The 72,089-nt window shown below is 33.5% G+C and overlaps 1 protein-coding gene and 1 pseudogene across 1 annotated transcript; one reads left to right on the top strand and one right to left on the bottom strand.

The window, feature by feature from the left end:
• Positions 1-27,022: 27,022 nt before the first annotated feature.
• LOC120216972 (two-pore potassium channel 3-like) lies at positions 27,023-32,335 on the bottom strand. The gene is made up of 4 exons (XM_039214230.1): positions 32,332-32,335; positions 30,621-31,145; positions 27,737-28,360; positions 27,023-27,189 (listed from the first exon to the last, which is right to left on the bottom strand). The coding sequence occupies exons 1-4, from the start codon at positions 32,333-32,335 to the stop codon at positions 27,041-27,043; spliced, it is 1,302 nt and encodes a 433-aa protein (XP_039070161.1). The 3' UTR covers positions 27,023-27,040.
• A 5,330-nt stretch (positions 32,336-37,665) lies between these two features.
• Positions 37,666-38,651, top strand: LOC120216970 (annotated as a pseudogene).
• Positions 38,652-72,089: the final 33,438 nt, after the last annotated feature.

Genomic DNA, 72,089 nt, shown 5'->3' with positions numbered 1-72,089 from the left:
TGAGTGAGAGGCTTGATGTATCCTTCTTCTACGACATTCCATGCTCCCATGTCACTTGCTTGAATGAAGTACATCATCCTATTTTTCCAATAGGCATAGTTAGCCCCATTGAAGAAAGGAGGCTTGTTGACGGGCATCGAATCGAGACCGGAGTCGAAGTTTGAAGTAGAGGCCATTGATGACTTTGATTATTGATGTAACTCTTCCCGAATCGACTCAAGAGGCGATTAAACCTTCAAATGAGTTAGGCTCTGATGCCAATTGTTGAGTTAATCGATTGACAGAATCGGCCAAGAGGGGCTGAATTGGCAATTAAAATTTTGGTGGAAGCTTTTGCAGAAAATTGAAAGTAATTGCACAACGATTTAGAGTGGTTCGACTTTATCAACCAAAGTCTACGTCCATTACCTTAGCTATCCACACTAAGGATTTTCTAACAAATTCACTAATTTGTTCTTTCTTTTTAGGCCAAAGAGATAACCTTACAACTCCCTCAAGAATATACCCAAATTCTTGAGAACACTCTTTTCTCAAAGAGAAGATTACAAATTTGCAAACTTACAAGAAAAAACCTCACAAGGCAAATATGTTTGCACAGTTCTAGAAAAAGAAAGAATACTCAAGAATAAATACGATTGAGCACAATAAGTGTTCTTGAAAGCAAAATGAATATTGTATGAAAAATAGGCTTGAAATGCTCAAACTTGAGGTTTGATGCTTTCTCTTTGATTCTCTCTTGATTCTAGTTGCTTGATGTTTCTTGTTGTTGATCAATGGCTTCTAAGCTTGCTTAAATACACCTTGAATCACTTCTGAACGTTGGGGATCATTAATGAAGTTATTGTAGCCGTTTAAGTGTGAAAACAATTAATATTTCTGCTTGGAGCGTGGGGGGAATCGGTACCCCTCATAGGGAATCGGTTCCCTAAGTGTAAAATTCAAATATTTCGACCGTTGAACAGTGGGGGGAATCGGTACCCTTGGGGGGAATCGGTTCCCTCCGAGTATATTGGAATTCTCGGAGCCAAACCATTCAGGGGGAATCGATTCCCTCTGAGCAATCTGGAATTTTGGCTTTGAAATGGTTCAAAATATTTTGTAAAATCATTTTGAAATTATTTTAAGATTAAAACTTAATTTTACACTTGAGTAAGGATTTAAAATGAACTTTGAAATTCTTTGAGTAATATTTTGATATTCGATTAATATATCGAATGTGCTTAGAAAAATCTTTTTCAAAATTAAAATTCTTTTAATTTAATTTGTTATATCGAAACATCAAAATGTTTTCAACAAGTAAGTCATCCTATGATGGAATTTTTGACTTAGCTTAGTGGCATGTACTTATGAATGTCCTATTAACTCTATTTAAATATTTTGCAAACTGATTTGTAATAGATTAATTGGATCGTTTTATATTGATTTTAATATGGATAACATGAACTAGTATTGCTAATCGGAGTAGACATGTTTAATATATTATTAAATGGTTTTATTTTAAAAAGGAAAATTTTATTGATTTTCAAGTATAGAGAATGTTTCAAAAGTCATGTGACATTTGTGACTCGTGTATGGAAATGTATACGGGAAATGGGTGTTACACACCACTTTCTTTAAAATAATCCAAAATGAAAATTGTTACTCTATTTCAAGTGTTAGGAGTGATCATGGAACCGAATTTGAAAATATTGGGTTTGATGATTTTTGTAATTCAAATGGAATTAGCCATAATTTTTCAGCCCCTAGAACCCCTCAACAAAATGGAATTATTGAGAGGAAAAATAGAACTTTAGAAAAAATGGCTAGGACCATGTTTTGTGAAAATAATTTGCCAAAGTTCTTTTGGGTAGAAGCCACAAATACCGCTTGTTATGTGATTAATAGAGTAATTATTAGACCTATTTTAAATAAAACTCCATATAAACTTTTCAAAAATAAAAAGCCTGACATCAGTTATTTTAATCCTTTTGGATGCAAGTGTTTTGTTTTAAATAACGAAAGAGACAATCTTGGCAAATTTGATGTAAAAAATGATGAATGGATTTTTCTTGGTTACTCTTTAAACTATAAAGCTTATCGAATCTTTAATAAAAGAACTCTAGTGGTAGAAGAGTCAATAAATGTTGTTTTCGATGATAATCCCCTTCCGAGGAAGGATTCTTATATTGATGATGATGTATGTATCTTAAATCCAAATGAAGTTGTGAATCATCATCGAAAGAAGTGAAGAATGAGGAAACTCAAGATGTCTTCAAGAATCTAACTCTAGATGAAAGGGAAGTCACACCCAATGGAGTACAACTATGTCAAGGATGGTGAAATTTTGGGCGATCCATCCAAAGCGGTAACCACTAGATCTTCTCTTAAAAATATTTATAATTATGATACATTTATCTCATGCATAGAGCCTAAGAATATCAAAGAAACATTAAATGGTGAACATTGGATTATGGCTATACAAGATGAGTTAAATCAATTTAAGAGAAGTCAAGTGTGGACATTAGTTGAAAGGCCTAGTAATAAGTCTACTATAGGTACTAAATGGGTATTTAGGAATAAATTAGATGAAAGTGTAATATAGTAAGAAACAAGGCTAGACTTGTTGCTCAAGGGTACACTCAAGAAGAATGAATAGATTTTGATGAAACTTATGCTCTCGTAGCTAGGATGAAGGCTATCATAATGTTTTAGTATTTACATGTTATCATGGATTTACTTTATATCAAATGGATATTAAAAGTGCATTTTTAAATGGTTTTATAAAAGAAGAAGTGTATGTGGAATAACCTCCTGGTTTTGAGGATTCAACATTTCCAAATCATGTTTTCAAATTGAAAAAAGCTTTATATGGTTTAAAATAAGATCCTATAGCTTGGTATTAAATTTGTCAAATTTTCTTATTGAAAAAGGTTTTTCAAAAGGTAAGGTTGACATTACCTTGTTTATAAAAAGTAAAGGTAAAGATTTATTAGTTGTTCAAATTTATGTTGATGATATAATTTTTTTTATACTAATGACGTTCTTTGTCAATAATTTTCTAAGCTAATGAAAGGAGAATTTGAGATGAGCATGATGGGGGATCTTTCATTTTTCTTGGGGCTCCAAATCAAGCAAAGAAAAGATGTCATCTTCATCAATCAAGCAAAATACATCAAATATATGCTCAAGAAGTTTAGATTAGAAAACGTGAAACCCCAAGCCACTCCTATGAGCTCATCTACAATGCTTGACACTGATGAAGAAGGTAAGTGTGTAGATGTTAAACTTTATAGGTCTATGATTGAATCATTGCTTTATTTTACCGCAAGTAGATCGAACATTATGTTTAGTATTTGCTTATGTGCTAGATTTCAATCATGTCCTAAAGGGTCTAATTTACAAGCATGAGTCAAAAATGATTTTTAAGTATAGCAATACTGATACTACTAGAACAATATTGATATTGTTCAAGAAGTATCGATACAAGTATTGATGATGAAGCCCAAAAAGTATGAGGTAGTACCGATACTGCTAAGGCAGTACCGATACTTATGCAAGTTTGACAAAATAGAATATTAAAATGGTACCGATACTATATACAATATCGATACTACTTAGTATAGTAGTATCGATACTCTTAGTGATGGTACCAATACTACCTTTTTGGTTTTGAATCTGTCAAAATTCCAGTATAATAAAATGGTACTTGTACTATATACAATATCGATACTACTAAATATAGTAGTACTTATACCCTTGTAATACTATCGATACTAGAGTTTCCCAATTATCATATTTTGTATTTAATGCAGGGAGTATCGATATTGAGAGATCAATTACCGATACTACAAGGTTTTGGATAGCATTTAATGCGGGAAACTACCTCCCAACAACTTTATTCACTCCCACAACAACTCAAACAGTTGGAATTAATTGAGGGAGTATAAAAACAAGGTTCCAAGTCATTTGTGAATACAAGAGACAAAAAGAGAAAGCCAAAAACAACAAATTTAAGCCAAATCAAGTCAACATTCTTCAATATTCCTTTTGCTTTAAAAGATCACTCTTTGTACTCATTTGTATTAATTTCTCAAGTGTTCTTATTTGTTCTTGAATTGTACAAACACATTCCTAATGAGGATTTTATAAGTTTGCAATTTGCAATTTTCTCTTTGAGAGATTGCCTCAAGAATTTGGGGTATAATTTGAGGGAGTTGTAAGGTTACACCTTATCCTCAAAGGTAGATACAAATTAGTGAATTTGTGGAAATCCTTAGTGTGGATAGCTAAGGTAGTGGATGTAAACTTTGGTTGATAAAGTCGAACCACTCTAAATTCTTGTGTTCAATTTTTATATTTTTTTTCAAGCTTCAACCAAAATTTTTAATTGTCAATTCACCCCCTTTTGGATATTTCATCCATTCGATTGACTCAACAGGTTGTGATATTCTAAGAAGATAGAGTTCCCTTGAGTATAAAATAAGAGTGAATACAAGATTGTCTATTTCTTGGGGACCATAACCACTTTATATAGTGATTTAAGAATCATTTATTGTTTATACTTATAACACTGCCACTCACACTACAACAAATTTGATTATTTGTGGCATCTGAAATATTGTCACTGAAATATACATTTATGTCACTATTTGTATTTTACTACATAAAAATTGACGTCACGGCGAACGTCACCCTAGGTGTATCACTAAATGTCAAATGTGACGATGTATAAGATTTAGTCACGTATTATTAAACATATAATGATGTTAATGCATAATGTCACATTATAATTTGCATTCAATGACAATTAATTATGTCACCAAATAATGTACATTTTTGTCATTGATAAACCATATTGTCACTGATAACTCAATAATTTCATTGTATACGTGACGAAAGAAAAAGTTATCACAATATTAGTGACGCAATACATGGTCACCTATTAGCAGTATAAATGACGTTTATACATAACGTCACTTTATAATTGATACTCAATGACAACTAGTTACGTCATTAAATTATATAAAATTTTGTTATTAATAATTCACATCGTCACGAATAATACATTAAAATCAATCTATATGTGACGAAAGAGAGATTGTCACATTTTCAGTGACGTAATATAACGTTACCTAATAGCATTATGAATGACACTTATGCATAACGTCATTTTATAACTTATATTGCATGACAGTTAGTTACATCACTAAATTATGTAATATTTTTATTAATAATTTATATCGTCACGAATACTACAATAAAATCAACCTATATGTTACGAAAGATATATTGTCAAATTTTTAGTGACATAATATAATATTATGTAATAGTATTTTGAATGATGATTATGCATAACATCACCTTATACAATCTTCTCCAATATAGTGACAAAATAAAGATTGTCACCATAATATGTCAATATATATTAAAATGAAAATACTTAAATTAATTTAAAGAAAAAATAACATAGTTTACTTATTGTAAAATAATAAAATTTATACGAATATTTCACTAGAAAACATAATAATGTCATTTTTATAAATATAAAAACACTTAAACGTTCAAAGAAAATAAAAATAATATGACCATAATATGACTTGTGGAATAACTTTTTGCGAGAATCTCAATCCAAATCTTGTGTCACTGCGAGTCTGTTGATGATGAGTTTGTGATATCATTTGAAGCTACAAAAATAATTAGCACGTTAATTGTCATAATTAAAATTATATAATTATTTTATTTATTTAAAATATTGTTTACCTGAAAATTGAAGTGAGGTCACAAGAATTCCGACAGCTAACAAAGTAGATCTCATAATCTCAATTTGAGTTTGACGAAACCATCTCAACTATAAAAAATATTCAATTTTGTAAAAATGCAACTACTTTGGGTAAGAACAAAAAGACCCTAAAACTAAAACCATAGCAAATACAACTATGTAAAAATGCTAAAGTAAAGATTAAAATAAAAATGACGAAACCATCTAAACTATAAAAAAAATTCAATTATATTTAACAGTAAAATAAAATATTAAAAAAATATACCAATTACCTGGATATTGAAATTGATGAACTGCTTTTAGTACTATAATCTGGTGCAAAATAAAAAAAATGCAAAATATATACAATAAGTAATTTATAGTTATAGTAATAATAAGCCCTCCAAGGGAATAATTAAAACATTGAAAAAGAAGAAGAAGAAAAATCAAGCTCACTTGATAATGAATACTAAGCTGGAAGTTCCCAAGCTACTCTATTTGTTGGTCATATAATATCTTCCTCTTCAGGCATTGTATAGCAGTTGCACAAGAATAGCAGTAATGAATAAAAAGTTCGCTATAAATTTAACCAATATGGTTTTAAATGATACATAGCTAAATAACTTAATCCTTTCTCAACAAGGACAAGATCGATGAATGTAAAACTCTAAGAGATGACACATTACACATTACAAATTCAGAAACATATATGTTCATGATTTTGTTCATCAACCAAACTTAGGCGCACCTTGAAAGGGGGAATTCGAAGCTGATAAATAAAGATGCGCACCTTGAAAGCTACATAAATATTAGTTTTATTTGAAGCTAATAAATCAGACTATCTTTCTAAACTGAAAGTGAAGAAACTGACAAAAACGTTCATGAAAGAAAAATAGAATTGTACCTTCGATAACTTAATTTTATGCTCTGTGCAAAACCGTTGTAATCCCTGCCATAAAAGAAAACAAAGATCAATAACTAAAAACAAAGATCAACATACAAATATTGGACAGAAAGAACAAAAACAAGAAAAGTAAATAATACAACAATGTCATTAGTATGTAATCTACCTTCAATTCATTAGTATGTGACTATATCTACTGAAATAAAACGAAATACTAGGTAACCTACAATTTCCTTCTTTTCAATCACAATATGGTCATACATACATTAAACTCATCACCTATGCATTAAAAAATTACTTTCAACAGATGAAATCAATATTAAAAAAAAAGAAAAGACAAATTAAAATTTTAAACACAATTCTTTATGTATATATAATCAAGTTTCAGACTGGCAGCATAACAAAAGGTTGTAAAAGAAGACAATCTTATTGTACTAAATTAACAATAAAGGAATCCAATTCTCTACTTTCTACATATATAGCGACAACATCCAGTTAATTAAAGCTAGGTAGAAGAGGGAAGATGCAGGGAAACTAAAAATATATAATATATTTCAGAAAACTAAAGAAAAATGGACTTAAATTGCATCAAAGAGAAGTATAAAGCCATTATTTCAATATATAGCATTCAGAAAATGAATGAAACTCACTTATTCCATATCAAAATATGCATTAAATTCATGTTGCTTTATCTCTCCCTCCTTGTATTCGAAACTCATTTCACTAACTTTATTCAAAGAAAGAGGAAAATATCTCAAGATAAAATCATTGCTTTCAGTGACAAGAATATCTCCCACATCCAACACATCACAAAACACTCCAAAGCACAACAACCCATATTTTCATGTCTCACATAACTACCCAACATAACAGCTCAAATTGTGCACAATTTGTCAATAATCACAATTGTTTTTAATAATAAGAAAAATAAACTCCCAACACACAAAAAGAAAAGGTGAAAAAATAAATGAATTATCACTTTCTTCTGATGATCTTGTTGCATTTGTGAAAAAATAATCGAAATTGAATCCTAAGGAAGAACACGAAGATACAGATAAAGAAACACAAAAAAACAAAAACCAATGAACAAACAAATGAAGCGGTTGAATGAAACATAAGAAATCTAAGAAATCAACCACATTTGCCCCATCTCCCCCAACTCTGAATCACAAGTCCATAATCCCATCGATTCCTCCGACACAATAAAGTCCAAACTAAATCTGTCATACACTCTTGTTTTTCCTCCTCATTCATTCTCTCTCTTATTTTTTTTCTTTTTCACCACAACAAACTCGATTCAACTACCATCAAAACGTAGATCTCAAAACCTCTCCTTGATAATTCAGTCTCAACGTAATCCCAGTAAGATTTTGAAGCTTATTCTGCAAAGCCAAAACATCAATAACTGAAAAGGAAAAAAAAATAGGTCAAAAACTAAACAAAGAAACCAAAAACAATTTCGGAAGCCACCGAATTTGAGAGCATTAACGAGACCAACTAGAGCTTCCTCATTAAGAGCTGCAACAAAAATAGAAACAAAAAATAGTGAGGGAAACGATAACAGTGAAGCGGTGGAGATGAAAGATTAAGAACGGCAAGGGATCACTACCATCGCCGATGCCGAACATGTTGAAGTTAATCCCTTCATTTTGCTCATTGGGAAGGAATTGCTTCAAGGAGAAAGAAACAAGCTTGATTTTAGCAAGAAAAGGGGAATCTAAAACCCTAGATATGATAAAAGGTGGAGAAGAGGGGAATTTAAAATGTGAGTAATAAAAGAGGGATAAAAGGGGAATTTAACAAGCTTTGATTATCATTACAAATAAGCTTATAAGTAATACACAATTTTTTTCTTGTTTTATTTTTATTACAAGAGTGATATTTTATATTTTAAGATTGTTGATGTTATATTTTATATTTTAATATTTTATATTTTAAGATTGTTGATGTTAACAATCTCCCACTTGGCAACATATTTCCTGATAAATGTATAACCTTATAAGCTCAAAATTTGTTATCATACAGTAGGTATTCTATAAAAATATCGTCCATCAACTATATCCATATAGGATCAAAGCGGCTTTTGCCATATCAATCATGACTAGACCCATCAATGGTCACGTATACAAACACAGTCAAATAACATAGATCAATCATGGAGTATAGCATGGAAATTACATACATTGTGAACCAAACATGCCTATTTCCAACTGGTACTCTTTAAACATTAGTGAGATCAAATTTTACGAAAACAAGCGTGTAGATAAACCATGACAAACTTTATTTCTGCAGAAAATATCCTTAATGTGAATTTGTGTTTATAATAAACAAACATAAAATTAAAAACTCCCAGTAAAACTGAATATCTTTAAATGGTATTGCACCCACATGAGTAGTGTGCTCATGAAAGACCTTGGGTGACAGTTCTTTAATAAAGCGCAGTTATGAGTTTGTATCAACATGCTCTATAAACACATAATCACTCTGAATTTTCTTTAAGAACCAGAAACATAATATCTATGTTCTTAGACTTAACATTTTTCTATTATATATGGAAAAAATGACTGCAACTTAGTTGTCACAAAATAACTCAAGTTGTCTTTCTTAATCAATATATAACTAGCAGTTCATGTGACAAAATTTTTGCATTCATATTCCAATAAGCCGGAGTCCATAAACCTGATGATCTCTTACTTACTAGACCTCTAATATGTGAGCATGTAACATTTTTGTTCTTAAATATACTGTATGAATCAATTTGACTGCTATTCAATGATCAATACCCAAACTGTTTAAATATTTGCTTAATATCCTAAAATCATATGCTATGTCTGCATGCATATAAACTTGAGTATATTAAATTTTTTATTTATTTTGAATTATAAGGAACCTTTTACATTTCCTTAGTTTCAAAATTATCCTTAGGGTACTGATTAAACTATATTTGATTTCTTTAGCAATAAGGGCTATTATTTGGTTTACTCCCACTGAACTTATAAGATATACAGTTATCAACCAAATTCATCTTAAAACCAAGCGAGATAACCACTTGGTGAAGTTTGTTATACAATTAACAGGAGTAATACTTGAACTTATAAATGGATTTTCTTAATTTTCATATTATTAGTTTTGTATCATTAGATACAATTTTTTAATTGCACCGTTAAAATATTTCATCAATGTTACCATTGAGAAACACAATTTTGAAATCCAACTTATGTAACTCAAAATCAAATATGAGCAACAAGTATCAAAATTATCCTGAAAAAGTCTTTCAATGAAACCAAAGAGAAAGTCTCTACAAAATTAATGTCTCATTTCTGAGTATATCCTTTATATACAAGACATGTCTTATACTTATCAACATCACCATTTGCATTCATCTTGATTACAAATACTCATTTATAATCAATTAACTTTGCATATTCAGGTAATGGGGTAAGTCCTTAAACTTTATTATATTGTAGAAAACTTGTACTTTTCTTACTTGAACATTAATCCACTTTTGAGAGTCATAACTTTTATGACATGATGAAAGTTGATTAGATCATCTTTCATCATTCTATTGTCATCCTTATTTCTTGTAGAAACATAATAATCTAAGATAATATTTTTCTCATCTCGTGGATCTTCCTAATGACACTTGTTCTTTGAGATTGTTGAGTTTGATCTTTCGTAACAATTTCTTTTCTTAATTAAAGAATTGTTCAAAATAATCTTATTGAGATTTTAGAATCACTTTTTGATTAATGACATGTATGAACACATGGATATCATCAAAAGTGATAATAGGAATTGAGTTATAATCCAATTCTTCCTCAAAAGTAATTCCTTAAACCTTATTTCTCCCTCCAAACTCAACATCCTAAAATATCATGTTATAGATCTCACCTTAAAAATATTTTCAATTATGAGATCAAAAAATTTATAACCCATGGACCGCTCAAAATAACCAAAGTATTTTCTTAGTATTTTAGAATTTAATTTCTCCTTCTATATCCCAACTTAACTTAAAAGAGAAAAATCCTTTGTAACATATTGTTGTCTCTTTTAAGTTGGACCATTAACAACTACATTTTGATTTTTTGCCCTTATCTTTATATGTACTTTTCAAGTGAGTACTTTTAGACTTATTATTCTTGAACGTTTCTTGCTCTTGCATACAATGAAAAAATGAGCTCATTTAGACTTCATTTCTCCCTTTGAGTTGATTAAACTTTATAGGAAGCGATATTGAAATCACAAGAACAAGTAGTTCTTCATAAAAACTCGATCTTAAGTGTCTTCAGTCTTGAAGCACTATGAAACATATCTATAATGTACTCACTCACATTTCCTTGACTCTTATACTTTTTCAACATCAAAGAAGTCAAAAGTGATGTCATTTAAACCTTGTTGGTTTTGAAAACATATTTCTAAATTTTGTCAATGAAACCATTAGTCTTAGTAATCGTTTTAGATTATGTACCACTAAAGGCTTCTAAAATGTTGTGCTCCATGACCACTAGACTTATGCATTTAAAAAAAAATCAACTCTCAAAATCCTTTATACTAATTAAGAATGTTGTCTCCGTGGGTGGTGGAAATTATTCTTTCCTTAGCGTAAAGTCTATGTTCATACAACCAAAACCTTATAGAAGTGCATTTTTTCATTCCTTCATATTCACTTTCCTAAGATCATTTTTCCATAGAGCATATATTGTGGTATAAATAAATAATTTGAATATATAACAAAATATAAATAAAACTAATCTCACATCTTAGTTAAAAAATAAATTCAAAGTATGGTTGATTCTCGTCACAAGATAGCAAACACTACATCAATATCAAGTATTTGGACAATAATATTAACAATAAACGGTACTCTTGTTGTAGTAATCAAATATTGACAATAAGCTATGTCGAGCAAAAGACTAATCTTTGGATCAATTTAATGCTCACATAAAATAAATATCTTATAATTGTCATATGTTATTACCACATGTGTCGTTTGAAATCCGGACAAATATTAACTTTCCTTTGGGCCAATTAATAAACGCATGAATCACATAAACATAAAATCATCTTGATATTTCAAATAAACCAGTCTATACAAAAGAGGTATTTTTAACGACATTTTCTTTCAACTAATCTATCAAAATATCAGACATAACTATAATATGAATTTATTTGTTCCGATATATATATATATATATATATATATATATATATATTCAGTTATCCAACAATCAAAACTGAAATAAAACCGAATTGAACCATCGAAAATATTGTCAACCAATCAATCTGAATTTATCTTTTAATTAAATTAAAAGATAACCAAAATAATAATAAAATTTAATACACTTAAACCTTATCTCAAGATATCAAATACTCCATTAATATTTCATCTTTAGACAAAATATTCTCCTTAAGTGATATCTGATACGGTAACCAAACACTGATAATAAGAACACGTTATCACATGTTTATTACCAAAGTTGTACATGCAATTATGTCAACATTATGGGCCGATCAATAATAACATATCTTAAGTTACATGTACATAACATGCATAAAATATTTTTCATAACCGAAGCCACTTTAACGATTTATTGCTTTAATTAAGTCGTCCAAAATAAATATCGGTATTCAAATTTAATATTTCTATAACAATCAAAGGTCAAAACTGAAATTTCATATTGCACTACAATATCAGAAATAACCCATAATAAGGTTAAATAAAATGTTCAATCAGAAATTGAAAACTTAAGTCTTTGATTGTTTATGAAAAATTCCTTAAACATGCATTTAATTCATAACTTCATAAATTACTAAAGAAAAAATGAAAAAAATAAAATATTTAACCAAAAGTCAAAATCAAAATGCATATTAATGAATTAAATCTTTAATCAAACCGAATTGAATATATCAATGTGATATATATATTCTATAATCCATAATAGTAAAAAATAAATACTGAAATTTCTAATCTCATCATGGTTTCCAAAGTAAATAAGGTTTTCTAAATGATGTTATTAGAAATTAAAAAAAACCTTAATATTTGACTATTCCTCAAGAATTATCTCACTAAACCAAAACATGATTTACCTTAATTTTGAGGATCTATTTTTCCTTTTTCGACATCCAATTGTTGATTCTTTCCGTGTCCATAATTAAAGATTTTAAATCCCCAAATAAATGACGATGAAAACAAAAAGATGTAATATATTACCTATTATCAAAATATTATTACAAGAAATTGAATATACCCATTCGAATAAAGACCATAAATCAGATTCATAATAATATAAACATAATAACCTAATTTATGGTTTTGAAATTCACGAATATATATATATATATATATATATATTGATTGTGATAAAAAGAGATAATTGTTGTAGTACGAATAATTCAAACCCATAAACAAAAAATATTATTTTACCAAAATTTTGAATTTCCTTACTAACCAAAACTGTTGAAAACTTTATAGTTTTCTCTAAACATAATATTTTGATAATAATGAAAATAAATCATACGAAATTAAAAAAAAAAAACTGAAATTGAAATAGTTTCAAAAGAAAAACATACAAAGTATTCAAAACTAATTGAATTATGCATTAAAATTAATGCACATAAGCACCAAACAATTAAAAAAAAATTACTGCTCATCAATCAAACATAAACAAAAGTTTTAATATATTGATAATGACAATAAAAATATAAAACTTTATAAATATTGTATTTATCATAATTATACTAAATTTTCTTTTAATCGTAAAATTTTAAACCCTAGAAAAATGATATACCTTAAAATATTAAATCCTTCAAACTTTAGAAACAAATCAAATCGAAAAAGAATAATGGAAAAATTCGATTGTCAATGATTAAACTTGACAGACGATGATACTAATTGTTAGAACTAAATTATAATAAATATAAAATTAACCAAGATTTATTCACGCTAAATCATCAAAATAAAATAAATACTAAAGGCAGAAACTTATTTGAATTAATTGATAGATTGAAATCTTTGAATCTTTCTTTGGTTGTGATCTTCCAGAAGATAAAATACCTTTAAGTATAAACTCTCTGATGGGGATAAGAGTAAATACAACATTGTCTATTTCTTGGGGACCATTACCACTTTATATAACTGATTTAAGAATCAGTTATTGTCTATACTTATAACTCTGCCCCTCATCGAATTATAAATACAATTTTAATAGTATCTAGATTTTTATTTCCGTGACACTTCTAATACCTTAAGACTTCATAACACAATTGGTCATTTAATTTATGTCATATTTTATGATAACAATATAAATTATAAATATGTTCCCATAAATTATGGATTTTAATATAACAGTGAAGTTTTGAATGTAAAAGCATAAAGTTGGCTTTATGGAAGACGTAGCTACACATGGCTAAAACGCCACCCTTTTTTTTCATTTGTTCAACGTTAAAAAAAATCCACTGATTCACAATAAAAAGACTGCATTCATTATATTCACAATTGAAAGTTCCGTTGTACAGCTGGAATGGAGTTACATTGAGGAGACTAACCGAACTATGAGAGAATTTCGAAGCCTATAGTGAATATTATCCATCAGCTGGATTACGAGAAAATATTGATGTTGGTAACCACTGCACAAGAGTCGAAAATTAATGAGGTGGTGGACATTGTTGCTGGGAAGATCAAGTATGGGGTGCGAGTTGAGGAGAAAGGGCTGATTGATAGTTTGATGACCCATTTGATAAAGGGAGGCGAAAAGAGGGCGAATAGAGTGAATGTGGAAGACAAAGGAACTGACTCTAGTACTGACAAGGCTCCATCGATAAATATCTCTATTGGTCCAGCGATGGAGTCGTCCTCAGATTCAGACGACACCAAAAGGGAACCGTTAGATAAAGTGAGATCATTTAATGCTAGAAGTGTTGGGAAGGTCTTTGGCTCGGGTGGTAATGGTGATGTTGGCAATGATGATATCGATGAAATGGGCTGTTGATGGCAGCGGGGATACTATAATAAGTGTGAAGGTCTCGTTGCCAGCTGGAGAATGCTCTAATCAGACTAAGATGCAGGACGGGGTAGATCATGGGGCCATTGAGGAGATGCTAGGCCAAGAAGATGAGATAATGGTTAAAGGAGGGCTTAAAGACCCATTGGAATCAAAGGAAATATTAGAGAAAAATGTGTTTCTTGTTGATGGGACAAACCAAATGTCTGATAGGGTAATGAATGATTTATTGGCAATGAGATTTAAGGGTGTGAATAAAGGAAGCCTAGATAATAAAGTTTTAAGGAAAGAAATGGGGGAAACTAAACACGTAGGGTGTTCTTGGGGTTCTGGCGATATCAGTGTATAAGATTCTATTGAGAAGGTGAACAGTAAAAATAAGCAGAAAAGTCAAGTGAGGTTAAGCCTTTCTTCCCAGAACTAGAGAGTGTCGAAAGGAATAAACTTAATAAGAAATTTGGGCCCTTGCTGGATTTAAATGATAGAGTCCTATCTCGTACTGAAAGGCGAAAGAAAGATCATTCATTGAAGAAATACAAAGGCAAGAATGAAGGTTTGTCCCCCTCGGAACTTTGGGGAGATGGCTATCTGACTCAGATATGAAGAGACATTGGTTAGTTTCGAAAAAAGAAGTTGTGAAGACCTTATTGTTGGGCAAAAAACTTGGGATTAGGGTAGTGGGGGACGAGAGTGAGGTAGTTAAATAATTGGCTCTGTTCGAATTTTGATTTCCTGCTCAGAATGAGGATCCTCTCTTGAGACGTGAGAGGACTAGGTGCGGTCGTAAAAGTGCTTGCGCTGCGTTCGCAGTTGAAGAGACAAAGGGGGAGATGGTGCTTTTGTAAGAGACAAAGACGGTCTGTTTGGATACAATGGAGATTCGTAGTTTGTGCTGGTCTGGGTTCTATTCCTTCGAAGGTTAATGAATTTATTTCGTTGTGTATTTTGGTGAATCTGCCGTTGAGAGGGAAGAAGTTTACCTGGTTTGGATCGAGCATTAAGAGGAGTATATTTGATAGATTTTTAATTGACATTTAGTGGTTTGCAGTGAATAGGGATATCATTAAGGTATTTTTGAATAGATTTTCCTGGGAAACTGAGGAATCTTATAGGCTCACTTAAAAGATAGAATTTAGAATGTTGTGAAAATTTTGATTATAGAGTTAGAGTCTTAGAGGGCAAGACAGTTGCTTTAGAAGAAGATGAGAATGATGGGGGCTTAATTGAATGGCAACAAGTAGAGCTTTTGAATTACATGAAAGAATTGTAGAGTGCGTTTAGTCTACAGGGAGATGTCTAGAGACAATTCGCGGATTAAGTGTCTATTTTTGTGGATGCTAATTCGAAATTCTTCCTTAGGTCGGTTAGAATTCAAGCTATCAAAAACAAGAGTTTTGGATTAAAGGTTGGTGGTTGTTGGATTTGGGATCCAAGCCTTTGAAAGAGCTAATGTTTAATCATTTTAACAACCATTTTAAGGGTATATGTCGAAGCTGGAATAATGTATTTGGTTTGGGTTTCTTGAGGCTTTTGAATTTTGAGGCAACCTGCTTGGAATCACCTTTAATTGCTGGTGCAGGTTAAAGAGGTTTTTGTACTTCATCCAAGTATTTGGTTTGGTTTGTACTTCAGTCATGCTTTGTGGAAGCGGTTTTCGAGGGTGTGAACGGTTTGGTGGTATAATCTCTTTCTTAGGTTGCTCTTTTCTAGATTAGTAATCCTCTTTGTTGACCAGTGTTCGTGTGGCCTCTCCTTAGAAAAATAGATGAAAAATTAAGGGTTTGATAGTTGTCCGTTTTGTTTTAGTGACTTCCAATCACTCTTCTTTGGCGGTTTGGTTGGCAATTACCGGTATGTCAAGATCGAATCTGCTCAAAGCTCAGCGGTGAAGAGATGGTTTTTGTGTGTTAGATTATCAGATTTTCAGTTTTGGTTTTCTATGTTGTTTTGAAGGTTATTACTTTTGCTTCTGACCTGTCTTGTATGCGTGCTTTTAGTCTATTTTAGTTTAGCTTGCTTGTTGTTTTGGTGTTGTTTTATATGTGAGAAATTGTTTTTGTTCTGGTGGATCTGGGTTAGGTTTGTTTAGTTTTAGTCGAGAATTTAGTCATATTGGGTTGTACCTCCAATATAACAGCCTAATCCAGTTCGACCCAAAGATCCAAAGTTTAAAGTGTCACACGAGACTTTCGAAGTGATTAATCCAAAATTTTCATTTTAAATCAATTGTAAAACATCATAGAAAATCTTTATGAGATAAAATGAAATAAAACATAATACTCAGAGTTTACAAAATACGGGGAGCTTCCAAGTCATCCAAAATAAATACACCAAATTTAAATCAAAATAGAGTTTTATGATTGAATACAAAAAGGGTCTATAATAGTATATGCCCTCTAATACAAATCAAGACGTACTCTACAGCCTCAGTTGCTCTGGAATATTTGGTGATGATAAAGCTTCATGGGAAGTCTCCTAAGAACCTGCGCACGGAAACATATTCGAACGATGAGCTTACGAGCTCAGTGTCACACTAATAGCTATATTGTACTACATACATTCACTAAATGAGCATGTTAGTGGTACAAGTATGAAGATATAGAAATATTGACATGACATGCTGAGATAGACATCATGGTGTGTCTGAAGGTTCTGCATCTCGGGTCACATACCCCTTTAGCCTACCTAAAATACCTTTGGGTATCTAGGTAGACCTGGAACTACATCGAAAACATACATTTGGTCAACTTACTCCTTCGAGTCTTGGGGCATCTGTGCCTAGCTGACAACTAAAGTACCTTAGCACTAACTGAGTTCTCGAGCATCAAACAAGACTAATTTTATGTCATCCTAGTTGTTATCGTTTCTAGTTATTTTGAGCTCGTTATTGTTCTCACTTGTAGTTTTATTTCATGGTGTTCTAGTATTATTGGGGACCTCGAACCTACCCCTTTATACCTTTCCGTTTCTTACCCAAAACTGTACGTGGGTACCGATACTAAGTCATTCAGTATTGGTACTGACCTTTGAGTATTGACACTAACCTCTAGGTATCAATACCAACTTACTATTGAGATCTGAGATGAAAGGAGTAGTATCAATACTCTAGCTTGAGTACCGATACTTTTGGAATGTGTTATTGATACTATCCTGAATATTAATACAAATTTTACTTTGATGTTTTGAAAAAAAATACCTTAGTATCGATACCTCTACCTCCAGTTTCAATACTCCCATGATTACATATACTAATATTGCCTATTGGAATCTATTAAGTATTCTTAGTGTCGATACTACCCTTCGAGTATCGAAACCTGACCAATAGTATCAATACTCTATGGATGAGTATCAATACTTTTTTTCCCAAAGCTCTCTTCTTTTAAGCTAGCTGGTGAACAATTCGGTCATCTTACTTCCTCACTTCTTCTTCTTCTTCCCAACTTCATTTACGTTGAAAACCCCAGTTTAAAGTTCAACGCCATTACAACCCATCAAGTTAAAAATCCCAGTTGATGGGTTGTAGCTTTCACTGTTGAAACAACCCCTCCTCCACCTCAGAACAACATTAACACTAGAGACTTATGAGTAATGTTCCTCTGATGTTTCATAATGCATACGTTTCATCAGCTCATTCTTTTGTTGATTGCATTTTGGTGGTTCCAGGGATTGGATTATTCTGCCCCGGATGCCTTTGCATTTAAGCAAAGTAATGTTTTAGCCCTAGCCATAGTTCTAACAGATTCTAGTAAACTATGTTTCTTATTCTTTCTCATTTCGCCTTTTTCGTTGTTGCCTTGAATATCCAAGGTTGCAATTTTTTATTTTGTAGATACTGCATCGACGTTTAATTCTAGTGTTGGTCAACCGAAGGATTTTTATTCGACTGGATGGGAACTCGCCCTTGTCACCGCACCGAGCACTAACAATTTTACAGCTAGTGAAAGGCAATTGGTAGGAATATTTTTGTACTTTGAAGTCTTATTCCATTCTTGTTTTTGTTGTTCAGGTAAAAATAGAATACATGAAGGATTTTCGAAGTTGGTAGTGAAGTATACTATCTACGTAATTTGTTGCTTATTGTCAGCAATAATCCTTTCAAGAACACACGCCTATTGTAATGTTCAATTTCTAGGGTCGATATGTTGTTTTGGTCGATGGAAGATGAGCAAGTGTGTAGGTTCTAGGCATGGTAACAGGACTGGAGTGGGCCACTTGGGGTAACTTGATGGCTTGTAATGACGTACTTGAAACTGGGATTTTTAACTTGATGGGTTGTAATGGCTTTGAAGTTGAAATTGAGGTTTTTAATGTAAATGAAGTTGGGAAGAAGAAGAAGTGGTGGGGATTTTTTTTTAAATTGTCACGTAATATTTTTGTTAATGGATTAATGGAATTTAACAGTAAAAAGACTTAAACCAAATGGATCGATAACATTAGGTACAATTTTGTTAGATTAAAATCTATAATTATGGGAACATATTTATAGTGTATATTGTTATCATAAAATATGAAATAAATTAAGTGGCCAATTATGTTATAAAGTCATGAAGTATAAAAATTGTCATGAAAATAAAAGTGTATATACAATTAAAGTTGTATTATAATTCGATGAGTAGTAGAGTTATAAGTACATATAATAATTGATTCTTAAATCAGTTATATAAAAGAGATATGATTCCCAAGAAATAGATAATCTCATATTTAGTATTATACCCGTCAAATAGTTTATACTCAAGATAACTCTATCTTTTTGGAAGATCACAACCAAATAATGATTCAAGGATTTTAACACATCAATTAATTCAGGTACGCTTCCGCATTTAGTATTTTATTCTTAATGATTTGACATTTTTAAATTTTGGTTATTTTCATATTTATTTATTGTTTGGTTCTAACAAGTGGTATCACCACCTCATCATGTTGAATCATTGATAACTTATTGATTTATTTTTTGAGTTGATTCGTTCTTAATACCTTTTTATGGGTTTCATATATATATTTTATATGAATAAGGATGTCATTTAAAGATTTAGGGTTTAATTGTCACTAATTAGAAACCGTTTTAAAATTTCGTATAGGATTTACGAATGAAGTTATTAAAAAGATATTATGAATTTCTAATTTTTTAATAATAGTGCGCTACCATTAAGTGTTAAGTCTTCTTATAATTGATAATCGTGTGTCAACATGCTTATTCTATTATTATGATATTATTGTTTTCATATGTGCCAACGTATGAAATTTTAGATTTTCATGAACATTGCCTGTAAAGTTGAAGGTATATAGCCATTGAAGGAATATGCTCAATATTTATTGGTCAATTCTTTAATTTACACTATTTTTCATGGTATGGTGTTTCCGATTACAATTGTATATTAGGCTTCGTAGAGTATTTTCTCTAGATTTGTTTAAGAAATACTCGATTTTCTTAATGCATCGATTGCTTTTCTTGGATATATATATGGCTTTGGTTTAAGTTTCTTTTAGCGATAAGATATTAAGGAATGTCTAATATCGATTGTGTATAGTTTGTAGTTTATTACTAAAGTTTAATATGTTGATTAAATTATAATCGTCAAATATTTATAATAAGTAATTATGCATTTGATTTTAAATTCTTATATCATGTTTTAGTTTAATTAGACGAATTCTTGATTAAGAATTCTTGAGGAACAATTGAAAATTTAGGTTTTCATTTTCTAATAATATCGTTTAGACAACATTATTATAGGTTACTTTAAAAATCATGATGTTAAAAAAATTCAGTCTTGATTAAAAAATATATTTGTTTTAATCTTTGAAAAAAATTGCTCATTAGTATAAACTTTGACCTTGACTTTTGGTTAAATGTTGATTCTTTTGAATTTAGATTGTTTTTGGTAATTTTTAAAGTTATGAATTGATTGCATGTTTAATGAATTCTTCTGAAACAATCAAAGACTTGAGTTTTCGATTTCTGCTAGCATAATTTATGTAACCTTATTTTGGATACTGTAGTGCAATCAGAAATTTTAGTTTTGACTTTTGATTGTTATGAAAATATTAAATTTGAATACTAATATTTATTTTTGAGATAACTTAATTAAAGCAATAAGTCATTAAAGTGACATCAATTATGGAAAATATTTTATACATGTTATGTACATATAACTTAGGATATGTTAGTATTGATCGGTCCAAGGGAAGATTAATAATTGACATAATCGCATGTACAACTTTGGTAATAAGCATGTGATAATTATTCGGTTTGATGTGTAAGTAATAAATTGACCCAAAGGAAGATTTTTGCTTGACGTGTTCTTATTATCAGTGTTTGGTTACCGCATCATATATCACTTAAGGTTTATATATTGTTTAAAGATGAAATATTAATGGAGTATTTGATATCTTAGGATAAGGTTTAAGTGTATTTAAATTTATTATGTTTTGGTTATCTTTTAATTTTAATTAAAAGATAAATTAAGATAAATTGATTGGTTGACAATAATTCTATGGTTTTAATTATATTGTTAATGCAATATATGTATATATTCAATTCGTTTTTTCAATTTTGATTATTGGTCAATATAATATATATTTTGAAACAAATTAATTCATATTATCGCTATGTCTGATATTTTGATAAATTAGTTAAAACATAATGTCGCCAAAGTGACATCTTTTGTGTAGACTAATTTATTTAGAATTTAGATGATTATATGTTTCTTGTGATTCACAGTTTTAATGGACCCAAAGGAAAGTTAATATTTGGCCTGATTTCAAGCGACACCTACGGTAATAACATGTGACAATTATAAGGTATTTTTTATGTGACCATTACATTAGTCCAAAGATTAGTCTTTTGTTCGACATGGCTTATGTTAATGTTTTATTACAAAAACAAGAGTATCGTTTACTGTTAATATTATTGTCCAAAGATTTGATATTGATGTAGTGTTTGGTATCTTGAGATGAGAATTAGCCATAATTTTGAATTTATTTGTTTGCTTAAGATGTGAGTTTAAATTTTATTTATGTTTTGTTTTGTATTCATCCAATATTTTTTATTGCTATCACAATATCATCTATTATCAATTTTATTCTCATGCTTAATGAGACAAATTTCAAGTAATGGAAAAAAGTACTTACATAAGGTTTTGGTTGTATGCACAAAGACTATGCAATAAGGAAAGAGCAATTTCCACCTCTCATGGGATAACATCCTCAATTGGATTTTGAGAGGTGAATGTTTTTCAAATTGCATTAGTGGTCATGACTCACAATATTTTAGAAGCCTTTAGGGGCACATAATCTATAAAGATTACTTAGGCCAATGGTTTCCTTGTTGAATTTGAGAATTTTTTTTTAAAAAAACAATAAGGTTCAAATGAAATCACTTTTGATTTCTTTACTGTCTATAAAGTACAAGGTCAAGGAAATATGAGGGAGTATATTATGGATATGTTTCATATTTCTTCAAGACTTAAGACACTTAAGATCAAGTTTTTAAAAAAAGCAATTACTCGTTCTTATAACTTCAATATTGCTTATATAGAGTTTAATCAACTCAAAGAGAGAAATGAACTATAAATGAACTCATTTTTCATTGTGTGCGGGAGGAAGAAAGGTCGAAGCATAATAAGTTTTAAAGTACTCATTTGAAAAGTGCATATAAAGATAAGGGCAAAAATAAAATCAGAATGTAATTGTTAAGGGTCAAGCTCAAAAGAGACAACAATATATTATAAAAAGTTGTTCTCTCTTGAGATAAGTTAGGACATATGAAGAGAAATTGAATTCTACAACAAAGAACAACTACTTTGGTTATTTTGAGCAATCCAAGGGTTATAAATTTTATGGTCTCATAATTAAAAATATTTTTAATGTAAGATCTATAACACTATCTTTTAGGATGTATAGTTTGGAGGGATAAATAAGGTTTAAGGAATTGATTTTGAGGAATAATTGGATTATAACTCAATTCCTATTATCACTTTTGACGATATCCATGTGTTCATACATGTCGTTAATCAAGAAGTGATTCTAGAAATCTCAACATGGTTATTTTGGAACAACTTTCCATTTAAGATGAAAAATTGTTACGGAAGAAACAACTCAACCTTAAAGAACAAGTGTCATTAGGAAAGTCCACGAGATGAGAAATATTATTTTAGATTATTATATTTATACAAGAAATAAATATAATAGTAGAATGATGAAAGATCTAATCAACTTTCGTCATGTCATAAAAGTTATGACTCTCAAAAGTGGATTAATGTCATGTAAGAAGAGTACAAGTTAAATACAGGAAGATAAAGTTTGAGGACTTATCCCATTACTTGAAGGTGCAAAGTTGATTGGTTATAAATGGATATTTATAATCATAGATGGATGCAAATGTTGATGTCGACAAGTATAATGCATGTCATATATATAAATGATATACTAATAAATAAGGCATTAATTTTGTAGAGACTTCTCTTTGGTTTCATTGAAAGTCTCTTTTAGGATAATTATGATATTTATTGCTCATATTTGATTTTGAGTTTCATAAGTTGGATTTCAAAATTGTGTTTCTCAATGGTAAAATTGATGAAATATTTTATACGATGCAATTTGAAAATTGTGTCAAATGATACAAAACTAATGATATAAAAATTTAAGGAAATATGTTTATAAGTTCAAGTATTACTTTTGTTAATTGTATAACAAATTTCATCAGGTGATTATCTTGTTTGGTTTTAAGATGAATTTGATTTTACAACTGTATATACTATAAGTTTAGTGGGAGTAAGCCAAATAATACCCCTTATTGCTAAAGGAAACAAATTTAGTCTTGATCAGCGCCCTAAGGATGATTATGAAACTAAGGATATATTAAAGGTTCCTTATGCTTCAAAAATAAATAAAGAATTTTATGTATACTCATGTTTATATGTATTTAGACATATCATATGATTTTAGGATATTAAGTAGATATTTAAGCAATTTGGGAATAGATCGTTGGATTACAGACAAATTGATTCATACAATACATTTAAGAAAAAAATGTTACATGTTCACATATCGGAGGTCTAGTAAGTAAGAGATCATTAGTTTTATGAAGTTCAATTTATTGAAATATGGATGCAAAATTTTGTCATATGAACTGTTAATTATGGATTGATATGAAAGACCACTTGAGTTATTTTGTGACAACTAAGTAGAAGTTCTTTATTCTATATACAACATAAACACCTTAAAGTGTAAGCACATGGATATTATGTTTCAGGTTGTTAAAGAAAAAAAACACAGGGTGGTTATGTGTTTATAGAGCATATTGGTACAAACTCATTATTGCGTGCTTACTAAGGAACTATCACCCTAGGTCTTTCATGAGCACACCACTCATGTGAATGTAATGTAATATCATTTAAGGATATCCAATTTTAATGGGAGTTTGTCATTTAAATTTTAATTTGTTATAAACACGATTTTAGTTACTTCAATTTAAGAATATTTATTTTAAGGTTATTTTCTGTAGAAATAGAGTTTGTCATGGTTTATCCACACTCTGGTTTTGGTAAAATTTGATCTCACTAATATTTAAATAGGACCAATTAGAAATAGACATGTTTGATTCACATTGCATGTAATTTTCATGCTACACTCCATGATTGATCTATGTCATTTGACTGTGTTTGTATACGTGACCATTGATGGGGTCTAGTCACGATTGATATGGAAAAGGCCGCTTTGATCCTATATGGATATAGTTTATGGACAAGATTGTTATAGAATACCTATTGTATAATAACAAATTTGAGATTGTTGAATTAAAATCTATAATTATGGACACATATTTATAATGTATATTGTTATCATAAAATATGAAATAAATTAAGTGACAAATTATGTTATAAAGTCATAAGGTATTAGAAGTGTCATGAAAATAAAAGTGTATATACTATTAAAGTTATATTTATAATTCGATAAGGGGCTAAGTTATAAGTACATACAATAACGGATTCTTGAATCAACTATATAAAGGGGTCATAATTACCAAGAAATAGACAATCTCGTATTTACTCTTATCCCGTCATAGAGTTTATACTCAAGAGAACTCTATCTTCTTGGAAAATCACAACTAAAGAAAGATTCAAGGATTTCAACCCATCAATTAATTCATGTACACTTCCGCATCTAGTATTTTATTCTTGATGATTTTTTGGGTTATTTTCATATTTATTTATGGTTTGATTCTAACACAATTACCCTTAATTTTTAAATTGGTGTTCAAAGTCGGGCATACCGAAAACAAAGAGAACTATTTTCATAGTTTAAGAAAAAAGTACTTGACTTCAACGGAAAGTTTCTTAATCTTGATGGGGTGGTTCCCCGCCCCCCCCCCCTACAATTTGATGTTTGTAGGCTAAGTATTTTCAGAGTAAACAATATGCTTTGGTAGGTATTATCGTCTGGTATTTTTGAATAGAATAAATGGGTCAACAGTTTGAATCTTGTTGTGAACTGGAAATGTTTGTGATACTTTGTCTTTTAATGACTGTGTCAAAGGAGCAAGAAGTGCCTCAGAAACCCATAATTTAAAGGATGTGATTGCTGCCAATGAAGTCATTGATCTGCTGATGATAGGGTGGGATCTCAGATTCAATGATTCGATCGTTTAATTGTGATAGATAGATCGAAGTTTAGTGGATATTTTGTGACTTAATCTTAACCTAATACTAAGTTGATTAAGTTTTCTTTTATATGTTATCTTTTTGAACCCTACTTAAGTATTATTGGATTATGGACTTATATTCTGGTCGTCATCATCACACCTAGAGGATAATTTCAAGTATCTATTTAGAATCTTTTTTTGTCATTGATATCACTAGGGTGTAAATAAACCGAGCTTGAATAAACAAAGTTATATTAGTGTTGGTTTGTTTATTTTTAAAGGCGTTCATGTTCGGTTCGTGTTCGTTTAAATTTTTAGTATCTTATTTGTTTATTTATTTTTTAAGGCGTTTGTGATCGTTTATTTATTGCTCACGAACATGTTTGCTTAATGTTCGTGAACGTGTCTGTTTATATGTTCACGAACATGTTCTTTTATATGTTCATGAACGCATTCATTTAGCATTCACGAACATGTCCGTTTATCGTTCGTTTATATGTTCAACTTTTTAGTTTTACTCTTTCAAGCTAAAAAAAACAAAAAAGGGTAAAATTACGCCATTAGTGCTCAAATTCTTTAAAATTCATAGTTTATTTTTTAATTTTATCATATGTTCAATTTAGTCACTACCACCACCAATATTTAAAATGTAAAAAAAAACTGGGTAAACGAGCTTGTTCATGAACATAAATAAATGAGTCGGTAAATGAGCTTATTCATGAACATAAATAGACCGAACACACATCTGCTCGTGTTTGTTCGTTTATTAAATGAACATAAAAAATTTTGTTCATACTCATTTATTTAACTTAACAAACAAACATAAATGAATATTATACAAACGGTTCACAAACAGTTTACGGAACACTCTGTTCATGTACATCCCAAGATAAAACACACCCGTATATATAACTGCTTGAACCTAGAACCTTTAACGAGAATAATATTCCCTTTAATCATTGATGCTACTAATTTAAATTTATAATTGGATTAAATATATAATTATTAAAATAAGTTATTTTTTAATTTAAAATTAAGATTAGTTTGTAAAAGTTACAAACTAAAGTTAGGTCTTCGAATACGTTTTTTTTTCCTTAAAAATATTTGTGTGCCAATTATTCAAATTAAAACCAAAATGTTCAAGTACGTTCCCCCCCCCCTTTTTAAAGTAAACGAGTCGAAAATTTAAAATAAACAAAAAACTTAAGTGTTCCTTATTAATCATACGAAAGAAATCCTTTTTTATCCTAAGAGATTTCTTTTGATAATAGGCTAGATTAAATTATGTTGGAATCTTGATGAATCAATTCAATTTAATTTAGTTAATTTCAATTTAATTTATAATATATCAGTTCAATTTTTAAATTTAAAAAATACTTATTATACCCAATAGTATATAATATAAAAACTGAAAACTGGTATAGTAATTTTTAAATTATACTATATCAATCCAAGTTTAAACTCAAAATACTTATTATACCCAATAGTAAATAATATAAATAGGAATTTAAAAAATTTCTATACCAGTTTCCAGTTTTTTTTCACCAAACCGGCCCGGTCCATGGCTCAGCCTATATCAGTTTTTTTCATCTTATCTTGGTCGCCGTAAGATCGTACCATTAATTAATGACTTTGGCCATTCCAAACATCCGACCATCTAAAGGCTTATCCACAGGAGACAAGTTACTGATTTTCTGACATTGAATAGAACATTGCGAATGAGCAAAATCCGAAAAGGAATATTGTAGAAGGTAGGCATATTAATGATGCCTCTCAACGAGATCGGCAAGAGTTATCTTTCCGCAGTTGCCCACATCCAGCATGTCGAATGTCTCACATATCTGCATAATGTCCTTTTCCGGTACCTTTCCCATCTCCTTCAGCTTGTATACCACGAACTCTGATTTGCAGCATTTATTAATGAATAGAGTAAAGAAAACCACGTGAACTGAGATTGTTTATGTTACGTGGTAATGGCACGGATGGAGAAAAAAGAACTATAGGACAGTAAATGAAATAGGCTTTAGTAAAAAATATCACGTACGATAATCTTAATATACGATTAAAAAATATGTTATTGATTTATTATTTAAATAATAAAATCGGTAAAAAATTATCGGAAATATTATTATTTCTATTGATTTTATTATTATTGTACGTTTTATCGATTTTGTTATTTTTTCTACCGATTTTATTATTATTGAACACTTTATCAAAAAATATTAAAAAACATTGATGTTTTAAGTATAAATAATAATGTTTTAAATAATTTTTTATTGATTTTATTATTTAAATAATAATAAAATCGATAATGTATTTTTTAATTATATATTAGGGATAACTTCTCGGCTTCAGTTTGTCTTCAACATTTAGAAGATATGTTACTTCCGTGGCCTGTTATAGGCCTCTGAAATTAGTGGTGTCAATTTATTTATTTATTAAAAAAAAAACGTTCCTCACAAATCCATTGTTGTAAATATCAGCAGCAAGAAACTCGGACACAGTCATCTCATGGCCAAGCACCCATTTCGCCATCCTCCTATGCCTCTTATCCACTCTAGCATCCGCCAAATATAGAAACGCTCGAGCAACAACCCGGGTCGAAACCAGCAACCAAATAGCAGCAAAGAGCCGACTGGCCAACGTCTTAAACGCATGATCACCGTATCCAACCGTCGTGACCGACATGACAGAGAGGTAAAAACAATCCACCCACCCAAGACTCTCAACAAAATGCATAACGCCAACACCCATTCCGATACAAAGAACCACTACTAGTGCCAATCCCACCTTCATTCTTATCCTCATCCTCCCCTGTTTCACATCAATTATGTAAGATCTAGCCGAATCCTTCTTTCGACCCTCGTGTTGAATGGTCCTCAACAAGTAGTTCTCTTGCAAATCCAGCACATAACTAACCATCCCACTAAGCAAAATATCGATAAAACCAAATCCAACTAACACAAATAGAATCGAAAACAACTTGGTAGCCACACTATTAGGGATGATATCACCATATCTAATCGTGCACATTGTGACGATACAAAAATACAATGCGTCAACAATAGAGTGTGTAGACACTAATTTTTCAGTTTGTTTTTATTATTATTTATCATTATTATTATTATTATTTATTATTATTATTAACTATTACAAATTACAAAAATCCTGGAGCCCAATAAAAGGCCCAACAGTGACCCAATCCAGTTCAAGCCCGATCAGCTAACCCAACAGCAACCCTAAAATACAACTAGGGTTTCAACATCTTCATCCCAGCCGCCGCAGATCCTCAGCCGTTGGATCTAATATGATCCAACGGCCCTGATGCAGTCCAGCAAAAACCCTAGGGTATCATAACCCTAGGGCCACGTGGCCGCCGCCGTTGCTTCCAGAATGTCCAACACCGACGCCTCAGACGCCAGGTGGTCCAAACAACCGCTGCCGACGTTGTTGATGCCATGCCAAGCCTTCACCGAGCTTTCCAGAAAGCCATCTGTCCCCTACACGTCGTAACTACGGGGTGAGTCACCACATAGTTCGGTGACTCACCGAAATCTACCCATGGGACCGGTCCGAGCAAGCGACCGAGATGGCTATAAAGCCATCGTACCTCCAAAAATGAAAAGGAGGGAGAACCAAAAGACAGGGAGAACAACAGGAGAACCCAAAGCAACCCAGCAACCACAAAACACTAAAATAATCAAGAAAAGACGGAGAGATATTTACCGAGGAAGCTACGCCATCACCGGAATTCATACGAACCTCCACACGTCACCGAAAACCTTCGAAAACCGAAGGTATTTTCTTAGATTTGCTCCGATCAGGAGCCATTTAAGGAAGAAAGACACCGGAACCGTCATTAGGACGATCCGATCTACATTTTGGTGTAAAAATGATATTTTCCGACCACCGGATGCGGTGCCCGGCGGTGGGGATTACAGCGGCAGACGGCTGCCGGGCGATGACTGGCTTCCCTCAGCTAGAGAGAAGCGAGAGAGAATTCTCTTCTCTCTAAGTTAGAGAGAGAAGAGAAAGAAGAGAAATGAAACGCTGGCCCTTCGGGCCAGCTGGAAGGGGAGTATATACCCCTTCCCAAACGACGCCGTTTTGGGGAGGGGTATATCTGTAATTTTGCTTTCGGATAAACTATTCCCGCAGCCACTGTAACTTTAAAAAGTTTCAATTTGATCCTTATAGCATGTTTTTATATATTATAATTAGATCTAGTAATTTTATTTCATTTTATTTTAGTCCTTTACATAATATAATATATATTTAAGATAAATACTTAATTTAGTCCCTTATAGTTTAGTAATTATCATTTTAACCCGAATTAATTAAATAAGGATAAATTACATTATTAGCACTTAGATCTTTTTTATTATTCGAGTTAGAGTCTTTAATTTTAATAATTATAATTTTAATCACTTATTAATAATTAGGGTTAATTACATCATTAGTAATTATATTTTTATAATACTATAAATAAGGGCTATAAATTTTAATATTTTATATTATTTTAATTTTAAATGTTTTAGTCACTAATGTTAATTATAAGTCTTATTGCTTTTTTATACTTATTTTTAAATTTATTTATCTTACTCATTATTTATATTTTAATTTTATATGTTTAAATTATTATTTTCATAATTATTTTATTATTGTTATCTTAGTCATGTAAATATATACTTATATTCTTTTAAATAATAATGTTTATTTATTTTCAATATCAAAGAAAAAAGCAGTATTAATACAACTGGATGTCCTATTCTGTTATTTTAAATAATTAAACATTATAAAAATTATAATTTAGTTTTATTTAAATTATTACATTTTTAATATTTATTTTTATTTATTAATATCGAAGAAGAGAGCTGTCTTAAGGCACCTAGAAGTCCTTTTCTGATATTTCTAAATAAATAAATATTTTATTAGATTTTCTTAAAAATTATAGTAATAAATTTGAAATAACAGAATTATAAATTAAATATATTTGAATTCTTAAATTCTATTATTAGAGACAATTTATAATTAAAAAGTACCAATTTTGGGCGTTGTAGGGTGTTAATCCTTCCCTAAACGTAACCGACCACGAATCCCTTTTTATTATTAAAATGAACGAATTTTTGGTTAAAACGCAGATCAGTTTATCTTTTAATCGATGTTTTGTTAAAAACTCTTTTAAAAGATGATTTTTAGGTATTCGACCTACCTGATCCAAAAGGTCGATGACGACTCCCAAATTATTTTAAAAAAATTATTTATTCACATCATTTTTTCCACCGAAATTAAAAAAATTAATGCCCGGACGAAAACCGGCTACGACAGAGTGAGTTTCACGACCCACGAAATTAGGAGGATTAAACCAATATATGACAACACCCAATGACAAATACAACAGTAAAAGCACAAAAGCTTTCCTTATAACCGATCGGGAACCGAACTGAGACTTGGGAATTGAAGGGTAGATGATATCGTTTGGAACTGCAGTGGCGGGTGCTGTTTTGCACCTGTGGAGATGGGTTTTCTCCCATGTGAAGTTTGGGTCTGTCGAACATGAAGAGTCTGCTGAATTTAGTTGGTTTTGTTGTGGTAAAAGAGGGTCTTGAAGAGTTGTAATGCTTTCATGAGAAGAATAAGAAGGGGAGGAGGAAGACAAGGCATCGAGGAGCGGAGATGATTCAATGGGAGAAGGGGAAGAGGAAGGAGAGGGACCAAATATGAGCCTATCTTTGAATTCTGAAGGGGTTAACGGGAGAGGGATTGAGACTGCTACATCGTTTTCTGGGAGAGGAAACAGTGCAGGTGTTCTCTTTCTGGGACTCGCGTACGGCAGAAAAGGTTCATTTTCCACGTGAAAATCCACTCAAAAAACCAAAGAAGGGATAGAAAAGAAGATGCAGGGGATTCAGTTGAGCTCTTAAGAGAGTAGGGACAAGGAAAAATGGGTTTGAAATATATCCATACAATCAAATTCAAAACCAGAACTCGCGGGCCTAATTGTGTTTTGTGTGTACAAGACAAACCAGAGATGGGTTTACTTTCATCACGTAAAGATGGGGAGAACGTATGTCCCAGATTTTGTATTGTATTATAATGTATGGAGAAAAGAAAACATCGACGGAAATTACTAGGTAGTTTACTTCCACGTGTCTTTTCAGATTCGATTCAAGAAGAGGAACATAACATGATACTAAACGGTGCTGACCGTAGATGTTGCTAGTGTTCCAACCGGCATCCGCATGTGAAGCTGTTCTCTGCCAATCACAATCAATAAATATATGCACAATATAATTAAATATGATTAATTTTTTTACCAGGGAAAAAAGTGATTCAAATTCAAATTAGAATTTAATGGCAATTAAATTTTTTACTATTAAATCATAAGGTTAATTGACCAATATTATATATTCATATTCAGAATTCCCATATATAATATAAAATTCATTGTCAAATGTCAGCTATACTCTTTTATGGAAGCAAAGTATCCATTCCATGTGGCGAGAATGATGGGTCACTACTACAATGTCATCCGGAGGGGTTATTGGCCAAGACAGCAAGACAAAGGAAATATCAAGGCCCCACAAAAAGAGATTTGAGCTAATAGTGTTGCGCCATTGGCCCTTGCATCCTTCTTTGTCTAATTGCCTGTACTTCAGGATCAACTTACATAATTGCCAAAATTCTGATTCCCAAAACATCACCAAGAAAGTAACTAAACTAATATTCATTCCCCAAACACAGAAAAAGGGAATAATAACAAATTTTGAAATCTTTAATGACTCAAATACAAAGTTGAATGTTTAGAAATATAAACATAGACATTGTCCAACTATTAAGTATCGTAGGAGTGAAGGTAAAACTGTAAAGACATGCTTTGTTGCTAAGAAACTAAGAAAGGAAAAATGAAAAGAGAAATATACGGGGATTCAAGTGTATTTTCGAATTTCTTTTCTAAAAAAATGAAAATTAAAGGTGTCCTTTCGTTGGGCTGGGATGGGCTCATGTTGGGTCTTACTATATGCCAAATTTCTGATATGATCCAACTTACCCATTACATTTAAAGGAAAAATAAAGTATAAAATTCATTGCTATGTACAATCTCTAATCTACATAAAAATATAAGTTTATACCTTTTTTTAAATCAATGAAAATATTTTATTTTTATTATATTATAAATTTAATATTATTTTAAATGAAAATTTATTTGTAATTAGCTTAAATAATTAATTTAAAAAAAAACTGATTATCTAAAAAACAACTCTTAAAATAAACTATAAAAAATTATGCTACAAATTAACTTAATAACAACAAGAAGAATATGCATGTGAATAAAATTCTTATAACACATAATAATTAATAATAAAATAGAATCCTATAAATGTTTATATATGTTTACACATTAGTAGTTAATTATATATAAATTTTGACGTATAAGTATATTTGTACAGTTTTTACGTTTTCATTTTTTAGTTATTTCACATTATTTTCATATAGTTATTTATTTCACCTTCAAAATTAAATTACAATATTAAACGATGTTGTTCAATGCTAAATAATAGAATCTTACTTTTATTACTTTTTCTTTCAATTTTCTCATATTTCGAACCACATCTTCTTTGTCCCATGCAAGAATGTGTGGCAACCCGATTTTTTTTTTTACAGTTGACACGCTTACAGAATTCGATCGAAAATCAAACAATACAACTTGTATTAATAATGAACTTAATCAATTTATCGCTACAATATAACTTTATTTAAATAAATATTATAACCAAAGACATCTTTAACACTCGTTTACCTCTAATATTGTAACGTAACCTTTTATGTATATGCGTTTTTTGGGCTTCTAAAAGCTAACTATTACATCTATCAATTTAGTTGACATTTCATCTCTTCCTCACACAACAAGTTTAAATGTTCTTGCTCGGGCATGTATCACCCATTGAACAAATAAATATTCTAACTATGTACAATAATACTCTAGCCTTCAACTGATCTTCATCATAGTCATCGCTTTTTATCTCTCCCTCGATATTAGCTAATTTAACCTTATTCTTTATACTATACATAGTGCTAAGTTTTTTCCAATCCTCTCTTTCAATTACTTCTTCGACACAAGTCCCTTCATTTTTAGCCCCAATACTGCTATAACTTCTTGAATCCCCCCATAGGAAATGAATATTCATTGAACCTAATTCTACAGTTTTCTATATCAAAATTTTGTATCAAATCTTGACATAACTCCCTACGAATTGGTCGTGTCGTTATTCCAATCGAAGTCTAAAATCCTATTTCTCTAATAACATTTTTTTTTGCTTTCCTTTCAACTATTTCATCAATTCATGCAATCTTATCAAGCTACATCTTGTCAATACTTCCTACATTTATTAAAAAAAAACAAAAAAGAATGTAATGTTATGTTCTATATAACCTTTATTAAAAAAAAGTTACAAGTTTAACTAGTTATTTAATTGTGAAAGTATAAGGAATACCTTCTTTTCTTATAAACTCTGCCATGCATTGTATTCTTCATTTTGTTTCTTCAACATTTACATAAGGTTATTTCTCCTCTTAGGTCATCAAATTCCATTTCATGGACGCTTCTTTTCTCACCTGCAATCAATGTTTCTTTATCAATAATGTTTATAATACTCATTCTCTATAACTATCATCATCTTTTATGTTTATCTTCTCAATTCAATTTACATAATGAACCAATCTTTTTGTTGTCATCTCCCTTAAACTATTAACATTCACTCAAACTGTAAACATTTCAAATTTTTCATCAATCTAAATTTTTTAAATACTTTTAATCAATAACCATTTAAACAAGTATTAGAAAAATACATGGATACTTAATAAAAGTGCATATATGGGGGCGATTGCTTTCGTATTCCTTCTGTCTCAATAATCTCTTGATCCTCAAAGTCATCTTCTTGAATCATAATTAACATATATCATTCATTTTTTCCTCTCACACTTTTTGTCCCCGTGATGTCATCTTCTTCTTCCTTTTCATTCATTACAATATACATTTAAGTAAAATATGATGTAATAAACAATTTTTTATCCAATATAATTATGTAAATGTAACTGCTTTTGATAACTAATTATTATAGTAACCGATTATGTACAACCTACAATGTTATCTACAACACAATCTTTTCCATTCAACTTATAATGTCACATTCTACTTGTTTTGCTAACCCCTATTATTTTTCATTCGTTCAACCTATAACAATAATCGATCCATTATATTACAGCTTTTCTCTAAAAACTAAACCCTAATCCAAAATAATTAATTGAAAAAAAACTATAAACTAGGGTTTCACAAACATATCTCTCTGTTCTTGAAATTGCAATTTTAGTTTTGTTCATACCCTTTCTCTTCAGTATCGACGTCTATTGCTCATATGGAAAACAAATTTTAGAAACGAAAACATCTTCTTCTATGATTCTGGCCTTTCCCTAAACCAATTATGTTATCTATAATTTCTCGATATTTTTCCCTATGTATCGATATATGTGGAAATGTTTTGATACTTTTACAACCTTCTCATTTTCCATTTTTTTAAATTCAAAAATCAATTTTTGGGGAAAAAGTATCGATATAATCTGTTTACAACACAAAATGTTCAAGTTGCAACCGGAAAAGTTATTTTTTATATAACAATATTTGTTGAAATTGAATATGTTACCCTTCTAACAGTCACAAAATAAGTTATAAACCGTCAATGTTATTTAGGTTTGTCCTTAAAATGTTACCAGATTTTAAGCTGATGTGGCTTTATTAATTCACACGACAACAAAATAAATTAGTTGCTATATAAAAAGTATGTTGCGATCTGAAATTTTATAAATTTAAAAATATCGATATTTAAAAAAGAAGAAGTTTCAATACTCCTGACAACATAAGTTATACGGTTAAGCTATTTTAAATTATTTTAAAATACTTACAACCTAATATATTATATTTAATTCAACATTTCTAGTAGTGCTAAACCTATTTTATTAAGTTTCTTTTCAAATTTCCGATTACGCCATTTTTTAACATTATATTAGCTTGTATTTTCTTAGACATTCCCCAAGGCAATATATATACAAGAGGAATGAGAGAGTTAGTTTAGAGTGGGTGCTGACAGCCATTTTAACGACATCTAACTAATTTCATAATAGTGAACCCGACTTCTAACATCTAGTCTCACAACAGAATTATTCCACACAATAAAAATTTCTTAATTAAAATAAAAGGCATGTAATCGGTGACAATTAAAGAAGTACTCAAAATCTAATGCTTTCAAGCGATTGCTTTCAAATTTTATGGTAAACTAGATCATATACCACTAAACTTTAGGTGTTGTATCATTCATATCATTAAACTTTTAATTTTTTCAATTATAACACTGAACTTTTGATTTTCGTTTCAATTATACCATTGAATTGTTAAAACACTAACGACACGATGATGTAGCTGACGACTATCAACATGGATGTTGACCGTTGACGTAAACACCTCACCAAAACAATGTCATTTTTATCTGATTGTTAATGATTTAACGACTTAGTGGTATAATTGAAACGAAAATTAAAATTCAATGTTATAATTGATAAAATTAAAAGTTTAATGGTAGAAGGAAGTCCTAATTTCAGTTGGAGTTTCAATAAAATTCTCAAGCTTCAGTCTGAAGTTTTCCCCGTTATCATGAATCGCAATCTCACCATCAAACATATTTGGCTAGAAATTAGAATGAATGGAGATAAAGTAAAATGGCAATCCTTGATTTGGTACCCTTACCATATTCCGAAACACAATATCATAGCATGGATGGTTATCCTTGATCGTCACCCTACTCGCGATTGACTTCTGCGAATGGGAATTATCACCTCGGGGGATTGTGTACTTTGCAATGGAATGATGGAAACTCGGTCTCACCTATTCTTTGAATGTCCAATGACTGCTAATTTATGGGATTCTATATTGCTTCATAATGGGTTAAAGAAATCAATCTCAACATGGGAAGACTTGATCACATGGGCAAGCAATACCCGGAAAGACAAATGTCTTATCTCAACCATTTTAAAGATTGCTTGGTGTACCAAAATCTATGTGATATGGGAGGAACAAAATAGAAGAATTTTTCGAAGAAGTACAAGGACTGTCGAAGATCTTTTTGCTTGCATCAAAAATTCTGTTTCTATCAAACTGAGGGGGGTAAATATTAATATGTCTGATAGTATCAATACTTTCCTATGTAATTCTTGGGGTATTGATTAACCTATCTTTTGCCTTGTAAGTATTGTGTACATACGATTTTGTGATCAGTTATTTTTTGTAGCAGTTCTTGATTCGTTGGATAATAAAATTAATTGAATTATCCAAAAATAAAAGTTTAATGGTATAAATGACCCAACGTCTAAAGTTTGATGATATCTAGTATACCCTAAATTTTAATGCAGGTGTATATATATGAAAAAGTATAAAAACGATTTATTATCAAACTAAAAATACATCACAGAAGTCATGGGATATAACAGCCAATAAAAAAATAATAAACAAGTCACCAAAAGAGAAACCCAAGGGAACCGGCAACTATATTATTAGAATATTCGAAGAAGCTATATGATTAAGATTGATATGTCATTTTAGGAATAAACAAATTAAGATTGATGAAACACATTATTAGAATATTTAAAGAAGCTATATGATAAAAATCAACTAGTTTTTTCGGATGTATGGGAAATAAGATTATATAGTACTGAGATTAAGTTAACCATCGCCGTTTAAAAATTGCAGGTAACCAAACTCATTCTGTATTATACACAACAAAATCATGCCATGCGTAGCATGGTTCAGTTACTCTTCTCTTCGCGTGTGCTTAAAATTGAAGCAAATAAAAATGATTGATTAAAATAAACCTAACAGACCTTTTCTATCTTCATAGACTATATATATAATATGATTCCTGGAAAGTGCAGTTCAATATTCTAAATGAGGTTTAGCCTAATGCTGTGTATTATATTATACAACTATAAAGATTTGCTGATATATATCAGAAGCTAAACCTGGATTTCGTCTATAAATAAGAGCCAAAAACGCATTTGCTTTCATTCAGAATCTTACACTACACCCTTTGGCTCCTTGGCTTCGATCTTTCCTGGAACTCCTGTTTGGTCAATGGCTAAAGCTCAACAAATACAACTTCATGTCATGGGTAAGTGCTCACGTACTTCGAAACGTCAGCTAAGAATTGTCGATTAAAGCTTTTGTCAATTAATTCTAGCTTTTGTTAGTTAACACATTGAAACATGCATGGCAGACCCTGAAGCTAAAGCAGCTGTCAGCCCACGATCGGATTACCGGTGACCTCCTGGGAGAGACATTATGAGGTGGTACTGGATAGCCCTATACGCAACCCTTGTATTGTGTGGCCAAACAGCAGCAGTGGTGCTTTCAAGATTGTACTTTGAGAAAGGTGGAAGAAGCAAATGGATCTCAATGGTGGTTCAAGTTGTGGGTTTCCCTATCATCCTTCCCTATTACTTCATCTCACAACGCAAAGCAATTTCGTTTTCTGCTGCTGCGAAAACGAAACCATCGATGTTGCTGTTGAAGGGTATCGCGTACGTATCCCTCGGACTGTTGGCGGCAGGAAATGCGTATCTGTACGCAGTTGCCTTCGAATACCTCCCTGTGTCCACAGTAGCGCTGATCTCAGCATCCCAATTGGCCTTCAACGATTTCTTCTCTTATTTCCTTAATTCCCAGAAATTCACTCCTTTGATCATCAATTCCCTGTTTCTTCTCACCATTTCATCGTTCTCCTGGTGGCAAATAACAGCTCCGAAAGGCCTGCCGGAGTCTCTAATGGAAAGTATATAATTGGGTTCATATGCGCCATTTTTGGAACTGTAACGTTCGCGCTCAATTTTACTTCCCAACAGCTGACCTTTTGTAAGGTTCTGAAGAGCGAATCATTTAAAGTAGTGTTATATCTTGTAATTTACCAATCACTGGTTGCAACCATTGCCACATTAGTAGGGTTGTTCGCATCGGGAGAATGGGAACTCTTAAAGACAGAAATGAATGGATATTTACTGGGGAGAACATCTTATGTGATGATTCTCTTTTGGACAGCCGTATCTTGGCAGGCTTACATTTTCGGTGGAGTAGCGCTGGTGTTTGAGGTATCTGCTTTGTTTTCCAATGTCATTGGAGTATTAGGATTGCCATTTACTCCCATAGCAGCCATGCTCGTTTTCCACGATAAAATGAGCGCTGTGAAGGGAATATCAATGGTGCTGGATATTTGAGGATTCATTTCCTATGTCTATCAGCAGTACCTTGAGGACTTTGTTTTGGATGATTAAACTGACCAAGGCCCTCAAGTCTCCAAGGCTTGAAACTCTCCTTCAACATTTGGAAGGAATTGTGCTGCCAAATTTACGTTTAATTATGGTATCATACTTTTTTTATTAATGTGATTGAAGAAGCATTCATGATTCTCAAATTATAATTGTTTTTTATCCTCAATTGAAAATTGTATAATAATAAAATAACTGTGATATTATTACCCGTTTTTATAACCTTTCTTAATCTTATTATTCTTTCAAAATCATTCAAACAACAAAATAAATTTGTATATTATAATTGTATCATAATATACCTTATAATTATCATTTAAACCCTCTGTGCTAGGGTTCTCTATACTTTTCTGGTAGCCGTCATCTGTCTTTTTGGTTAGTATTATGAGTTTTTCTTTGTTCATTCCTACCTAGTATTTTCTTGTGGTTTTCGTTTTTTCCGCTCGATGGGTGATGTGGAGAAAGATTTCAGTGAGCTGCATTTGGACGATGAGGAGGACGAAGTATTGGATTTGGGACAGGCAGGATCTACGCCTCATTTGTCTTTGGAGAATTGCTTGGTTAGGCGTTCTCTTACGACCAATGTAATTACTTTTCAAGAGATGCGAGTCACGTTAGCCAATGTGTGGCACCCTATCGGCGGTACTTCTATAAAGGATTTGGGGGAGAGGCGTTTTTTATTTCGGTTATATCATGAGGTGGACGTGGATAGGATAAAGCTGAAGGGACCTTGGTAATTCAGTTCATATATTTTGATTTTACATCAGTTAAAGCAGGAGGATCCGAGAGGGGTTGATTTAAACATGACTGATTTTTGGATACTGGTGAACAATCTGTCGGTGGGGTATATATCGGAACCGGTGCTAAACACTTAGGGGATTTTATCGGGTCTTTAAGGGAGTATGATGCTTCGGCGGTTGCCTTAGGTTATAGGGGAAGTATACGGTTTCTAGTTGGAGTGGATGTTAGGAAGCCTTTGAAGCTTAAGAAAAATATCATTGTGCCTGGGGTTCGTTCATTTATGCCTTGTTTCAATACAAAAACTCTGACTTTTTTGCTTTCTCTACGGTAAGCTTGGACATGGAGAAAATTTCTATCCTCTGAGGGTGTTGCACACGAAGAAGGTTATTGTGGCACAATGGGATGTCTTGTTGCGAACTGCTCCTCGAAGAGAAGGAATTGTGTCGATTCCTTGGTTACGAGAAGAGGGGAATGATGGTGGTTTGAGTCCTCAGGCTGTGGGTGTTATGGCCCGACATGACTCAAATGTTCAGGATAAGTCTTGGCTGACAAAGACTTGGGTGGAAACAACTTTTGGTATAAGGGTAGGATGAAGTGGGGTTTTCGATGTTGAGATTGTAGCTACAGAGAAGGATTGTCTGTTGGAAAAACAAGACGGAGAAAAGAGACAACACAATGCTTCAGTAGTTACGGATGTCTTAACGGAAAACAACACTGAGGATATTTCTATATTGGCAAACCTGATGAATCAGGCTGGCCGGGCGCAATGAAAATACTTAGCTGGAACATCTGGAGTTTGGGGTAGTCCTAGGCGGTGCGCTGCCTTCGACATTCGTTGAAGGAGTTTTACCCCACTATAGTTTTCTTCATTGAAAAACACCTATAGGGTTCACGTATTGAACAGATTCGAAGGTCTTGTAGTTACATATGTGTTATTGAAGTAAGTGCTTGGGGTAGCTTTCGAGGTCTTTGTTTGGCTTGGAATGATGATTATGATGTTAGGGTGCGTTTATTTTCTGATTCACACATTGATATCATGATAAATCGGGACTCGTAAGGGGTTTGTTGGCATTGCATAGGTTTTTATGGAGCCCCGGAGGAGCAACGCTGTTGTGAGTCATAGAATCTCTTGCGTCAGCTGAATGAAAATCTAGAGGTGCCTTGGGTTGTCATCGTAGATTTCAATGAAATCATGTTCTATTTCGAGAAACAAGGTGGCTGAATACGAAATAAACGTCATATGATAGAGTTTCATACAGTACTTGATGAGTTGTTTAGAATATTTAGGGTTTAGAGGCCCCTCTTTCACTTGGGAATGTGGCTGTGTCGCAGCAACAAATATTCGTGAGAGACTGGATTGTAGGGTGGCGAATGCGAGTTGGAGAGATATGTTCCCTTATTACACTATCACCCATATGGTTCATTCTTTATCTGACCATTGTCTGCTGATTCTTGATATTAGAGGTGCGGAGGCTCTAGAGCGCCATTGACATTTCCACTTTAAATCGTCTTGGCTGCTAGAGGACTCATTTGAGTTTGAAGTTCAATAATTTTTGGATTAGTGTTTCGATTACTATTTTAGAAAAGTTGGATGTAGTGCGTAGAGGCCTTCATAAGTGGAGAGCCATTCGTAAAAAGAGATGCTTGATGGAGACGAATATCAAGAAACGGTTGGGGAAGCTTATAGAACAAAGTCCTACATAAGATGTTTTGGGTGCAATAGTGGAAACAAAGCTATAGTTAAATCTGGAAGTGGATAAATCTTAGTTGTATTGAGAGAAAGAGACAGAGCGAATTGGATAAAATAGTGACAACAACAATGCTTTCTTATCAGTTTGTCTCACATCGAAAACATCGGAACAAGATTCATTTCCTTGAGACGGAGACAAGTGGTAGAGTGGAAGGAGAGCTCGAGTTGGAGGCTTCGACTCGAGGATATTTTGGTGAATTGTTTGAATATTCAACCGCTCCAATTGTTAGGAGGGTTTTTTATGGTATTTCATATATCATTACTGATGCCATTAATTTGGATATCTTGTGAGCATTCACACTGGATGAAGTCTGTCCTCTTAAGGCAGTGGGAGGGGATGATCTAGGGGCTACTTTTTGTTGGTAATGCTCAATCCCACATAGTGTTGGAAACACTATTGGGAATGGTATTTAAGGCTTGACATTCCACTTCCTTGTTGAGTGATAGAGAACAAGGGGGTTCTTGCGCACCGCCGCGCGGATACTATCTTTTTAGAGATGAGGAATTTCTCTTTGAAAGAAACAAATGGAAAATGTGAAAGATATCAACTGATATTTATAGGCCGCTGAGGACTGTTTGAATTTCAAATAATAACAGCTGAATTATTTGTTATCAGAAATTAAACAGTTTATTCCTAAATTAAATCAGAAACGTTAAGATGTACCTGGACTGATTTACAGCTTTGTACAGAGGAGACAAGCTGTTAATATCAGGAGTTATTTGATTTAATTCCATGTGTTACATGATATAATTTCGGGAGTTATAACAGCTGAATAATGATACAATGAACCTGGACTATTTCTGAGTCAGGTTCATCTAGACGTTTCAGCTGTTACAAATAAGAGATTTAATCCTGAAATTTTATATACGATTTTAACCCTATTTCTAGCCTATAAATAGAGAGCTATATTGAGCTTCTCAACTCATTCAAAAACATTCACAATTCACTTACAAAGTGTTTTCTAAAGTTCTCTCTGTGAGTTCTCTCTGAGTGCTTTCCGATCAGAAGTACAATACCACCAGCAGTCCACTCCGGTTTCGGGTGTACAGAAAGCGACCGTGTTAACCTCGGGGGACGGTCCGCCTACTGCAGCGATTACACACATCGGGGCGAATTCGTTTCTAAGGCAGTGGTTCTTACCACGACACGGTTTACGAATTTGTTCTTCTTAATTTCTGTTTATATTTCCAATCAGTGCTAACGGTGTAGTTTTGCAGTTCATATATCCAATAATTTAGAAACGAATTCCATAAACTGCAATCATGTCGACACCTTTGAGCAAACTCATTCCCGATCTTTCCAAGCTCGATGCACTTGATGGAAAGAACTATAGAAGGTGGTCCCAAAGAATTCTGATATTCTTCGAGAAACTTGATCTTGACTACGTGTTGCTCAAGCCACTACCTACCATGCCGTCAACCCCAGCTGCCGGTAATGATGCGGATGCGGTCCTCAATGATGATGCCTTAGGAACTTCCGTCGCCGCTCTCGCTACCTACGAGAAATACGATAAGGACAACAAGACGGTGCGAGGACATCTGCTCAGCCACATGTCAAATAAACTATTTGATATGTTCCTTAGAGAAAGGAGTGCCAAGTCAATATGGGACACTCTCGACAAGAAGTATGGTGCGGATGATGCGGGGATCAAGAAGTACGTTGTCGGCGAATGGCTCAAATTCCAGATGACAGACGACAAGCCAATAATGGATCAAGTCCATGACTATGAGAACTTAGTCGCTGACATCATCGCTGAAGGGATGCAAATGTGTGAGGTGCTGCAAGCCAATGTACTCATTGAGAAGCTGCCCAAGTCCTGGTCCGACTACCGCAACTCTCTTAAGCATAAGAAGAGAAGAATTTCGCTTGAAGAACTTGTGGGCCATATGAAGATTGAAGAAGCTAACCGTTTAAAAGATAATCTTACTAATTCAATGAGTAATTTATCTTTTAGAGCTAACTTGGTTGAGTCTAAATTTAAGAAGATCATGAAACGTGGGAATCAAGACAAGAAGACGAAACCACAGAAGGCTACCAACTTCAAGAAGTCAGGAAAGGCCAAACCGGAAGGAAAGACGTTCAAGTGTTATGTCTGCGGTTTACCCGGCCACAAAGCTTACCAATGCCAACACCGCTCAGACCTCCAGAATGACAACAAGCCATAGATGCACGTTGTACAAGAAGATGATGAGATCATTGTTGCGGTGGTCTCAAAAGTTAATCTGGTGGAGAACAGTTCAGAATGGGTAGTTGACACTGGCGCTTCGAAGCATTTCTGCGCAAGGAAGGAGTTTTTCACCGAGTTCGAGGATGGGAACACTGGTGAACGTGTGTACATGGGGAACTCTAGCAGCTCTGAAGTGCTAGGCAAAGGCAAGGTTTTACTCAAGCTGACTTCTGGTAAAACTCTGGCTTTAAATAATGTTATGTATGTACCTGCCTTGCGTAGAAATCTGATAAGTGGTGGCCTTCTGAATAAGGCAGGCATTAAGTTAGTTTTTGAGGCAGATAAACTTGTACTTTCCCGAAATGGTAATTATGTGGGGAAAGGGTTTTTAAGCAATGGTTTATTTGTCATAGAAACTCAATTTAATGATAATAAAGCTACCACTTCTGCTTATATTGTTGAATCCATTGATATGTGGCATGCTAGATTAGGACACGTGAATATTCATGCTTTAAAGAAATTAATGAATATGAATAGTCTGCCTAAACTAGACACAACTAGCTTTAACAAATGTGAGATTTGTGTAGAAGCTAAGCATACTAGACCTCACTTTAAGACTGTTTCTAATAGAAAGACTAAACTGTTAGAACTCATTCATACTGATCTAGCAGATTTTAGAAACACTGAAAGTAAAGGAGGAAAACACTACTACATAACTTTTGTAGATGATTATTCAAGATATACAAAAGTTTATCTCCTAAGAACTAAAGATGAAGCTGAAAACTTCTTTCTTATTTATAAGGCAGAAGTTGAAAATCAGTTAGATAGGAGAATCAAACGGGTTAGATCTGATAGAGGTGGTGAATATGGATCTAATTTCTTAAAAGATATTTGTGAAAAGAATGGCATAATTCATGAAACATCAGCCCCCTATTTTCCTCAACAGAATGGTATAGCTGAAAGGAAAAATAGAACTTTAAAAGAGATGATGAATTCTTTACTAATAAGTTCCGGGTTATCTGATAACATGTGGGGGGAGGCCATTCTATCGGCAACTCATATCTTGAACCAAGTTCCTTATAAGAAATTAGATTCTACTCCATATGAATTGTGGAAAGGATACGCTCCTAATTTACAATACATGAAAGTGTGGGGGTGTCTGGCTAAAGTGGGCTTGCCAGACTTTAAGAAGTCCACCATCGGACCTAAAACCGTTGATGCAGTGTTTATAGGGTATGCTACGAATAGTACTGCATACAGATTCATGCTTTTACAAGATTATTCTATTTGTGAGTCAAGAGATGTTGTTTTCTTTGAAAATACTTTTCCTTTAAAGGAACCGAGAATAAATATTGAAACACAAATAGAATATATTCCATCAACTTCTTCTAGTAATTCTGTTAGGTCTTCTGAACAAATTAATTTTGAGCCTAGAAGAAGTAAAAGGCAAAGAGTTAAAACCTCTTTTGGACAAGACTTTATTATTTCCTTTATTTCTGAGATAAATGATTTAGACTTCATTTCAGATCCTATAGCTCAAATTTTTCTATTAGATGAGGATCCTAAAACTTTTGAAGAAACTATAAGATCTATCGATGCTAGTTTTTGGAAAAGCGCTGTTAATGATGAACTAAAATCGATAATGTCTAATCATACTTGGGAATTAGTTGACTTGCCTAAGGGATTCAAACCAATCTCCAACAAATAGGTCTTCCGGAAGAAACTAAGGCCAGATGGTTCGATTCAGCAGTACAAGGCAAGGTTAGTCGTCAAAGGGTTCACTCAAAGGTTTAGTTTAGACTACTTTGATACATACTCTCCCGTTACAAAATCTCAACGATTCGTGCATTATTTGCACTAGCCTCTATTCATAAGTTGCAGGTACATCAAATGGATGTTAAGACTGCTTTCTTGAATGGGGATCTAGATGAGGAGATTTACATGGAGCAGCCACTAGGTTTTGAGGCACCTAGTATGGAAGGCAAAGTCTGTAGACTCAAAAAGTCACTCTATGGACTTAAGCAGGCTCCTAAACAGTGGTATGAGAAATTTCATAAAACTATTCTTAGTTTTGGTTTTGTTGTGAATGGTTCGGATGCTTGTGTGTATTTGAAGATGTTTGAAACTGAATGTGTTATCATAAGCCTTTATGTTGATGACATGTTGATTTTTAGTTCTAACATTGAGTCCATTAACAAAGTTAAAAATTTCTTGTCTACTAAGTTTGAGATGACAGATTTGGGAGAAGTAGATGTAATCTTAGGAGTCAAAGTTACCAAAACTGAGAAGGGATTTTCTTTATGTCAAGCACATTATATAGAGAAAGTGCTAAAGAAATTTTACAGTTTTGATGTTGTCCCTGTTCGAACTCCTTATGACCCTAGCATACATCTAGTTAAGAATAAAGGAAGTAGTGTTTCCCAAACTGAATATGCTAAATTAATCGGAAGCTTAATGTTCTTAATGAACTATACTCGGCCTGATATTGCTTATTATGTGAGTAGACTAAGTAGATGTACTCATAATCCGAGTGGTGAGCACTGGATTGCACTTAAACGCTTATTGAAGTATCTTAAGGGTACTGTGGATTGGAAACTTGAGTTTGTTGGCTTTCCTGCGGTACTGGAAGGATATTGTGATGCCAATTGGGTTTCTGATAATGATGAGGTAAGCTCTATGAGCGGGTATGTTTTTACTTTGGGTGGAGCAACAATCTTGTGGAAATCATCAAAGCAGACTTGTATTGCTCGTTCTACCATGGAGTCAGAGTTTATAGCTCTTGACCTAGCTGGGCAAGAAGCCGAGTGGCTCAGAAACTTGTTAGCAGATATTCCGTTGTGGGGAAGACCGACTCCTCCAGTTTCATTGTTGTGTGATTCAGAAGCTGCGATATGTGTGGCTAAGAACCAAGCTTACAATGGTAAGAAAAGACATATTCACATAAGACATGAATCAGTTAGACACTTGATAAAGAATGGAGTGCTCTCTTTAGAGTATGTGAAGTCGGAAAGGAACCTAGCAGATCCACTTACCAAAGGGTTAAGTCGGAAGCTGGTCCTAGATTCGTCGAGAGGGATGGGTCTAAAGCCCATTGGTTGAGGAATTCATGGTGGATACCCAACTTAGTTATCTAAGTTCCATGTGGTCAAACGAAACCATGGAAAGACTCATAGTGCACATTCCTACTGCCTATCCCTATGATGAATAATGTGCATGCCCAGGATGAGCTTAATTTCTCTTAATAAATTCATAGCCCAGGCTTTGGGTGATCTTAGTGAGAAAGACTTGATGAATTTACCGATTTTGGCTGAATATCTATTCTTAATAAGTTCATAACCCAGAGTGAGTGGGTAGGAAATGATGAACTTACCGACAGAAAGGCTGAGTTTGTTAAACTCTTAATAAATTCAAATCCAAGTATTTTGATGGTTCTAGTGAGAAGGACTTATTGAATTTACCGATAAATGAGGTTGAATATTTATTCTTAATGACTTCTTAGCCCAGAGTTTGGGTGGTTCATTTATAATGAACTTGAAAAAAGTCACCATATCCTTTGTGAGGTTGAGCTATTATAAAAGCTCTTAATTATTTCATATCCCTTTTTAAAGGGTGGTTTATGTGGAGATAAACTTGATGAAATAACCTATGTAAGTGAGAAGGGTTAGCCGCCTTCTATGAAAAATGTTGGGCCATTTTTCTAGCACACTTACTAGAATCCTGAGGTAAGATGGCCAAATATATACTTTTGTATATATATATCTTACACATCGAGGACTCAGGTGGATGAAGGGGTTAGTTGTGTGTTATGAGTTTACCCTGATCTTAGAAAGTTCCAGACTAGTTTCACTTATCTAAGAGAAGGATTGCTCATCATTACTATGTACTAGTTCCAGATATGTTCACTAGTGCTTAAGCAACTAATCTCGCTATTGCTCTTCTGGAAAGCTTGTTTTCGAGTTTCAGAAGATTTCTTTCACATTAGTGGGGGAATGTTGGTAATGCTCAATCCCACATAGTGTTGAAAACACTATTGGGAATGGTATTTAAGGCTTGACATTCCACTTCCTTGTTGAGTGATAGAGAACAACGGGGGTTCTCGCGCACCGCCGTCGTCGTCTGTCCGTCTCATCTCGTCTCGGCTCGGCACGGCACGGCTCGGCTCGTGGTCGTGGTCGAGGTCGTGGTCGTGGTAATACGTGTCTTCGACACGTCCGCGCGGATACTATCTTTTTAGAGAAAATTCTTGAGGAATTTCTCTTTGAAAGAAACAAATGGAAAATGTGAAAGATATCAACTGATATTTATAGGCTGCATAGGACTGTTTGAATTTCAAATAATAACAGCTGAATTATTTGTTATTAGAAATTAAACAGTTTATTCCTAAATTAAATCAGAAACGTTAAGATGTACCTGGACTGATTTACAGCTTTGTACAGAGGAGACAAGCTGTTAATATCAGGAGTTACAGGAGTTATTTGATTTAATTCCAGGGGTTACATGATATAATTTCGGGAGTTATAACAGCTGAATAATGATACAATGAACCTGGACTATTTCTGAGTCAGGTTCATCTAGACGTTTCAGCTGTTACAAATAAGAGATTTAATCCTGAAATTTTATAGACGATTTTAACCCTATTTCTAGCCTATAAATAGAGAGTTATATTCATCTTCTCAACTCATTCAAAAACATTCACAATTCACTTACAAAGTGTTTTCTAAAGTTCTCTCTTTGAGTTCTCTCTGAGTGCTTTCCGATCAGAAGTACAATACCACCAGCAGTCCACTTCGATTTCAGGTGTACAGAATTCGGAGCGACCGTGTTAACCTCGGGGGACGGTCTGCCTACTGCAGCGATTACACACATCGGGGCGAATTCGTTTCTAAGGCAGTGGTTCTTACCACGATACGGTTTACGAATTTGTTCTTCTTAATTTCTGTTTATATTTCCAGTCAGTGCTAACGGTGTAGTTTTGCAGTTCATATATCCAATACTTTTTATTAGTTTTTATGGCATATAATGGGGCTCGAGGTTACCAATTTCTGTATTGGTTGCTACAGGTGATATGGATATGTGCCCTATCAATCGAACACACATTGTGTTAATTCCAAAGCTTCGGACACCTGTCCCAATTTAGACTAATAAGCCTCTGCAACGTCCTTTACAAGATAATTTCGAAGATGATGGTAAATAGAATGTAGGGATTACTTCATCTCTGCATTGACGAGGCTCAGAGTGCTTTTGTTCATGGTATGTTGATCACTGATAACATCATTGAGGCCTATGAAATTTTATGAGAAGAACGAGTGGGGCATTTTGCTCTCAAGATTGACAAGAGCAAAGTGTACGATAGAGTGAAATAGGATTTCGTTTGGGTCATCATAGGAAAAATGGGGTTCTCTACTGCATGGATTTCCCTTATGTGACATTGCATTTATTCAGCCTCTTTTTCTGTGATAATCAATGGTAGAGCGAGTGAGGTTTTTTTTTCTTTAAGGTGGTCTTCGACAAGGCGATCCGTTGAGCCCTTATTTTTTCCTTATCTACAGTGAAGGATTGTTGTTATTGCTTCGGGAAGCAGCACAAATAACCTTTCTTAGAGGGTTTCATATAACCGATACGCTCCATTGATTACTCACCCATTATTTGTGGATGATAGTTTGATATTTGGTGAAGCTACGACTCGTGTGGCCACAGAGTTGAAGGAGTTATTGCGTTTGTCTGGCTCTTATTCAGGTTAGGAGATTAATTTTGATAAATCCAACATCTTTTTTAGCTCAAATATGATTACGGACAACCAGAGAGAAGTGTGTCAGATTCTTGAGGTCTCTAATTCCTCCAATCCTGAGAAGTATCTGGTCTTCCTGCGCTAGTGGGTCGCAATAAACGTTTACACCTCTATGAAAGAATGGTTATCATCTAATATCCATTCATGGAGTTCCAGATTATTATCACAAACTATTTTGTAGGCTATTCCTTTATATGCGATGAATGTTTTCCTCTTTCCGAAGAGCCTATATAATGAGATTGAGGGTATTATTACACGATTTTGGTTGAAAAAGTCCCCTCAAAAGTGGGGCATCCATTGGTGCACTTGGGTTTTTTTGGGTATGATCAAAGATTGTAGAGGGTTGGGTTTCGTGACTATGCAAAATTCAATGTGGTTCTCTTTGCTAAATAGGGTTGAAGATTGTTGATAAATCCGGATTCGCTTGTTAGTCGCTTGCTTCATGCCATCCAAAATTTTTTATTGTCACGTCGCACGGTTCCCGTGCTTCGTACATTTGGCAAAGTATTTGGAGCGCGCATGTTCTGCTCGAGAAGGGGCTACACTAAAAAGTGGGTTCGGTCATTCCATTTCTGTATGGAACGACTTTTGGTTGCCGAATGCAATCCCAAGGAGGATTGAGTCTTCACGAATGGATGAAGTGGAATGGGTGTCAGATTTGATGTTTACAGATAGAAACGAGTGGAATGAGGAGTTTATTTCTTCTATTTTCTCTACGGATGAGATGGCTAAGATTATGCAGATCACGATGTCTCAGTTTGATAAGGGTGATGTGCAAGTTTGGTGTGGTAAACGGTTGGGTTTTTATAGTGTCCAGAGTGGATACCGATTGTTACTTCCGAGGGTTGAGGTCCCCCTACCGCCTTGTTGTTCAGGCAAATTTGGGTTACACTGTTAAAAGGAAAATAAAACTTCAAATCTGGAAGTTCATTAATAATTTTGTTCTCACTAAACATACCCTTTATCACAAACTATTTTTGCACGATACATGTTGTCTCTTCCCAATGCAACACATAAATGTAAATAAATATCAATATTCAATGCAATTCGATCACTTTACCTGCATTCCAGCCATGTTAACATATATTAATATGACCTAAACGGATATAAAATTTCTTCCCAATATACTTGCAATTTATTCCATAAGCTCATAAGTTTATTTGCCTTATATCATTATTTAACCAATAAACCATAACCCAAAATATAAACCTATGAGGACCCCTGTATTCGAGTCAAATATATGCACCGTAGTGCTAAACCTACACCAAGCTTACGTTCTAGTGTTGATCCGGATATGACACATAAGGTCATGCCCACCACCTACACTAGGTTTACACTCTAGTGATGATCCAGATATGACACATAAGGTTGTGCCCACCACTTGCACTAAGTTTCCTTGCACACTATAGTGTTGAAACCTGCAACTGTTGGACTCTTTGGCATGCAATCAATACCACCGACCCTCAATGACATACTTGGGAATGTAGTCTATTTTTATTTGATCCATCGATGGCAAAGTATATTAAAATAATTTAACATTGGGCAGTTCATACCCGAAATATCATTCATGATAATATCATATATATTCATGATAAACATTCATATGTAACAACCAGTGATCAATGCATTTTACATTCAGCCTTTGACATATTTAGAATATGTTAAGTATATGATAAATGACATAAATATCATGTCAATATAAATAAGGTAGACTTATCGCAAGACCTACCTGATGATGTAGAAAACATCCATGTATAATATTATGCATGCCATATAATTGTTGTTCTTTTTATCTCGATAATGTTTTTTATGGTTTTGGAAAAATTGTTTAATGGTCTCTATATTTTGGATAAAGAAAATACTATTTATAACATAAATATGAAAAGATCAAAGATAAACTCAAATCAAACTTATCTTTGGCATTGTCTTTTAGGCCATATAAGTAAGAAACGCATATCAAATCTCCATAAAGATGGATTCTTATATTCATTTGTTTTCAAACAACATGATGTATGTGAATCATGCTTGTTGGGAAAATGACTAAGGCTCCCTTTAATAGTAAAGGTGAACGAGCAAGTGATTTATTAGGATTAATACATACTAATGTATGTGGGCCAATTAATACTCAAGCCAGAGGTGGATTCCAATACTTCATTACATTCATTAATGACTTCAGTTTGTATGAGTATATTTATCTTATATGCCAAAACTCTGAAGCACTTAAAAATTTTAAGGAATTCAAAAATAAAGTACATAATCAATTTGGCAAAAGTATCAAGGCACTTTGATTAGATGGAGTTGGAGAATACTTGAGCATAGAATTTGATGAACTCCTAAAAGAGTGTGGGATTATTTCACTGCTTACACCACCTGATACACCACAGTGGAATGGAGTTTCTAAGAGAGGAAATCGAACATTGTTAGACATGGTTTGATAAATGATGAGTCATAGTGATCTTTCGACTTCTTTCTAGGACATGCACTCAAAACAATTGCTTACACACTAAATCATGTTCCATCTAAATCAGTTTAAAATACACCATATGAGATATGTACTAGGAAGTGACCTAGTATGTCTTTTATGAAGATTTAGGGTTGTGAAGCTTATATTAAACATCGGATATCTATAAAGCTCGAACCTAAATCTCATAAGTGTATATTTGTTGGATATCCTAAAGAAATAAAGGATATTATTTCTTCAACTCTAATGAGAACAAAGTGTATTGCTCAAACGAGAGTTTTTATCGAAAAAGAATTCTCTCAAAGAAAGGGAGGGGAAGAAACATTGAACTTGAAGAAGTTCAAGAACAAAATATTGATGAACTAGAGATTGAACAAGTTCCACAAGTAGTTGAGGAACATTCAACAGATTTAGAAACACAACCACTGTAGAGATCCACAACAGAACGCCATATACCTGAGAGATATGGATTTCTCATTACCATACATGGAGACATTCTTCTTATGGATCAAGATGAGCCTAGAACTTATCAAGAGGCAGTATCAAACCTAGACTTTGAGAAATGGATTGAAGCCATGAAATCTGAGATGAATTCCATGTTTGAAAACCAAGTATGGACTTTGATTGAACCACTTAAAAGGGTTAAACCCATAGGGTTTAAATGGGTTTTCAAGAATAAAATTGACATGGATGGTAATGTACAAACATAAAAGGGGCGATTGGTCGCTAAAAGTTTTTGGCAAGTTCATTGTATAGACTATGATGAAACCTTATCTTCTACTGCTATGTTTGAATTTATCCAGATATTACTTGCAATAGTTTCATTTTATGATTATGAAATCTAGAAAATGGATGTCAAAACTGCTTTCCTTAATGGAAAACTTGAAGAGGATGTGTATATGACACAGCCAAAAGGCTTTGTCATTCCAGGAAATTTTGGAAAGGTTTGTAAGCTACGGAGGTCCATTTATAGACTAAAGAAAGCTTCTTAAAGCTGGAATCTTCGTTTTAATGATGCAATCAAAGAGTTTGGTTTCCTTAAAAATGAAGATGAGCCTTGTTTTTTACAAAAAAGCTAGAGGGATCATTGTTTCATTCTTAATCTTATATGTAGATGACATACTCATCATAGGAAATGATATACCTACTTTACAGTCTATTAAGACTTGGTTAAGTAGTTTTTTTCTATGAAAAATTTGGGTGAGACAGTGTATATCTTAGGAGTTAAGATCTATAGAGATAGACCAAGACGGCTCCTAGGTTTGAGTCAAAGTACATATATAAACAAAGTCTTAAAAAGGTTCAGTATAGAAGAATCCAAGCAAGGATTTTTGCCTATGAGACATGATATTACCCTTTCAAAGGAAATGTGTCATTCAAATCCACAAGAAAAATAACGAATGAATAATGTTCCATATGCTTCAACATGCCATGATATATACTCGACCAGACCTATCGTATGCCTTAAACATGACGAGTTGGTATCAGGTAAATTATGGTGAAGATCACTAGGTTTTAGTTAAAAATATCCTTAAGTTCTTAAGAAGAACTAAGGATACATTTCTTGTCTATGGAGATGAAGAAGAGCTTAGTGTGAATGGTTATACTGACACAAGCTTTCAAACTGATGAGGATGACTCACGATCGCAATCAGGTTTTGTGTTTTGTCTTAATAGAGGTGTTGTGAGCTGGAAGAGTTCAAATCAAGATATAGTAGCTGATTCTACAAAAGAGGTTGAATACATTACAGCCAGTGAAGCAGCAAAAAAGGTTGTTAAGATCAAGAAGTTTATATCTAAACTAGGGGTTGTTCCCAGCATATTGGATGCTATAGAACTCTCTTGTGACAACAATGGATTCTTTGTACAAGAAAAGGAACTCAGTTCTCATCAACGGTCCAAAGATATTCTTAGGCGCTTTCATCTCATTTGAGAGATCATAGATTGAGAAGATGTGGAGATATGCAAACTACAAACAGATGACAACAGTGTTGATCCCCCGACGAAGCCTATGGCAAAGCAGAAGCATGATCGTCACACTGAGTCACTCAATATTAGATATGTGAGTGGATGGTCTTAGTGCTAACGGGAGATTGTTAGAGTATGCCCAAAGACCAATCATATGATGATTGTATGGACACATTTTATTTACCAAATTTATTGAATAAAGGAGTTGCGACTATTACTTTTAATTATATATATGTGTCCAACATAAAATGAAAGATAATAAAGTCTATATAATAATATGATTATTATTAAATATCCTTAGTTGAATATTATTATGGGTATGGACAATAATAATATGTTTAATACTAAAGTGTTATTGATTGATGACAATTAATTGCCATTGACATAAAGATGTCAGAATCGATGCATGAATATATTTTTAGAGAACGACATATTAGATTGACCCACTATGAGCATATGTCTTGGATTATTATGTGATGGTCACAACATTGCTCATGGTGATGATTATATGTATCATCCTTAAACTTGAGATCATTATTATCTCACATATATTGTTATATGTTTTGATACAGTTAAATATGCTCCGTAACTGGTTGCAGTATAAAAACAGATATTGAACATATCTTGATTTATGTAGTGGGATATGAATAATTAAGAAATGATATGTCCTTTCTACTTAATAGGAAATATATCACAGGCCACTTGATTGAGTGAGACTATAAATGCATGGACATGCTTAAATAAGTTGATATGAGATATCACAAATTATTCGTTAATTATAATCTACTCTAGAAATCAAGAAATAATAGATGGGTCATACAAGTGTGACTATTCCAAGACTTATGTCTATTCTATATATAATGGACAAAAGGATGTAATACATAAAAGAGTCAATCACGAAGATGATATGTCAAATCATGATTTCTTATAACTTAAGTGACAATGATATATTGATAGATGTCACTTATTTTTTGTAATGTTAGAATTTTTCTAATAATTACTACTAATGTTACAAGAACCTACAGGGTCACACCCTAAGGTTGAAATGAATAACTATTAAATTTTACAATATAATTAGAGTTAATATATGTATATTTGATATATATACAATTTAATTTTCCCGAATAAAATAAATGGACATTAAAAGAATGTAATTATGATTTCAACTCTGTTAATGAATATTTAATTTGAATTAGTTAGAGAAAATTTTATTTCAGAATAATTAAAATAAGACTTTAATTAATTCAGAATTAAAAACCCTAAAAGTTAGGATAATTCGTGTATATAAAGATAAGCAAGGGACTGGCAGCCGTTTATGACAATCTTGTTATTGCAATATTGTTGTTTTTCTAGGAACTCAATGTAAGTAACTGTATCCCTTTCCTCGCATTTTTGGTTTTATCATACATGGATCGTTGGTGAGACCATCTTGTTTATTTCTACTGCACCATAGGGTCACCAACGGTTCCAACAAGACATGTTCAAGGATAAAACACGACGTATTCTCAATAAGGTGGAGATAGTTCGAGTGAGAAATACCTGTGAAGTCGAGGTAAAGACTTTGAGGATTGAGATGGAAGAGCTCAAGAAGGAGTTGCTAACATGTAAAGGAACATTGAGCGAATGACGAATCCTCAAGACCTTCTTGGAAGGACTTAGACCAGGGGTGACGGTCAGGGTAGAGCACGGTGATACCCAGAGTCTTTCAGAAGCTATAGTTGTAGCCGATAAGCTAACAGAGATTGCGGGTGTCAAGCCAACTAGCATTGGGTCGTCCATGCCCAAGCCCATGCCCAGGGATAGTAGATATAGTAGGGGAGACCTAAAATGGTATAGCAGTGAGATGGTGGGGAGAACTCTTCGAATGGTCAGGAAGTGTCATCGACAGATTATGGTCGGGGGAAGCCATCGGGAAAGTATGGTATGGTCGAATCTGTTATGGAAAAGAATGCGAGCAAGAAGAAGACCAGGTGTTATTTCTGTATTGGTCCCTATGTGATAAGGGGATGTCCCGAGAAGAATTTCCTTATTATCATCATGAGGATGATGGATGAGCTAAAAGGGGAAGTAGTGGGATCTGACACAATTACGGGTGTCAAAAGCTCCATGCAATGGAAAAGACTTGGTTTGTTTGTGGAGAGCAATGCAACCAAGCAAGGAGAAAGACTTGGTTCAAGTAAAGATGTCAAAGCAGCCAAGCAAAGAGAGGAATCCGATGCGATTATGGATGTCAAAGCAATCAAGTTAGTAGAGGGACTCGGTGAGGCTATTAGTTCCAAAACAACCGAGTCAAGGAAGCATGGTGTGACTACAAGTTCCAAAGAATTCAAATCAGGATCGAGATGTGGCAATATTGTGGGGGTCAAAACAATCAAGCACAAGAGGAAACTCGATGATATAATGCAGAATAAAGCCTTCAAGTCATGGGTAAAGAGGGAGCAACTGAAGTGCTAGAGATGTAAAGGACCAAACAAGTTATGAAGGTGCCCAAATCAATCCAAGCCGTCCAAGGTGAAGGATTAGGCCAAGAGTAGCGAGCTCATGAGACTGGAGAGATGGTGTTTGCCAAGTCTAAGGGAAGCCAAGTGTAGAGAAGGTTGGCTGTGTCCGAGGAGGCTACCAAAGAGTTTACCAAGCATGTTCGTGGGAAAAACATAGCTTCGAAGACCATCATTGGAGAATGGTCAAATGAGAAGCTTTCTGAGTGTGTTCGAGTGGAGAAAAACATCCATTCGCACGCCACATCTAAGGAATGGTCAAAGGAGGTGCTTTTCGAAGATGTTTGGGGAAAGAATATTAGGTCAAATGAGGTTCTTGTCAAGGATGTTTGGGGAAGGAACATTCGGTTAAAGGATGTGCTTGCTGAGAATGTTAGGGGAAAAAATTTGGTCAAAGAGGTGCTTGCCAAGAATGTTCAGAATATTCCTTTTGAGACAACACATAAGAGATGGTTGAAGAAAAATCTTGCCAACGATGTTCTTGGAAAGAATATCCCTTCTGAGACAATCAATGAAAGTGTCCAAGGGGACAAAACTGTTAAGGTACAAGGTGACCATAGAGAGATCACAATTGTTGTAAAAAGCGCGCCTGAGGCGTAAAAAAGCATAGGCTCACTGAACGGGGCTTTTTTAACACTGAAGCGAGGCACATAGCATAGGCGTACCTAGGCTCTGAGGTGCGAGGCTTAGTCGAGGTGCAATTGAGGCACGATGTGGGCTTAAAACCTTGTAATTATTACTGTAGGGTCTTCTGTCCTATAGGTCGACCCCATAAAACCCTCAATCGAATGTCAATCGGCCTTCTAATCCACACATACCACTTGACGACGATGATGATGATGAGTTTGATGATGATTATCAGTGACTTTATTTGATGTTTTGTTTATGTATGTTGGATGTTTTTGTTAAACTTAGTACTTGATTATGCTTGTTGATAGCTTTTATGACGTTAGGTTCGTATTTTAAGTTTGAGAATGAACTATATTGAAGCCTAATATTGGGTATATATGATATTTGAGTTTGATTGCATTAATATATACATGTATTACAATTTTTTGGATATCATGCGCCTCACCTTCGTGAAACCCGCCCGCGCCTTTCATGCGCCTCAATGCGCCTTGAGCCTTTGATAACTTTGGAGATCACTCATAGGCAAGGTGGGAGTTGAGCGGTGGACTTTGAATAAGAAGTGCCAAAGTGGTGATGAGTGAAGGACTTTAAGTGAAAAGTACCAACCAATAAGAAGCGACAAACTTCAAGTAAAAAAGGGTCGAAGTAAGTGGGGGTATGGAACTTCAAAAAGGAAAAACCAATGCCAAAGAGGAGCACCAACCATCAAATTAGAGAGGCGGATGCGACGAGTGAAACCAGACTTCAAGGGAGAATGGTCGATACACCAAAGAGCAAAGAACTCCAATGAAGGAAGTTTGATGCATGGGTGCCAGACTTTGTGGGAAAAGAAGGGCTGCCACATTTTAGAGTAAATACCAACATAGATGGAAAGGTACATCTTGAATACAATTCTTGTGTTTTTAAATTTGATATGCCATGTTCAGTGGGTGTAGGTCGAGTAAGACATATCCTTCATTATGGAGGAAACATAGCTTGGGGAAGACCTTTAAGAGTTCTAAAGACAAAGTTGCTGAGTCTGAGAGTTCTTCCGGTGTTCAATGTTGTGAGAACATCCAAGACTTTTCTGCAGGGTTAAGAGGGTCCAAGGCGAGGCGAATCAAGTTTGGTAGAAGAATGCTCCTATGGTGAAGATGTATCCGAGGGCGTTTTAGCCCACGACATCACTTGGAGACAACAACCAACGTGAGCATTGGTAATGCATTGTTTCTATGCCAAATAAATATGCCTTAAGCTCAAAATAATAAAATATATATAAGTAGAATAGAGCGAGTAAGGGTCGATGCACAGGGAATATCGAAATTGTTAATGAATTGTTCTTGCTTCAGGACTAGGCGTGATCTTGTGATGAAAAATAAAAAAGGGGTTTGTTATTTCAAGAGTAATTAAAAGTAAAAATCGAAGAAAGTAAATTGAAATAAAATTTATTTATAAAAATCAGCCTTCGACTTTTGGCTTGCCTCGAATTCTAATCAAACCTTGAATATGATTTTACTCCAGTTAAATGTCAGTGTGAGTCCACAAGGTTCAATCCTTGTAGCTCAATTTCCCTTAAGTGATTGATTTTCCTTAAACTATTTTGGAGTTCTCTATCTTAGTTTAGATTATTTGCAACAATCGAAGTTAACTCAAAACAATTCAAAGTGCTTTTGGAAAATTTCTGAATCGAATTTTGCTTCCTCTAGGAAAGTCGAACTCAAACTCAATCATCCCTTAGCATTCTATCGCTAAATAAAGACAATCCATCAATAGAGTTTCCAAAAAATCGAGAAATTTAACCTGAAGGGTATGAGGTGCTTTTAAATTCTCATGATAGGAATTGAGTCATCACTTCATCCTTTAGCTATGAAAAACTTAGCTGAGCATGATAGAAATCATACTCAAAATTTTTAAAAGAAAAACTTGAAAATAAAAGTGAAATAAAGAAGAAGAATTTTGTAAAACTAAGAAAATGAAAAACATGAACTAGAAATGTTCTGAATAAATAGGATGATCTCTAAGGTTTACCCCAATGGGGTATTTACAATCTCCTAAAACAATAAAAATTACATTTGAAATAATTCAAGATAAATCCTAAAAATATCCAAATAAAATCCAATATAAAGATAATTCTGAATTTGAAGCTTGAATTTGCAGCTAAGTCTCTCGTCTCCATGGAAACGCTGATTTAACCTTCTAGAAGATGCTGACTAGATGACACTTCAGTCATGTCATATACCAAGTCATGCCCACTAGTCCATCCTTGACTATGAAAAATAAAATAAAAAACTACATAAATGTGCAATTTTAGTGTTATTTCCATAATCCAATGTCCTACATAGAAAATATGAGAAAACGCCTAAATAAACAACAAAAACAAAGAAATCTAGGAGTAATTAACAATGAAATATTAACTAATTTGAACTCAAATCAAATTCCCCCTCACTTATTCAATGTTTGTCCTCAAGCATTCCCCGACTAATCAAGTTGTCAATTCGCATTGCAGAAAATTTCCAAGGTTTCAATTGAATTCAACCAAGCAAACGAAGAAACTTAAGATGGATCAAGTAAGGCATAATTAATTAAGTGTAAATCAATCGTGACATTTCAATTATTTGTCAATTTGTAAAGAGTACAAGACCTAGTTCCTCACACAAGTTCACTCATTTCACTCAAATGTTTCAGGTAAGAATTGCTCAAGCCCAAACTAATCAATTCATTACCATATGCTTGTAACTAAATCCAATCTCCACTACTTAATATGAAAATTATGCAATAATCAAGAGGTCTTTAAATGGGTTGTAACATGACTAAGGTTCGAGTAGGATAAAGTCTGAAAATAAAGGTTAAAATTCAAGGCAAGAATAAGATCATTCCATGATTTTATTCGACGGTAAACAAAATAGAACGAAAGAACCAAGAAATCAAACAAACAAATAATCAAAGTTTTTTCCTTCTTTTTTCCTGATGTTTGAAACAAAACAACACTGTTTTTTACTGTTTGAAACATATTAGTGTTTTTCTACTGCATTGTTCGAAAAATGCATATTTCTACACTTTTTATTTTTTATTTTTCTCTCTTTTTTTCTTTTAAGTTTTAATTTTTAGCGGAATAATCAAGGAATAATCTTACCTTGACATGAAAATGTGACAAAAAGAGGGGTAAAACAAATAAAATGGGCTCAGGTTTATGACGTGATAAACTAAGAAAAATGATTTAAGGCTCAAATTGGTTGTCTAAGGGGAAAATAAATAAAAGGGTAGACTATTTTGTTTGGGAAGAAAATAGTTTAATCCTAATGACTCAATTATATCAAAGCATCACAATCAAAATTTGTAGTCTCGACAAGCATCACGCCACAAGTTCTAGAATGTAATTAATTAGTTCGACATACTAAATTGAAACAAAAGAGCAAGAATTTAAAAGATATGCTCGATATGCTCACAACTCACATGAAAACTTTAATTACTAAGTCATGCATTATATTCAATCAACAAATTAATTAAATTGCCAATAGTTTCACACAAATTAATCATGATATGCTATCTACATCCAGAACTTCAATAAGAGAAACAATGAATCAAAATCAAAGAAACAACAAAGGAATTAAATAAAAAGAGAGAAAAGTAATCAATATTTCCAACAATCAAAAATCAAGAAATAACTTAATTCCAATCACAGAAATAAGCAAATGTGAATTAGAATCTAATTCTACCCCCTCACTTTAGTCATATTGTCCCAATATGGAATTAAAAATTAAAAGCCTAAGAGAGAGGGCGAGAATACTCCCTGATTAATGTTGGCCATGGTGGTGACTGCGTCAAAAGGAGCCCCGACGAAGGTTGGAGAGAACATCGGTAAGATTGGTCTCGATGGAATCCAATCGGCTGTGCATTTGATGGAGCTCGTCGTCCACCTCCTCCGAGTAATGTTTCACTGGTGTCGTCTGTGGTGTAGGCCTATGGAGAAAAACGCACTCATTGTGCGGTGCAGCACGGGTACAGGCGAACAATCCCATCGAGTCCAAGCACCTAGAATCCAAAGAATCAATGGCGAATGTATAAGTGAACTGATCAGTGTAAAAAGTTAAAAGAAATAAACAGGATGCATGATGCTTAATGTAGGGGCCGAGAATCAATGGGCGATCGGACAACACAACACACTTGAAGGCGTGAGTGGACCAAAAGCCCAAGTTTACCTTGGTGCCAGTTTGCATACACCATAAAAAGAATAATTCAACCTTACTTAAGCAGTATGTAGTATCGTTATGTCCGGAATAGTTGTATGCCAAAAACTAGTGAATGTAGCGGAGCGCATGATCGTAATGTACCACCCGTTAGTGGTCTTGGCATTGTAGGTAGCTTCGACCGAACCCGTCAATGTCGCATAGGTCATATCGGTGTTGAAATCGTACAAAATCTCACATAGAGCAGTTAGATAATCATGGTTTGTGACATCTATACGAACCCCATAGAAAAATTAAAATCAGATAAAGATATAATAAATATTGGCCTAGCAATCTAAAAGAAAATACACCAAAAGAATAATTGGTAACAGTTGGATTAGGCATAAATGTGAAAGTAGTATAAAACTAAAAAACGAGCTCATAATAGGTGCTACAATTAATCGTATAATAAGTAATCCACTCAATAGCATCAAACTACATTATCGAATCACGTAAATGCAATGAGTCAAGAGTATGGTCGGGAATTTACTTACATACTTGGAATTTATGATGGTGGATGTTATCGTACCTCCAAGTTTCATCGTCGTCAAAGTCTAAGTAACATTGAAAGGCTTCCTCGATTAGAAATGAGTACGTACAGCCACAACAAAAATGTTCGAAAACGTGTTCGGCTGCATCTTTTGCTTCGGAGGTGGGGGTGTTGCTGGAGCTTGCAGCAAAGGTTGGTGAAGGTGGGTAGCGGTCGTGTGATTAGTGTAATAGTGATGAATGCTGCTTCCCAAAAATTTGGGGCGAAGACGAGACATGGTGGGTAACATGTGACGGTTGCCCAGGAAATCGACATGGAAATCTTTTGAAAAACCAAAAATAGGGTGTCACATTAATAATGACTTAATCTTAAATGGTTCAGAGTTTACCTCGCGATGTTCGGGTGCTGTCGAACGAACGAAAGAGGACAGGACAGCGCGTGGCCTTGAACGAGGACCCCACATGGCCATGTGAAAGGTTCCAATGGCTAACGAGGAAGGGATATTCTGTCGTGGTCCTGACGGACCGGTAAAACCGTGGACCGGTAAAACCGTGAAGGAATGCCATGAAATCGGACAAGGGTTTGGACCATCGGCGCACCCCATGGCGCAGCGGAAACAAAACTCGACGGTCTCACCAGATCTAAGTACGAAAAACCGAAATCGGGAGGAAGAGATGCGAATACTTACAGTGGGTTCCTTGAAAACAACAAGAACACACCGAATACGTGGTGTAGATCGATTCGAATCGAAACCTCCACGAAATCACGTCTCGGCCTCTACTCAATTCACCCATTGAGAGCAATATTTATTTTCTCCAAAACTATTTTGAGAGAAAATGGCTGAAGGGTTTGTGTGTTTATTGCAAAAAACGGCTGCTAGACCTAACACACTCTTTTATAGCCAAGTTACCCTAATCATATTAGGGTTTTATTATTTCAAATTATTAAATCTATATTTAATTAATTAGAATTTATAATCCTCTTATATCCAAGTTACCCTAATCATATGGGGATTTTATTATTTCAAATTAATTAAATCTATATTAATTAATTAATTAAATTAAATATTCAAGATTATTAAAACATATATTTAGTAACATACAACAAATTGTACATCTTTGCTCGTTTCAATCCTAGGGTGTGACCTTGTAGGTTCTTGTAACGTTAACAGTAATTATTAGAACAATTCTAATATTACATACAATGAGTGACATCTAGCAATATATCATTGTCACCTAAGTTACAAGAAAATATGATTCGACATATCATCTTGGTGATTACTCTTTTATGTATTACATCATTATGTCCTTTATATCTAGAATAGGCACAAGTCTTAGAATAGTCACACTTGTATAGCCTATCTATTGTTTATTGATATCTAGAGCAGACTTTAATTAACGAATAATTTATGATATCTCATATCAACTTATTCAAGCATGACCATGCATTTTAGTCTTACTCACTCAAGTGGCCTGTGATTTTTCCTATTATGTAGGAATGACAAATCCTATCTTAATCATACACACCCACTACATATATTGAGATATATGCATAACAATCTTTATAGGCAACCAGTTATGGAGCTTGTTTAGCTGCATCAAACATACAACAATATGTTGGGATAGTATTGATCTCAAGTCTAAGGATCATACATATAGTCATCACCATGAGTAATGTTATGACTGTCATATAATAATCCAAGACATATGCTCATGGTCGGTCAATCCAATACATTGTTCTCTAACAAAATAATCATGTATCAATTCTGACATCTCTATGCCAATGACAACTCAATGTCATCAATCAATAACATGTTAGTCTTAAGCGTATTATTGTCCATGCCCATAATAATACTTGACTAGGGTCTTTTAATAATAACAATTATGTCATTATATAGACTTATTATCTTCCAGTTTTTGTTAAACACATTATAAATGAAAATAATAGCGGCAATGCCTTTATTCAATAAAATCGGTAAATAAAAGTATTATTACAATCATCATATGATTGGTCTTTGAGCATACTCTAACAAAGGTGGAATTGGAAGACTCTGGCATGACATGGATGGGCTCAGGTGGAGGAGAAAGAGCGCATGGTTGACGGGTGAGTTGGGTAGAACTACGTTAAGCAGGGCAGCTTAGGCACAGGTTGCGTTGAATGAAGTGAGTCGGAGCTACTAATTACATCGACCACCAACGAGAGTTGAAATGGTAATGACTTACGAGATTAACGATGATCGGTTTGGGTTGCCACTTGGTGTCGTGTACTACCATTATTGAAAACTAAGAGAGGTGAGGAGAAGTGGAGCGATGCTCAAGGGAACTGGCGGTGTTAGGGTTAGCGGGAGTTGTTTAAGGAATAGGTGAATCGTTGGTTGGAGAAATAATAAAGAGAATGGTGTTTAGGTTGTGCACGTGATTAATAGAGGAAGGGTTTTGATAGGGAGATTAGACGACCGAAACTTTGGTAGCGTTTGGTTCGCTAGAATGTTTATGAGGGAATTGGAATCTGTGAAGGAATGAATCTGTCAGGAATTGGAATCCAATTCCATATTCTGTTTGGTTGGAAGGAAATTGAATTGGAATCCAATTACATATTCGTTTGGTTCGCAGACAGTCAGATGAATTTGATTTCAGTAATGTAAAATGACAGGATTGCCCTTCTTGTTTTTTTTGCTTAATTTTAGTTGTTTTATAAATTACATGTAGCAATATATTATAAAAATTTTAAAATATTAAATTTTAATTTATTGATTGATTATTCATTTCAATAAATTATAAAAATCAGTTAATAAACATCATAAGTTAAAATCATCCTAATTAGGGATGGCCATGGGTCGGGTTAGTGGTTCACCCGACCCGACCCGAGAACAAGGGAACCTCCATCCGAGACCCGACTCGACCCGACCCAGGAAAAAGGGAACCTCCATCCGAGACCCGATCCGACCAAATAAAGTTTCACCCGACCCGACCCGATATATGAATTAGAAACCCGACCCAACCCGAAATAATAAAAAATATTTTTATTAATAAAAACAGTGACTTAATTGAAAAATATTATATAGAGGGTATTATTGTAATTATTCCTAAATATATAACGTAAAATTATATATTTTTTGGGTCGGGTTGGGTATTTTTCACCCTAAATCCGAACCCGACCTGACCCGAATATCACACTTAAAAAAAACCGACCTGATCAAAATAAAGTTTCACCCGACCCGACCCGAATATATGAATTAGAAACCCGACTGACCCGAAATAATAAAAAATATTTTTATTCAATAAAACAGTGACTTATTGAAAAAAATTATATAGAGGGGTATTATTGTAATTATTCCTAAATATATAAAGTAAAATATATATATTTCGGGTCGGGTCGGGTATTTTTCACCCAAAACCCGAACTCAACCCGACCCGAATATCACACTTAAAAACACTGACCCAACCCGACCAAAATAAAGTTTCACCCGACCCGACTATGAATTAGAACCCGACCGACCCGAATAATAAAAAAATATTTTTATTCAATATATGAATAAGTTACTAAAAGATTGATGAGGGTAGTATGGTCAAATTTCAATTCCCTCCAACAAGGGATTTGAATTCCATCATATAATGGATGGAATTCACTTTCCCTTATTTGATGGAAAGTTGAAGTCATGAGGGATTCCAATTCCCTTTGAAAACTTGAACCAAACATGGAAAGTGGTGGAATTGGATTCTATTCCCCCTAATTCTAAGGATTCCTGCGAACCAAACACCACTTGTTTTCAGGAAACAGGTTCTTCTAACTCGATTTCCTCGACTAATTCGACGGGAGCATTCTCATAATATGGTTTCAATCTTTAATCGTTAACTTTAAACTGATCCCAGTTTCATATTCAATTTCGATCGCGCCATAAGTAAAATATGAACTTCCGTGAAAGGACTGAGCCACTTCAATTGAGCTTACATAAAAATAGTTTGAGTTTATAATTGAACAAAAAATTCCAAACAAAAGATTTAAAAGAATTTGACGGTTGTGATATTCTTTTTTTTTCTTTAAATATTTAGGCAATATCGTAAGCGTTTCTTCGAATTTCTTCTAATTCTCGGATATGTAGTTTCCTTGCTTCGTCGATCGCTTCCATTTGCATGTTGCATTCCTTAAACGCCCAATAGGTTCGGTGTTCCAGTTCAATCGGTAAATGAGGCGGTAATAAGTGGTACGGGGACATTCCAATGGATCATTTGAAAGCGGTTCGGTATACCCAAAGCTCGTCGGATAACTTGAGACTCCAATCTTTACAATTCAGTTTGATAATTTTCAAGAATTGTCTTTATCTTCCGGTTCGAAACCTCCACTTTCCTATTTGTTTGCGAATGGTGTGTCTTGGAAATCCTGGGTTATGTCAATTTCTTCATAAGCATCTCGATTATCCGGTTAATGAATGAGTTCCTCGGTTGCTTATTATCGCCCTCAGTGTGCAGGACCTGGAGAAAATAAATTTTTTCAAAAATTTATTGTGGTTCAAGCATCATTATTTCGGTAGCCTTAGTTTCTACCCATTTAGAAACATAATCGTAGCTAAAATAATATAATGTTTCCAAACGGTGAAGTAAAGGGACCCATATAATTGATTCCCCACACATCAAAATCTTGCATATATGTATCGGATTTTGGGGCATTTCATTTCTTCGGCCTAAATATCGTGCATGTTGACATCACTTACAAGTTTTACAAAATAATAAGCATCACGAAAAATTGTAACCAAAAGACGCATTTCTAAAATTTTATAGGAGGCCCACTTTATCCAAAAGAGCGCCACACGAATATGAATGAAAAAAATCAAGATCGAATTTACCTCATGTTTGGTGATGCATCATTGGATTACCTGATCAGAGCAGTGCTTCCAAAAGTAAGGATATCCTAAATATAAATCGGGATCCCTTTTAATTTGATTAATTTTAGTTCTTGGGAGATCTAAAGGTAACTTTCCTTTGGTAACGTAAATTACCATATCGGCAAACCACGGAGTATTAATTTATGCCACCATTAGATTTTCTTTCGAAAACTCCTCACGGATTGGTGGGTTGGAAGAGTGGATTGGTATGCGACTAAGGGATCAGCTACTAAGTTCCCGCTACTTTTTTATCTTTAATTAAAAAGTCAAATTCTTGAAGTAACAAGATCCACCGAATGATTCTCGGCTTTGCTTACTTTTTCTCATCAATATTATAATGTTGCATGATAAAAACGACAATTTTAGTTCCAAGAAAATACGATCTAACTTTTTCTAAAGCAGAGATTATAGAAAATAAATTGTTTTGGTCGTAGAATAATTTTTTGTACCGAATCCAAAGCCTGAGATGCATAGGCGATAACGTGCATCACTTTATCCAAAGTTTGAAAGGATATTTCCATTTTGGTGGTTTCATGATCGGTGCTGACATGAGTTTTTCCTTCAAGATATCAAATGATTCTTCGCATTACAAAATAAAGTAAAAACTTGGTCTTTTTGAACTAAATTGCATAGTGGTTGTGTTATCTTCGAAAAATCTTTAATAAACATACGGTAGAATCTTGTTTATCAAGAAAAGATTGATTTCCCTTACTGTTATAGGGTAAAGGAGTGAGCTTATAATATCGATTTTGGCTTTGTCAACCGCAATTCCATTAGAAGAAATGATATGGCCTAGAATCAACTCCTTATCACCATAAAATGAAAATTTTGTAGTTTAAAACGAGGTTATATTCTAGGCATAACTTTAATTTTTGGTTAAATTGAGAAGGCGTTCGTTGAAAGAGTTATCGTATATCAAAAATCGTCCATAAATACCTCAATACCTTTCACCACATAATCTAAGAATGCTAAGCATACACCTTTGAAATGTGGCAGGTGCATTACATAATCCAAGGGTTTCATGGTAAGAGGACGTTCCGAATGGGCATGTAAAAGTCATATTTTCCTTATCTTCTGGCGCCACCAGAATTTGGAAGAAACCTGAAAATCCATCAACAACAATATGAGTTTTTTCGGCTAAACGTTTGATCATTTCTCTATAAATGGAGGAGGAAAATGATATTTTCGAGTTGAAGTGTTCAACTTCCTGTAATAGATGCAGACTCGCCATCTGCTCTGAACTCTAGTCAGAACTAACTCACCATTTGGGTTCTTAATTATCGTAACTCTATTCTTCGTACCACATGGATAGGACTTACCCAGTTACTATATGAAATTGAATAAATCATGTCGGCATCGAGAAGCTTTTAGATCTCCTTTTTTTACCACTTCCATCATCGGTGGATTCAATCATTGTTGCCCTTCTCATGTTGGCTTAGCTCCTCCCCCAATATGGATTTTTTCATACAAGTCGAGGGCTAAGGTCTTTTATATCGGTAATCGTCCACCCAATTGTATCTTTGTGCATGTGAAGAACAGTCAAAAGGGCTTCATCTTCCTCATTTGACAGTTTATTCAAAATTATTACCGGAAAAGTATCGTTCTCACCCAAAAATGCATACTTAAATGTCTCAACAATTCTTTTAACTTGAGTTAAGGATCCTGCGCAATAGAATAAATAACTTAGTTTTGACTTGTCAGAATTATAGAATAATAGAAAAAGTTTTTCGAACTCCTGTTTTCTTCACCAAACTTGTCCAATTCCCTGGATAAGCAATCACAAAGTTAGATTCCACAACTCATTAGCATTACTCTACAACATCTACAAAATTTTAAGTTTCCATTTTAGGATATCGCATGGCCTTATATACATCAAATTTAACGATTGACCATCGAATTCCATCGTAAAATTTCTCTTTTTACTTTATCTTCGTATTTGCTATACTAAGGAAGGTTTGCCCAAGGAGAATCTTAGAACAAGAATTTTTTAGGTTATTTTTCATGTCAATGACATATAAATCAACTGGAAAAATTAGTTCATTTACCTCAACTAAGACATCTTGAAACTCTTTCCGGGTAAATCACCGAATGATCTACAAGCTTAATTATTTTTTTGTATCCTTTAAAGGCTCATCATGGAGTAAGTGGTATATGGATAAAGGCATTAAATTAATCAATGCTCCCAAATCACACATTGCACGAGTAATATTAAATTTACCAATTTTACATGGGATGGAAAACATACTTTGTCCTTCAATTTTGGTGGAAGTTTTGGGTCAAGACTACAGAAACGTGTTCGCCAATATTAACCTTCTCGTGTCCGGTAAGTTTTCTTTTTGTAGTGCCAGTTCTTTAAGTGATCGAACATACCATGGCACTTTTCGGATAAATTCAAGAAGTGGGATATTGATTTCTACCTTCCGAAAACTTCTAAAATTTCCATTTCTTCAGCTTGTTTGTATCTTTCATCAATCTGGAAGGGAATGGTGTTGGAAGTTCTTACAAATATTTCCCTGGGATCTTGTACCTATTGTTGTTTTCTCTTCCTAGGATTCTGGTTTTTCATCTTTTTCCTAGGATTGTGCGCCTATACCCTTTGGAACTGGATTTGCGATAACTTTCCCACTCTGGAGGGTGACAACGCTCACATTTTCCCTCGAGTTTACCTTGTGATTCTAAGCGACTCATGGCTTTTGATAGTTAGCTCATTTGTTTGTCAATCTCTTGTAGATGGGTTTTAGTATGGTTCTAGAATTTCTTTTGGGATAGAGCCAACCACTCAACAATTGACTCGAATAAGGTTGTTGTTGGGGTTGTCACAATTGATAAGCTGGATTAGGCCTATGATTCTACACGTAATTGAAGTTTGGGTGGTCTCTCTATCCCCAGTTATATGTGTTACTATGAGGATTGTAGGGCCTCTAGGGAGGTCCTGGAAAATTGCCAACGTCATTGGCTTGAGCGCTCGCTTCTTCTTGTAGCATTAAGAAGCAGTTCGTCAAATAATCGGGGATCGTGCACATACCACACACTAGCATGTCCAATTTTTCCTACAACAAGGGAATTAACCACTTCAGTAAGTTTATTTAATTTATTTTCAATCGAAATTTAACTTACCTCGTGAACCTATCAGCTGTGTTTACATGTGCGCTAAATTGTTGTGAATTCACTATTAGATTAAGTCTCGTGTTGCTTGCGGGTCATATTGATGAGTTCTCTTCCGCTAGCAGCGTCAACCATCATCATTTCCAAGGAAGTACCTTCATAGAAATACTGGAGAAGCGTATGCTCAGTTAATCTGTGATGCGCACAACTTGCGCAAAGCGTTTTGAATCACTCCAGTGATCATAGAACGATTCTCCATCCTTTTTTTCTTAATTCCCATAATGATCCTTCGTAGTTCGCTTGCATTTGCTGCTGGAAAAAAACATGTCAAGGAAAATTCGTGTTAAATCATTCCAAGTATGAACTAAATTCGGTGGTAAATAAATAACCATTCTTTAGCAATTCCAAATAAAAAAAAAAAAGCTCTTCATTTAATTTGGTCATCGAAAACTCCCTGTGGTTTCATGCTTGAACAAACCAAATGAAATTTTGCCAAATGTTTGTGTGGGCTTTCACTGGAAAGACCATTGAAAGTGGAAGAAGATAAATCAACCCCATTTTTAGTTAAAATGGAGTTTTGCATTGAGGGAAGGCGATGTAGAGAGGTTCTAGAACCGCGGGCTGTGGCTAACTGAATATTCGATCGGCCATCAATTTCGATGTTTGTGCATCAGCTTTGATTTCAGGTAGCGTAGAGTGTGATTTACTTGTGATACGTTGGGATTCATCAACTCTTCTTGTGTGGCGTCAATGTCAATTGATCCTTCGTGATTTGATTGATATTTTTTTCGTCTTTTTTTTCTCTCGAAGCTTTTCTCTGTGGATTCTCGTGCTTCAATTTCTATATCAAATTCTTCCAAAGTGGTCAGATTTTGTCTGTCATAAAAAAGCAAAACAAAATATCAGTAGTTTGTCTTAATTTCCCCGACAATGGTGCCAATTTGGCAGCGCGTCATTTATATGCCAAAAATATGCCTTAATCTCAATAAAAAATAGAAATAAGTATAATAGAGAGTAAGGTTCGATCCCATGAAATATCAAATTGCCAATAAATTGATCTTGTTTCAGGAATAGGCATGATCTTACAATGAAAAATAAAAAAGGTTTGTTGTTTCAAGAGAATTAAATGTAAAAATCAATGAAAATAAATTGAAATAAATATATTATAAAATCAGCCTCGGGCTTCCACTTTGCCTCAAATTCCAATCAATCCTTGAATAGTTTTATCTGATTAAAGTCAGTGTGAATCCGTAAGGTTCAATCCTTGTAGCTCAATTTCTCTTAAGTGATTGATTTTCACCAAATCTATTTTGGAGTTCTCAATCTTAGTTTAGATTAACTGCGACAATCGAAGTTAACTCAAAATAATTCAAAGCACTTTTGGAAAATTCCCGATTTGAATTATGCTTCCTCTATGAATGTCGAACTCAATCTCAATCTCCCCTTAGCGTTCTATCGCTAAAGTGTGTTCTAGGGAATTCGAATCAATTGATTATATAATATCAAAAATAAGTCTTAACAATCCAAGTCAAATCTATTTTGAAGTGAATACGTCTTGATTTAAGAAAGACGATCCATTAATCTAGTTTCAAGAAAATTGAAAAATTTAACCCGAAAGGTATGAGGTGATTATAAACTATATTGATAGGAATTGACTCATCGCTTCAGCCTTTGGCTACAAAAATCTTAGCTAACCATGATTGAAATTATACTCAGCATTTTAAAGAAAATAACTTGAAAAGAAAAGTGAAATAAAAGAAGAAGAATGATCTTATAAAAACTAAGAAAAGGAAAGAAATAAATGAATTAGAAATGTTCTGAAAAATCAGGATATCTCTAGGTACCAAAGGGGTATTTATAGTCTCCTAAAACAAGAAATTATATTTGAAATAATTCAAGATAAATCCTAAAAATATCCAAATCCAAATAAATATAATTCCAAATTTGAAGTTTGAATTTGCGGCTAAGTCTCCCATCTCCATGGAAACGTTGACTGGACCTTCTCAATATTGATTAGATGCCATGTCAGTCGTGTTATGTGCCAAGTCATGACCACTAGTCCAGCCTTGACTCTGGAAAATAAAAAAACTGTAAAACGTGTCATTTTACTGTTATTCTAGAATCCAATGCCCTACATAGAAAATAGGATAGGTCGTCCAAATACACAACAAAAACCAAGAAATCAAGGAGTAATTAACAATGAAATATTAACTATTTGAACACCAATCAAATTCTCTCTCACTTATTCAACGCTTGTCCTCAAGCATTCCCCAACTAATCATGTTGAAATCTCAAGTTGCCAATTCTCATTGCATAAAATTTCCCAAGGTTTCAAAGGAATTCAACCAAAAAATGAAGAAACTTAAGATGGATCAAGCAAGGCATAATTAATTAAGTCTAAATCAATCGTAGCATTTCAATTATTGTCAATTTGTAAAGATTACAAGACCTAGTTCGTCACACAAGTTCACTCATTTCGCTTAAGTGTTTCTGGTAAGAATCACTCAAGCCCAAACCAATCAATTCATTACCGTATGCTTTAACTAAATCCAATCTCCACTACTTAATATGAAAATGATACAATAATCAAGAGGTCTTTAAATGGGTTTAACATGGTTAAGGTTCAGTAGGATAAAGGCCGAAAATAAAGGTTAAATTAAAGGCAAGAATAATCATTCCATAATTTTATTTGATGGAAAACACAATAGAAGGAAAGAACCAAGAAATAAAACAAAAAAAACCAAAGTTTCTTTTCCTTC

The sequence above is a fragment of the Hibiscus syriacus genome, unplaced genomic scaffold (assembly GCF_006381635.1).
Source record: "Hibiscus syriacus cultivar Baekdansim isolate YM2019G1 unplaced genomic scaffold, ASM638163v2 tig00110174_pilon, whole genome shotgun sequence".
Taxonomy (NCBI): Eukaryota; Viridiplantae; Streptophyta; class Magnoliopsida; order Malvales; family Malvaceae; genus Hibiscus; species Hibiscus syriacus.
The sequence above is the reverse complement of the archived record's forward strand: the minus strand, read 5'-3'. Positions and strand labels throughout refer to the sequence as shown.

Excerpts from the sequence above, each read along its gene's own strand:
- LOC120216972 (XM_039214230.1), bottom strand. Across the intron at positions 28,361-30,620 it reads TCCTCCTAATTTCGTGGGTC|TGTCTACACACTCTATTGTT; the intron begins GTGAAACTCACT and ends CTGAAAAATTAG. Across the intron at positions 27,190-27,736 it reads TTACAACAATGGATTTGTGA|GCAAATCAGAGTTCGTGGTA; the intron begins GGAACGTTTTTT and ends TTAATAAATGCT.